At 41.3% G+C, this 72,089-nt stretch overlaps 1 protein-coding gene and 1 non-coding gene across 4 annotated transcripts; both read left to right on the forward strand.

Moving 5' to 3' along the window:
* The first annotated feature begins 7,216 nt into the window (after positions 1–7,216).
* PIK3R3 (phosphoinositide-3-kinase regulatory subunit 3) lies at positions 7,217–57,782 on the forward strand. 3 transcript variants are annotated; one of them, XM_077333897.1, is made up of 12 exons: positions 7,217–8,073; positions 10,660–10,705; positions 14,164–14,204; positions 31,754–31,865; positions 37,173–37,271; positions 38,184–38,364; positions 39,411–39,536; positions 43,798–43,940; positions 45,804–45,980; positions 46,618–46,692; positions 47,298–47,468; positions 50,617–57,782. In XM_077333897.1, exons 1-12 carry the CDS (start codon positions 7,968–7,970, stop codon positions 50,813–50,815), a joined length of 1,476 nt encoding a protein of 491 aa, XP_077190012.1. In that variant the 5' UTR covers positions 7,217–7,967; the 3' UTR covers positions 50,816–57,782. The 3 variants fall into 3 exon arrangements, with proteins under 3 accessions (XP_077190012.1, XP_077190014.1, XP_077190015.1); XM_077333899.1 differs by lacking the exons at positions 10,660–10,705; positions 14,164–14,204 and having other exon boundaries at positions 7,221–8,073; XM_077333900.1 differs by lacking the exons at positions 7,217–8,073; positions 14,164–14,204 and having other exon boundaries at positions 10,677–10,705.
* Positions 17,148–17,275, forward strand: LOC143836967 (U6atac minor spliceosomal RNA). The gene has a single exon (XR_013230876.1). It is a non-coding gene; the product is annotated as a U6atac minor spliceosomal RNA (small nuclear RNA).
* Positions 57,783–72,089: the final 14,307 nt, after the last annotated feature.

Raw genomic sequence — 72,089 nt, forward strand, 5'->3', positions numbered from 1 at the left:
ATTTCATATTTATTAAAGCTTGAAAATTCAAATTAAATATTGAATCAAAGTTTAAAATCAACTGGAATCTGGGGGTAGCACAGAGAAAACAGTTTCAGCAGAGAAAGTTGAAAGTTCAAATGACAATAACTCAAACCATTCTCACCTTTCCACCTATGAAATTTCACTGATTGTATATTTAAATGTATAATTGTTATAGCAAAGCTTATTTACTGAGATAAAAAATCAATGCCATCAAAGGCATAGCAACTAACCAATTGTGATAGGAGAAGCACAGGATTAGAATCAAGATAATTGATTTTTTTATAGATGAATCCTGAGGGTACATGGAATTTAACTGTAGAATCTGTAACTGAATCCCTGCCTTTTTGTAACAAGTGCTATACAGCAGTGGTCCCCAACCTTTTTATCACCGGGGACTGGTCAACGCTTGACAATTTTACTGAGGCCCGGGGGGGGGGGCTCAGTCTTTTGCTGAGGGACATCGCCACCGCCGCCTGAGCCCCTGCTCCACTTGCTTTCCTGCCGGCACCCCTGACTTTCCACTGCCCAATGGAAGACGCTGCCAGCAGCAGCTGTGCAGTGCCATGCCGAGGGGGAGCCCCAGCCATGATGGCCGCCGGAGAGCACCAAAGGTGAGTTGGAGGCAGAATGCAGGGCAGCCCCTGAGGCAGCAGCTGGGGAGGAGAATGAGGAGGAGCCGCAGCCCGGTGGTTGGGGACCACTGCTATACAGGGCTGTAGGAGGGAATATTGTAAGGTGACCAGATTTTAACATTGGTAAAGCGGGACACTATTGACCGGGGGGGGGGGTTCTTGATTAAAAATTTGGTCTATATGGAGTAACAAAAATGTTCATAGATCACATAAAACGCAAAAATAGTATTGTTATATATATATATATATATATATATATATATATATATATATATATATATATATATATATATATATATATATATATAGCAACATAAGTACAATTTGCCAGGTGCCCCCAGATGTCCCTCCAAAAGTGGGACAATCTGGTCATCTTAGAATAATGGTTCCCCTTCCCATCAAGTTTGACAAAGAGGACCATAGGTATACAGAAATGTAAGGGTGAGAAGAGGATACCAGGGTTAATTGCAGATTAAGTAATCTGTAGATTAATCCATTCTCTCCCCATCATCATCTACATGCACCCCCTCGCCCAGCTGGTCCAGAGTTTTGGGCTGGGTTGCCATCAGTTCTGTTGATGGGCCAGCATCCATTAACATCCCCAGATTATTTAGCCAGATGTGTGGGGGCCATGGTGGACTTCCTCAGGCAGAATCGGTTGAAGCTAAATCCAGCTAAAACAGAGGTTCTCTACATGGGTTGACATGCTGCAGAGCAAGTAGTAAAACTCCTGGCACTTGATGGGGTCGATCTAATAACTTCAATCACAGTCAGGAGCCTGGTTGTGATTCTTGATGTCTCATTATTGATGGCCCAGGTCACAACTGTTGCTTGCCAGGCATTTTACCATCTTTGCCAGGCATGACAACTGGCACCTGACCTAACCATTGTCCATGTAGTGGTTACCTCCAAGCTAGACTTTTGTAACTTGCTCTGTGCAGGGCTACCATTGAAAATGCTCCAGAAACTCCAGCTGGGCCAGAATGCAGCTTAGGTTTTTGCTGGGAGCCAATGGAGGGCATGTATTACACCTGTGTTCTCCCAGCTGCATTGCCTCCAGATTGGATTAAAGGTTTTGACTCTTACTTTCAAAGCCCTAAATTGTCTGGAACTCATGTATCAATTTGCTCAGGGTCCTCACCCCCAAAGAGGTAAAACTTACCTTGACCTTTTTCAACCCTGACCCCAGTCTGGTGAATTCTTCTCCCTAGTGAGACTAGAGCCCTCTGGGACTTTAAACACTTCCAGAGGGCCTATAAAACAGAACTGTTCCACCAGCTTATGTTGAGGCCACGAATAACATCATGAAAATGTTGGCCTCCCTGCTTAAGGATTCTCCTAAATGCTCACAGATTAACATCACCCAAAACCCTCAGAAGATCTGTAATTATAAAATAGGTGGTTTTAGTATATAATTTTAATAATTTAAAAAGCTATTTGTTACTTTGTTTTGTTTTATGTGATGGTACCCACCCTGAGTCAACCGAGAAGGGTGGGATATAAGAATAAATATATTATTGTTACTATTACTCATTCTCTGCTCTGACACCATTACCTAAGTTAAGAAATCTATGCACATCCTCTTTGCTGAGTGACAAATTGATGGTTTAACTGACTACTTGCAACAATGACTTTAATGCTCGTTGTAGCTGTGATAGAATAACAGATTGTATTTTACAGTGGCATTGTAAGCATGATTCATGAATGTTGCACATATATGTGTTCATTGTCATTGCTCATGCATTAAAGGGCATTTAATCAATGTTAAGTAATCTTGTGAACTGGGATTCACAATTTCTGTTGGAGGATGCTAAATTGAGATATACTGTAATCATCTCTAAGAAATTTTATTTAAAATATTTAAAAGAAAGACTGCCTATCACAGATTAATCAGAGAGTGAATAGGGATATAAAATTAATTTATCTGGAGCGAATTACTTGAATGAAAGCCCTGTGCTTTTATGCAGCTATCTCTCCCTTAAGGAGTCTGGTTACTCTAGCAGCAGATTTCTTTCAATTACTTGCTATACTGATTATTCAAGCAGTCACAGTAAACTTCAAATTGCCATACTTCTGTAAAGTGAAGATAGTTTTCTTGTTATTCAACACCATTATTATTCACATTCATTATTCACCAAAAAACCACAACTCTGTATTTAGCAAAGAGTTTGTTACTGGCACACATTTTGTATTAACAGTATGTGTAACATGGTTGTCAGAAACTCTGGATGGAGAAACTATTAATTACTTGTTTTCAGAGGAATAAAGGAGTTAAAGTAATGCTATCTTTTTCAGGAATTATTCTGAAGTTACGTTTTAAGTCTTGCGTCTTAATTAAACCTTGTGACTCGTGAGGTTCCCAAGCATTGCATAGTGAGAGCTGCATCATGAACATTCATTTTGCAGCAAAGATAAATATTTAACAAAACTTAGGCAAAAAAATCAGTGTTGGTTTTGTTGTTGTTTTCTTTTAAAAAACATATATGTTGCCATATATAGCTTGCATATGCCTTGCTGCCCATATCTTAAGATTTATGATTCTAACATCATAAACTGCCTCTCAGCATGACATCAGATTGATTCTACCACCAGCACAGAAACCTTTCAATCTATGCTCCTGTGACCCCTTGTCATTGTTTGGAAATTTCCAGAAGACTCTTATTCTCCTTAGTTAAAGAGCTGTCGCTTTTATTTCTGCAACTGAGAGTCACTCAGGCCCATCTATTACACTTCCTAAGGGTAGTTTCACACATCTAATTGAAAAACCATAGCAAACTGCACTGTATCTTGCTAGCTCAGCTTAAATGCATCATGTTACTTCTGGCTTTGAGTTATCGGCAACAAGTATGCTAGAGCCATATGAAGTGTTGCATGAAGACTGCAAATTGTCATAAGCATACTTACTAGGAAGTTTCACTGAGATCAGCTCTGTGGGACATTTGTTAATAAATGTATTTAGGAACTGGCTGTAAGGGAGTGCACATTAAAGTAGCAAACACACTAACAAAGGAAAGCCATTCTAAAAACATGCTAAGGAATAAATCTCACTGAATTCAGTGGGACTTGTTTTTGTATAAAGGTGCTTAAACTGTAATTGAGATTATTTGTGTGATTTGTATTTTTGAATACCACTTTTCCTTGTTTACCTGTATATTATTGCATAGTAAGCAGCTAGGAGCAGTGGTTGTATGCTTAAAGTTCTTGCAAAATGTCTTAGTCACACAGGATACGTGGCAGTTGACCAGCTTCCTTGCTAAACAGATTTGTGGGGTTTTGGTAGCCTTAAACATGTCAGTCTAGGACAGTCTTTTTTTTTTTCTTTTTTCATTCTTGCAAAATCCTTGAATTGCATGTTTAAATGTTAAATTCCTGCTGGCCTCTCTATCTCAAGCAGCAGTAAGGGGCACTGGGGCTACTGGGCCAAGTGCCAAAACAAGAAGGCAGTAGGGTGAGGGGCTATCTGGAGACGATATAGGCATTTCCATCTAATCAGGGTTTTGGAACACAGTGCCTTTTAAAAGGGGGGCTATAATTAGCGCATAGATCCTAAGATCGCTACAGCCGACCGAGATCTCATAGTTGATATTCGTGTAATTCATCACGTGTGACTATTGTTCTGAGTAGCGACGCACCATTTAGTAAAACAGGAGGGAGGGGTGGTACTGTGAAGGAAAAAGGAGGTTGGATACACGAAGCTCTTTCGTTCCCCTCCCTCTCCCTCCTTTCTTTGTCCCGCTTAGTAACTGGGTTTCCCAGCCAATCTCCATCCAGCCGGCCTGCTTCTTAGTCTTCCTATTGGCTAGTTAAGCAGAGGGCCCTTCAACCAATCATCAGGCTCGATGCTTTCTTTCAGACAAAAGACAAGCAAAGCGGCTCTCGCAAACTGGGCTAACTAATCCGTCTTCTCTCTCCCCGCCCCCCGCCGGCGTGCATCCTAGCTGTTAGCCAAAGACAGAATATATAACTTTGCTTCTTATCTTTAAAAAATATGCCTGGAAATGTATGCCTGGAATGCCTGGAAATGTATACATGTATGTTTAACAGGATGCCCTGTAACTTTTCTTGTCTGCTGTCATCTAAAGCCCTCCAGACAAAGCACTTGGAGTTCAGATATCCGAAATCTACTTCCCTTATCTGTATGTCACTTAATTGGTTAAATAACTTGCTTCCAGCAGAGAGAAAAAAGTTGCCTTTGACTTCATTATCATCAGAAGATATATAAGCAGTGAGAAATCAGCTTAAAGTTTATAAGGACAATAGCATGGGGTTTTTTTTGTTTTCAAAAACTACTTCACTGTTATGTGCAAACCTAAAGCAAGAAACAATAGGATACTCCACCTCAAGCTGCAAATCCTATCTTAACAAGTAAAGTGAGGAGAGTATTTTAGCCCATTTTAGATACCAAAGCCACTAACACAAAGGGCCTGTAGATGGTAAATTAGTGATTCCCCTCCACCCCCATATCTAAAGTCTGGGTACAGTTGCCTGCAGTTTTCTCACATATGTTCTCATGAACATCAGTCAAAATATATGTGTGTGTGTGTGTTTATAAGATACAACTATGCACACAGTTTTCCTACTTGATATACTTGGACCACAAAAAGCCTGTACATAGCTGGGGTATAAACAACAAATTCCCCTGTAAAAATATTATGCAAGTTTTCAATGGAACTAGTAATGATTCCAAATTTAATTTCATTGTGTATTATCAGTAAAATGTACAGAAGCAGTTGTTTTCTGTAATAACTCCTTAAAAATGTTAAGGATTTTGCAAACACCAAACTGTGAGCAACTACCAAACAAGATGAGGGGAAAATGATCAGTGAAGTGACAGCTGAGACAATACTACTGCATCCTAGCACTTTGTCATCAGGATTTGGCCAGGATGGACAAGAATCGATGTACCTTGTCTCCTCATATAAAGCACCTGACCTGATCCTAGATTGAAGGTACCTCACTTTTAAAAAATACTACATGAGCACATGCTCTTTGCACCAATATGTCCTATCAATTAAGCAAACAATGTAAGTTTAACAATAACAATCCCACCAATTTAAAATGCATACAATGTGCGAATTGATCAATCCATCCACACAGACACAAATGACATCTTGTGCTACCTGCGGTAGAGATAGCAATGGCCTTTTATTTAGGAGTATAAGACCCACTAAGCAAAGTGAGACCTACTACCAGGAAAATATGGGTGAAATAGGCCATTACTGCAAACTTTCATCTATCTAGTTGCATATAACCACATATCATTAAAGGCACACAGAAACTTGCAACACTGAAGTCATAGAAACTGTAATCCAGAGATTTAGCAATCTCATTGACTAACAGGCCTAACCTGAAAGAAACTGATTTCTATCTAGGTAGCAAATAAACATTATGATCCATAAGTAGGTGTGAACAGTTTTTTTTTTTGACCAGCTGCCTCCAAGTAGAGGGCATGTCAATTATAACTGATATTTATTGTTTGCCTTTCCCCACATAATTCCTAAATACTACAGCCTCTATATATACCAAAATCCATTTATCCAGAGTATGCAGAATTGGGGGGGGGGGGTATTTGTTTCCTTCCTTTTAACAGAACAATCCAACTTCAATATATGCAGTGAGATCTGCTGAATATCTGGATTGTTATGGGGGAGCAGATGAGAATGTGCGAATTGCTGTTTCAATTAAGATAAACTAGTTTTTATAACCTGCTACCAAATTGGTCTAGACATAACTATTCCTTCTGCCATTATCCATCCTGAATATATGTCACCCCTCCACAACCAGAGTAGATCATATATACTCAAAACTATCAATTTACCTGCTTGTGTACGTCTCCACATTCCACTTAATTTGCAATAATCCCACTGGAAACACTGGAATTGTCCTGTAGATTGATGACTTCAGGCACAGTTATGCATACAATATAACATTGCATGCATGCACACTATGCCATCATGCACATTTTGTAGGGAGTCTCATCCACATGCAGCATATACCCAGGAGTATATCACCACACAACTACATCACCATATCACCCAGAGTCAGCGCACACATCGCCAGGGATTAGTCACATGGACATGTAGGAGCTGGGTGGCCAAAAGTAACATACTCTCCGATGCAATACTAGTAATATCAGCAGATACATACTATCTTTTGCATCATCTTCTGTGTGCCCTTTGGGAGGGAAAGAGTGAGGAGCGTGTCCTAGCCTTGAATGTTCTGATACCAGCAAATCTACCTCAGAGCAAACGGTGGAGGAGGGGGGGGGGTCTACACCAGAACGGTGCATCCACCCTGCTTGGAGGGGGTCTACCTTAGAACGCTGCTAGCATCCCTGTACTACCCACTGTTGTCCGTGTGAACTCTGAACAGACAGCCCTAGCTACGGCTGGAATTTTGAAGTTTCCCACTCACGTCTTTTGTTCCCTCGCATGTCGGGTATGTAAGTGAAATCCCCCTTCCGTTCGCCCAAGGACGAGAGGGTTAACCAAGGGGGGCGGGGCGCCCCGTCCGCTCTGCCCCTCCCCCGTTTCCCCTCAGGTGGGCGGGGTTTAATCCCGGCATAGAGGCGGTTGGCGACGGTTGGGGCCCTCAGAGCCTCTTTAAAATGAAACCGTGCGGGGTCGGAACTCGCCGAGCACCAGAGAGTGTGCGGGGGCTGGCGCGAGGCGTGCGCGCGGAGCATCCCAGAGCAGCAGCAGCAGCAGCAGCGGGCGCTAAGCGCTGGGCAGGAGCAGAGCTGGGTCGGCGGGGGGCGGCTCTGTCCTGCTGAGGGGTTAGAGAAGAGGGACCGTCCGCCTCCCGGCTCCATGGCTGCAGCCTCACCTTGGGGGAAACCAGGAAGATTGCGTTCGCAGAACAGAATTGTTAAATTTCTTCACCTCGAATGAAGCCTTCCTTTATTTTAACACCATAATCCTCAGACTGCCTCCACGCTCACGCATTTTCGCCCGTTAGAGAGCAATCTCCTGGCTCGTGGGAGAGAAATACTTCCCCTCCCCCCTCGAATCTGGCTCTTGCGAGGGAGCCCTGGACTCCGCGACTTCTTTCTCCTCCTCCGTTTCCCGGAGCCGGGAGGGGAGGGGGGCTCACAGAAGCTTTCCTTTTGCTCCTTCTCGCTTCCTGAGAGGGGAGTGGTTTTCCTGGAGGAAACCGGCGAGAAAGTTTCTTCCCTTTTCTGTGCGTGCGATGGGCGGCTGAGCCTCGGGGGCTTTAATGCGCTCCCAGACTGTTTATTAAAGAGGGGGAGAAGAGAAAGAGAGAAACTTCCACGGAGGGATCCCGGCGACCGCCCGCTGCCTGTTCGCCACCATGTACAATACGGTGTGGGATATGGACCGCGATGACACGGACTGGAGGGAGGTGATGATGCCCTATTCCACCGAGCTGATCTTCTATATTGAAATGGACCCTCCTGGTAAGACATGGGCTGTGCGCGGCTTTTTTAAGGAAAAGAGAAGTTTCATTTGGATTAGAGTGAAAAGTGCAAAGCCTCGTTAGACACTTGCAACGAAATGCGAGTGTTTAGTATTAAAAGTTCATTGTTCCCCCTTTTAGTGGGACAGCAACCTTTCATATTAGTTGCTGCAGAGGCAAAGAGCTGTGCTTAGGTCTACAGGCTTTTACTCGGTTCTTTTATCTCTTTAAAAAAGGCATTTTAAATTATGGTGTTTTTTTAAGATTAGAGAGCTACTTGCTTTTAGGCTGAAAAGTCTGGAATATAATTATTTCACAGTGAAAGTTCTGTTATGGGTCTATGCTTAAATTCGACTTTTTTTCTTAAGGCTAGATTGTGTGTTATTTTCTAAGGCTAATTTTTTTTGGGGGGGAGGGGAGTTTTTCATATGTATGCAGTGTAATGTTCGGGAAGACCTTTGTTTTAGCTCCTGGTTCTGCCATAACTTGTGGGGGGGAGGGCTCTTGCAGTCCGGTGGTAGGCATCTGTACTTGGAGATAAGTTCCACTGAGTGCAGTGAATCTTACATTCAAGTAAATATACATGATATTACAGCTTAAGTATCCAATATATATTAAAGTATATTTAAGATTTGATGTTGATTGGCAATATTCTAAGCTCTTGAGCTTTATTGTTCTTTGCCTTTGCATAGTATTTCTTTTGTGTCTAGGCTAAGAGAAGAGACAGAAGTTAGTGGAATTATTCCATCGTAGTTATGGCTGTGAGTCTTTAAACTCTTAAGATTTGGGATCCTTGGAAAGGTTTTAGAATGGAAAAAACATTTTATTTTGTGTTGAAAATTAAAATTTCGGTTAAAAAGAAATCAGCTTCTCAAAATTCCTCAAGTATGCAACTTTGAGTATTTAGAATGCTCTAGCTCAATCATAAAAGTAATCTCAGAAATCATCAATCCCACACATGCATTAGCATGATTCCTTAGACATTAGGTACCTCTGTGGTGCTTGTTCATACTTGTCTTAAATGTCCAGAGAAGGCCATTCCATAATGTATTAAGAAAACTTTGTCATAGCTGACTACTAATTGAAGATGGAAATATTTTTTATTGTTTAAGCTGTGGTTTGAACCATCTTAGAAATATGATATTCTAAATTTCCTCTAAAACTTGCTGTTTTTAGGCTATTCTGGATAGTTAAACTGCCATCATATTCCTTCTCTGTGTGTGGCGTTATGGTCTTTCCATGGTTATAACCTGCTCTTCTCTGTTTTGTGTGTTTAAAGCATACTTATTAAAACTGGAAATGGTACTCCCAACTTTTGGCCTTCACAGAGTGTTTAGCTTGTATAACTATGGATATATTTTTAATTAAAACCTTAATTTTAGTTTTTAAACAATTTCAACTTCTGTTAAATGTGCCATTTTTTTTGTAAAAGTAGATCTCTCTGGTGAACTTCTTATTAGCCTTATGTAATCTAAAAGTTTACCCCAACTTCGCATCACATCTAATGAATTCTTTATTTTTTCTTCGATGAGAGGTGGTTTGGGATATGCATTCCCTGTATCCCAACAGAGAAAAAAAAGTATGCTGAGAATAATTTATGCAAATGAAGTATGCTGGTGGGAGCTGTGATCCCAGGCTTATTTATATTGCTTGGAAAATACTGAGATGAGGGAATGTGGAAGGAGAGAATGGAAGGTAACAGGAAAATAAATGTTAGTTATAAATAGTGAGCCATGTAATAGTAGTAGTCCTAAGGAGAAGAATCTAGTTTCCTGCTCATCCCCACTCAGACTACTGAGGCATCAAAAGACCTTGATTTTTCTCCCCCCTACACAATCCGGAGACCTGAGAACTTTATTCACCATTTAAGAAAAAACACAAAAAACCAAACATTGTCTGCATTTTAATCCTTACACAGTGGCCCTTTGGATGTGGAAAAAATAAGTATTTCTTAGTGTGATGTTAGTACTACTTTAAATTTGATAATCTGCCTGGATTAGTTGGAGAGTGACATATGGCTATACCAATTTATATAGTAACATTTGAGCATCTGAACTACTATATAACTGTCCTTTTGCAACTATTTTTATTGCGGATACCTGTGTATTTTAGTGTGTTTTTTTAAAACAAATGTGAGTTTAAACTTTTTGGGACTGTGTTCATTTGAACACTTTGTGAGGTACTCTAAAAATGATCACTGATCAAAGACTTATTAAATTCTAGAATACTTTGCTTTATTCTACAGCTTGTTCAGAAAAAAGTACTTGTGTTGTAGCTTTCACCTGGACGTCTCCCCATTTGACCCAGACAGGAATTCTACTTTCTACATCTGAAAGCTTACCAGACACCTAGGTCTCAGAAGTAGTAATTACAGCTTTTGTAGATTTTCTTAACTTAAAGTCTAAAGTAGATTTTCTTAACTTAAAGGACCAAGGTACTATAACTGCATTGTTGCACATGGTTGAACTTCATTTATTTTAAGCAGAAATTATAATGTTAGTTAATGTAGATTTGATGTATAGACCAAGCTTGATTGTGGAAAGCCACACTAAGACTACATAGGCCTGATAGCAGAATTTCTTTTCAGAATTTTGTTACAGGAAAGAATACCCCATGTTCAAACTAGCCTCCAGGTATGTGAGAGAATTAACTCTCTGGGATACGTGAGTAACCGAACAGGTATAATTTTGCTATAACATCTCCCTGTAACCTGAAATAGTTCCATTCACTGTGGTAAAGAGGCAACATTTCCCAAGCAGAGGTCCTACTAGTATAAGCATAGTATGGTTCTGGGGCAGAATATGGAAATAGGGTCCTTGTCCAAATAGCCATCTGAGCCAATTCCTACTGGACTACATATATCTGAAAATGATACTTCAATAAACATTTGATAACACATTAGGTCTCGCTTTGACAAGAATGAGCATTTTCAGAGTACTTCACCCATAATTTATTTTAGTTTGCTGCCACAAATAGGAATATATAGTATGGTTTTCCTGGGAAGAGCCTATGCGTATTGATTATGTTGTATGTATAATAAAAAAGTACCACAAGACCATCTCATTATGGTTTAGTAGCATTTAATAAAACAAATTACAGGCTTAATATATTGGAATTATTAATGTGGTTTGTGGCTATGCATACTAGTCATGCAGGTAGATTACATCATCTCCCATGGTACTGAGGCACAATTGTGGGATGTTCACTTGCTTGCAGTTAGGTAAATTAGAAAGTTATTACCCGTTTATAAGTGACAATACTTTATGTAAAAAAAGTGGACAGTATTTTTACTAACTGAACATTTGCCAAGCAGTAGTGCCAAATAAGATAGTAACATATAGCCTAACTGTAGTTAACAGTATTTTTAAAGTACTCATTGATTATTAACAGCTGCAATTTCTAGTGGTTCTATCCAAGAAACTGTTTTGCTTAGGAATATTGGAACCCTATTGAATGTACTGTTTTGCTTTCATTACGCACTTAGCACTGTAGCTAATTGACTTTTAGTAATAGTGTAAGCTTTTAAGCAGAAGTTGGCACTGATTTCAAGTTCTAGAAGGACCTGTAAAGATGCTGTAGAAATCAGTAAGCTATTTTGATTTTGAAATAGAGGTGTATAGTTATAGCTTATACATACAGTTAGCAATTCCATATGTCATGTTTGTTTGTTTTTTGCAAATCTTGCATTTTTATCTAAAGCATGGGTGTATTCAGAATGAGGAAAACTTGTAGTCTCTGCTGGTTTTGTGATAGTCTCATAATTACTGAACAATTAGTATTTGGAGACTAGCCAGTCTGATTTGTATGTTCATTACGCACTGTTAATGTTGGCCTGTTAAGTAAAATACGAAGCAATAATCAGTGAATAATGTTTCATTTGTATCCGTATTGAATCTTATCACTGCCTGTGTACAAAGACTAGACCTAACATATGATGGCTTTGCATTTCCAACAAATAAACCCTGAATTGCTGCAGTAACAAGTTTTTCATTACTGGATTAAATTCTCTAGAATTTAGCTTTGGGACCGCATCTAGAATTCCCAAAGTTTTTTGTGTCCGTTCCATTGTACAACAGAATTATTTTCGTTTTTGCTTGGTTCATGACCAGACAATGATTTGAAAGAATCCGTATTCTACTTGTTTTGGTTTGAAGAGCTTAAAGGCCATTTCAGGTGTGTTTTTCATGATATGCAAATTATATTGTCAGAAATTGGGAAGCCACACACTGCCATGGCCTGCAAGTACACATACATCAAAGATATACATAGTAAAAGGCAGGTATGGTTGTCTTAACAATTTGCTTATGAATTTTGTACATCTTCATATGTATGCTGTCTTATGTTCATTAAAATTAGTCTGTGTGCAAAATAATTCTGAAACAAGGCAAAATTCTGCCTCTATCCCTGAATTTAGAGACTGTTCAGAATATAGGCCTGAACCCTCATTTCCAAAGCTGCAGGGGAAAAGATCTGCATGAGTCTGGTTTGCTGCAAAATGAAACTCAGAAAACCGTCTGAATTCATATCACTTTAATATATAGTGAAGCAGGATTCTCACTCATTAAGGTCAAGTGTGTGAAATGGCTACCTAATAGCATAAAAAGCTGTAAGACTTTTTGGTGACATCAAAGAAAATCCCTCTGTCTTTGCTAGAACACCAGTCCAACTGGGTGCAGCTCTGTTTTCATGCCTATGTAGTGCTTCAAATGGGCTCAGCCACAGAGTTACAATAAAAGTGGTTATGTTGAACCTTACACTTTGTGATAGATCCCAGCTCAAGGGATCGAGGTATACTTGTTCTATCACCCCAATTCTAGAGAAGGAAGGAATAAATGCCGATAGTAGTAGTACATAGCTGCTATACAACCCATCCTAGGGGGCAGGGGGAATTCCTTGACAAGAATCCTAATTGTAAGTGGCTAATTTATTTTCCTATGTACTAGACACCATCAGGTTCTTCACCCTCCCTTACGTCAGTCATTAGATGTAAGTCTGCTGCTAAAACAGCAGACTTGCATCTAAAACAAATGTCTACCTTATGACATCATTTTATCAAAGATCTCTGAATTTAAGCAGAAAATAAATACATGCTTACACTATATAACATGATTTAGAAATTCCAGGACAGCCCAGAATAACTCCATAGTTTGATTCCACTGAGAACCTTCTTTTCTCTTCTGACTTCCCCAGATATGCAATGGTCAGTTTCCCTCTTGCAGGTTACAACCTGTTTGTTTTTTTAAGAACTGAATGTGGAGCTACTCATAAGGATGCTTATGTAAGCAAATAACACTGAAATTACCACAAGAAAAGAAAAAGAAGCAAAGAGGTATATGCATGCAGGCAGCTTTCACATACCAGTTTCTCTTGCCCAGGAGACCTGAAAACTTTGGGTAAATGGGGGTGGGGCCTGAACCATCCAAGACTAAAGATGGGATATGAAAGGATAGTGGTGAAGGGCTTGCAATACAAAATCAATAGGAATTCTTAGATATACTGGTTACTTCACTTTAAGAAACCAATGAGTTAAACTAAATTACATTCAGATCCTTATTGGCACTAACCCTGTAAATGAAAAATACTTTGAAATAACACACACAAGCTATTATATTCCTTTAACACTTAAAATGAGTGACAGCGGTATATGTTTACATTGTGGAAGGGACAATACAGTTCTGAGAAAATCATGCAAATTTTCAGTTTATGGACTACTTAACAACCAATTGGTACCAATTGTAGGTATGTCTGATCAGTACCTGCCTCTCCCAGTCTGGATTTGAGGAGGGTTTGAGTGTTTGCACAGTTTAGACACTGTTTGGATGCAATAGAAAAGGATGAAAGGTTTACTAGACACTTTGTACTTTTAGAATTGGGGATATCATGACATACCACTCTGAAATAAAGTACATGCTGGGACAGTGATTGGAGAAACATTCAGTGCTGCATTGCGGGTCTTCTGGCTCAGTTACACATCAGGAACAAACAGATCATCCAGAGCAGTTGCACATCAATGCATAGTTGATCTTAAGCAGATGTGCATTTTTGCACTCATGAAAGCCCAGTCCTCAGTGAATATTTCATTTTCTTTCAGACCTCTCTACTGTCCATGCTTTAAAAATCTGGAGGGTAGGGGTAAGTATTAATACTTTCCCATTTGAGAGTGACAAATTGCTAGGTCAGTGAAGTTAGTTCAATCGTTTTGGCTTCACATACAAATATCAAAATTGAAACTGATCACTCTTTGGGCTATGACTCCATTTGAATGGTTCTGTCAGAGAAGACTTGCACTTTACCATATTCCTCTAGGCTCGAGGTGATTTTTGAAAGTGATAATAAGATTAAAATAAGTTTTCTGTAAATAGCCAAACAATATAAAAGCAAACGTGTATACATATATTCTTAATAAATTAACATTGCACCCCAGTTTGATAAAGTTACTGAAAGTTACCTTGCACTTTTAAGCAAGGTATGTAATTCCATAGCCACAGGGTACAGATTTTAGCATACAAAGGGTACATTGTGTACACTTGTGTTTGATATAACTGTGACAGAATTGCAACTTCCCACAGATTCTGGTGGAATAAATGTGTAGTCAGATAAAATGGTATAGTATAATGATGATATATCTAACTTTCATTGTCTAACTTTCTTGATTTGATTGTGATGCTGTTAAAGCTATTTATCTTGTACTTTTTGTTTAGAATTGATCGTATGCCTTTATTGTATTTTGAAGGATGTAATATTGCATCTGAAGTATACTTGCACCTGAAAGCTCATATCTTGAATAAAACTTTTTTAGCCTTTAAGGTGTTACTGGACTCAAAATTTGTTTTGCTGCTTCAGAGCAACACAACTACCCACTTGAATATCTTAGTGGCAGTATGTACATTTACATTCATTGTGAGGTCTGTAGTTCTTGTAAGCATCTATTGTATTACTGAGGGAAATATTTATTATACACCTTGATATAAGGAATAGTAGGACATGATAGAAAGCTTGACACTCCGTGGATGGACACTACCATTTTCGATATACAGCTTGTAGTGAGTGAATTAAGCAGAACTATGTTGTATTCCATAGTTCTTTGACTTTTTTGTGGCAGTGTGGACTTATTAAAGTACCTGAAGGATAACCTAATCTAGAATTTGTGTTCATACACAATTATAATCTTTCTACTAAATTCCTTTCTTTTTGTGTGTATATAAATGTATATACAAGAGCCTCTTGTGGCGCAGAGTGGTAATGCAGCAGACATGCAGTCTGAAGCTCTGCCCTTGCGGCTGGGAGTTCAATCCCAGCAGCCGGCTCAAGGTTGACTCAGCCATCCATCCTTCCGAGGTTGGTAAAATGAGTACCCAGCTTGCTGGGGGGTAAACGGTAATGACTGGGGAAGGCACTGGCAAACCACCCCATATTGAGTCTGCCATGAAAACGTTGGAGGACGTCACCCCAAGGGTCAGACATGACCCGGTGCTTGCACAGGCGATACCTTTACCTTTATAAATGTATATGTATCTATATCTGTATATAATATATGATATGAAATGTAACTATGAAGACAGTCCTGTGGTATCATCTGTTTTTTTCTTTGTAACTTCAGGTTTGAAGGTTAAACTAGTTAGATGAACCTGTCTTAGAGTAGAGTTTCTAGACCAAGTTGGCTTCTCATACCCACAGCTTTCTGCTTTAAAATATTCCTTATTTTTAATGTGATATTGTCCTGACAGAATCTCTATGTACAGAGGAAAGCACTTGCTGAATGTTATATTGGCATTTGGTGTATTATGTGCAGTGTCTCATCGCTTGGTGGCATATGCAAGCTTGTAGGAATTAGGTGAGAAGAAAAAGTATTGCTGTTCCAGCAGTAGTTAATTAAGCAGTTGCTGCTCCAGAATTATGCTAGAAGTCTTATTTACAATTTCTGTTGGTATGTGCTTTGATAGGGAGAATATAGGTTAAATTTCTGAGCTGAACAGTCCCTTTTAGTGCTTCTGCATTGACTTGAGCCAATTTCTAGTGCCTAGTTTGGGGCAACAAATCATGATTAGGCAGAAGGCAGTAATTCTTATTCAAGTGTAATACACACTACAAAGCCCCTTTCTCCTTTTCTGATAATAGCGAGCTCCTCTGTTGTAGAAATATCCAAGGAGCTTCCTGCAGTTTTACAGCAAAAGGTGTACTTTTCCTACTCTTATGGGAAAAAGTTAGTGTGCATGCACCACATGTGCAGAAAGCACTCTGTTCATTAAAGGGTATGATGCAACAGAGTAGAGATTGCTTTGCTTGTACCATTTTAGCATAGATTTGCAGTTAGCAAGCCACTTACTTGTGTAGGCCATCACCTTGGCTTTGCAAAACAAGGAGATGCAGGAGCATTTTGGTACTTTTCCCATATGTTCAGGAAATAGTGCAGTACAGTAGTCCACTTATTTCAACTGGAAGAGGGCAGCATAGCAGAGGGAAGGAAGAAGTATACACAATAGCATTAATATAGCAGTGTTCTAAACAAATGGGATGTATTTCTGTTGGACAGAAAGTAAGTAGTCCTGATCAGAAAAAATACTGTACTATTGTCCTAGCTATTTTTGCCAGCCTAAAGGGCTGTGAGATGAAGCTCCAAAGAGCATGAGGAAAACAATGTCCAAAAAGCACAAATTGCAAAATTGCTATTCCAGACTTTCTAGGAAAAAATGAGTTTCTATTAATGACTTTCAGAATCAGTCAAAAAGAATAAAGGAATTTTGGGTAATTACAAACTAACTAGCCCATTTAAATTGTTCTCTTGCACAGAGCACAGAGTTCTTTGGCCTCAGTGCTGTGTTTTTATACACCAAAGTTGTAATTCCGCTTATCTTGGCTCAGTACAACTTAATGCCGAGTAAACATATATAAGATTGACCTACTGATATATACAGTAGTGATGTATTTTGTAGATGCATGGCATGTTTGCCAAATAGGCACCTTTGCACTTGAGTACTGGCTGTATTTTCTGACTGAGAAACTAAAAGTGCCTGTCAATGAATTCTGCCTAGGAGCAACTAGTGTGACTTTTTTCTGCTCAGAGTGAATTCTACTGTGTTGTATGAAAGGAGAGAAGGTTAGCACTCCCCTTGATAAGGATGGAAGAGGTCCTAGTGGCCTGAACAACACGCATATGGTTAAGGCATTGCCACTTACTTCATAGCATCTGACCATGTTTTTTGAGATACGAACTCACCCAACTCGTATAGACCAATTTCTCTTCTAAACGTGGACTATAAAATTTTGGCAAAAATCTTAGCAGAAAGACTGAAAAAATGTATCGGAGACGTTATACACCAAGATAAAACTGGATTTATGCCAAGAAGACTAATGAGGAACAACATAAGATTCGATTTGAATGTGGCAGACTATGTGCTTAAAGAAAAGTTGCAGGCTGCTTTCATATTCTTGGATGCAGAGAAAGCTTTTGACAAGGTTAGTTGGGACTTCCTGTTTGAAACACTGAAAGCATCCGATTGTGGTGGTACTTTCCTGGAATTTATCAGACAAATATACTCTGAACAAGAAGCTAGAATTTTAATAAATGGAATGCTCACAAAACAATCCATCAAAATAGGTAAAGGTACCAGACAAGGATGCCCTTTGTCTCCACTGTTATTCAACCTGGTACTAGAAATGCTGACAACCAAGATAAGAGCTACAGAGGAGATCAGTGATCAATATTGAAATCGCCAATTGAGGCATATTTTGGGAAAGCCCAACAGAAAAGGCTGACTTGTCTCCAGTACAAAGACTTTGCTCATAATGAGTATCAGTTTATTTTCGGTATGAAGGGCTGGGAAGGGATTCCTGAACTCTTGTTTGCCAAAGACACCTATACACCTGAGTGAATGGCTTACTACTTTGGTTGCATGCAAGCTTACATAATTTGGTCCTAGACTATAGGTTATTCAAGTAATCGTTTTCACTGGATCATGCCAATGGTAGGGGTGCCAATTTGATCACAACAATTGTATTTAGGGAAGAACCCTTCTACCATCACCCTACACTGTTTTGCCAGTGTAACCCCCTCTTCCCCAATCTGGGATTTCCCTGGAAGGGAAAAAATCAATTGGATTGGGATTTATATTGGGGAAAGGATTGAATGTCAGTTTATTCCTTAACCTCTTTTCAACATTGTTGCAATCAAATTGACAACCCCCTATTCTTCATGGCTACTGTTCACTTGAAAGAAATTGAGAGATACAGTTGTATATAGTTGGCATACCATGCTTATGAATTTGTTTAAGATAAAGATGCAGGTCTTCATCTAGCATCCAGATTACTTTGGTCCTGAGAGATAAATAGACAGTGGAGACTAATTAGTATTATTCTAAATACTTGAGTATCTCCTCTTTCTCATCCTCTAAGGGCTTTCTGCTTTAGATGAAAACAAATTACAACATCTTTCAGTAGAGATGGAGGTGACCAGAATATATTCTAATTGATACCCAAAGTAGATGGTGTCTTTGAAAAAAATTGCAAACCTAATGGGACTTGGGTTCATTTTCTACCAGGGAGTACTGAAGGAGAACTAATGGAAATTATCAATATTTCTCATCTCTATCACTTACACTACTGATTGGCCTTGCGTCCTGTAGAATTGGCTCTCCTGATAAATCCATGCTGAATTATCCATACTATTTTAGTTGGCAAAGACCAGCACTGGGAAGAAAAGCCTGGATTATTCGTTTCAGATGAATAGGAAGATAAGTGGTAGAAAAACAGGATTCAGTCCAGTTTGTCAGCTTAGTATTGAAGCTTAATACCAGAATACAGTTTGCCATTTTGGTGTTATGTGTTAATTTGCTTCTTGCTTTCTTAGATTTGATTTTCTTCATCAAATATGGATATTATTGGCACAGTACCTTGGTATTCTTCTGGCACTTTTCTTGATGGTGGGAACTCTTAGCACTGTTGGCAGCTTGTTCTTGTAGTTTATAATAGCTTGTAACCAACTTTCTTGCTTGAATGGCTTTTGTCTAACACACTTGCCCTGATCTAGCAATAGCAGTTGTCTTAGGGACGTGGACTTTTGGGCGCTTAGCTGACTAGAAGTGGATTGGTGTGTGTGGTTCATATACAGTGTGATTCATATACAGCAGTGGTCCCCAACCTTTTTATCACCGGGGACCGGTCAACGCTTGACAATTTTACTGAGGCCCGGGGGGGGGGGGGGAGGAATAAGTCTTTTGCCGAAGAACATTGCCACCACTGCCTGAGCCGCTGCTCCTCTTGCTTTCCCGCCGGTGCCCCTGACTTCCTGCCACCCGCTGGAGGGCACTGCCAGCAGCACCTGCACAGTGCCACACCGAGGGGGAGCTCCAGCCATGGTGGCCGCTGGAGAGCACCAAAGGTGAGCTGGTGGCAGAGTAGCAGGGCAGCAGCCGGGGAGGAGGATAAGGAGGAGCCACGGCCCGGTACCGACTGGTCCCGGTCCCCAGACCGGGGGTTGGGGACCACTGATATACAGCATATAAAGCAAAAACCAGTCATCCAAGCAATACCAATGCTGCTACTAGAGCATTTGATGAATAAGGACTAACATACATTTGATTGTGTATTGGTGGCCAGAAGGAGCATTCACAGGGAGTCTACATGTATATGAGGAAAATGAAATTAAAAACTTTGCTCCCTCCAGCCTCTATATTTTCTAATCAAATTATTTCCCGTCACCTCCAATGCTGCTTTAAGCCCTAGTAGAGAGAGAAAATGATCTCTATGCAGCTATCTCTTGGGGTCTCCCAGAACATTTGGGGGGTAAGGGTCTCCTCCCAATCCAAGAGTTCAAGGCCAGGGCAGGTTGATTAATTTTTTAATGCACATCCCTGATCATATGCCTACTTCAATCCCATAGCTGCGTTTCATGAACTTTAGTGTCATGTAGACAAGCCTTTGGACAGATAGATCTGAAAGAAATGTAGCATTTGGGCTTACTTCTTAAGAGTCATGACACACACAAAATGGAAGTTGTGACATTTGTAAGTGTGCCAAGTTGTACTGTTATTTAAGCGAGTATTCTAGCAACATTGATTTCACTATACAAACATAGTAAATTTAAGATACTTTATCAAAGCAAAATAATTCTTCTGCAGTTTTGCTGCTTACTATAAAAAAAATGCCACAGTATTAGCCTCAAACTGTACTTGCATCATTCTGCCCAAAACTTGTTTGCTAAACTGCCATTTTCATGCCTGTTCTTTGTGCAGTTGGTGATATCAGTTGTTGTGCCTTAGTGAGTGTTCTGGCAAACTGTCTTATTTCTTATTAGTTTTAGAATTTCAGATACTGTCAGTACTATACTAGCCTGATGTATAGTATCTTTAATTCAGTGTGCTCAGGGTTTTATTACTAAGGAAGTCCATTAATTTAACCTTCATCACATTTGAGCAGGATGAATATTCAGAGATAGTTTGATTAAGGAAGGAATACCTAGGAAAAGTGATTGTGGTGGTGTGAACACCTTCTTCTGGACCTGAACTCTTGGTCACTGGAGACATGCCTTTAGATTTTTTTTTTTTTTTTGCCTTCTTGCATATTTATGTCTGTTCAAACTATTGTATTTGGAGTATAGGATTAAAAGTGGAGAAAAGAGAATTGCATAGCTGCCATATTTGGCTTAATGCACCAAATAAAGCTGGAATGGGAAAATGTCCTTTCTAGATTAATTTGCCATTTCTGTGAGTGAGCCCTAAGGCAAAATTGCTTCAAAATATCCTTGCATAAAATTACTTTAGTCTATCTAAACTTTCTGATACACAGAAATATCTTAAGAATTAGTTGAAATATTTATTGTTGAATTATTAAAAGAAAATAGTCATTTTTGAATTCTACCTTGCACTCTTCTCCAAGTAAAACAGTTGAGCTACCTTCTCTCTTATGAGTAGAATGGAACCAAGTTGCTTAGGACTCAGGGAGAATCCTCTGTGGCTCTTGCCGCTATTGCTTAAGGTGACCCGATGGTCCTACTTTTGGAGGGACATCTGGGAGTACCTGTCAAATTGTACGTATGTTGAAATTTTAAAAAATATATATTACAATATTATTTTTGCGTTCTATGAAACTTTTTGTTGCACTATATAGACCAAATATTTAATAAAGAACCCCCCCTGGTCAATGGTGTCCCGCTTTACCAATGTTAGAATCTGGTCACCTTACTATTGCTGCTGTGTACAGTCACAGGGACTTTATTCTGTGAATAACTTGATGAAAAATAGTCAAGAAGAGCATACTAGTCAAAGCTGCTGTTCAACATAACACCCTTGTTCAATGTAGTAAACTTGCTCAATCTTGCAGTTTTCATAAGATACCAAGATATTATCCTATTAGCATTCTGACACAGGACTGCAAAAATTATTCCTGTTACTTTTATCCAGCAGTTTACTGCATGTGGTAATGCAGGCTCTTATGAAAGCTTAATAAACTTGTCAATTTTTTAGGTGCCATAGAACCCTGTCTTCATACTTTTAAGAGCTAGCCCAGCAGAAAACCAAATTAATTCCTTATTTTATTTAAGATACTGTTTCTTCTTTCCACTGTAGTAAATCTCAAGACAGTTTACAGTTTAAGTGTAATACAATCTTAACAATAAATCAATTGCAATATGAAGTGCAATTAATAAAGCAACAACATTAGTGAAGATCAAAGTCAAACAAATGTTTCAAGTTTGGACAAATAGCTTGGCATTTGAAACACAGCCAAAACAGGTGTAGACAGCTACTCCTAAGGAGGGATTTATATTGGTGGGATATGAGGGCTTAGAAAAGCCCTCTAACCAGGAAAGTAGGGACACTCAGAAGTGCCTTGTGTGAAAACCTTAGCTCGTGGACAGATTCATATTGGGGCAGCAGGCACTCTGATTGCAAACACTGAGGCATTAAACTGAATTGTGCTAGGAAAACCAATAGAGGCTTTATGTATGGGAAAATATGTTCCACAGTCAGTAGCCTGAGAACTTTACCTGGTTTCTCCTCTTCAAAGGAAACCTCACATATAATGATCCAACCTGGATGTTGCCATATATACCAGTATCCATTTTTTTAATCCTGTTTTTTCTCCCCAACCCCATTCAGTTGTGTAGTTCAGGCTTTGGGGGCCCTGTTTCTTAAAATGCAAGGCAGGAAATGGGGAAATCTAAAACTAATACTGTTGAGGGGAGGAACAAATAATGGTAGAATGCATTGTATATGAAATTTCAGGTACTAGTAACATTTCAGGGTATCAGTATCAAGTTACATGGCTGCAACTTTTAGATACATTGGTGCCATGCCTTTTAATTTACAGCTTCAGAAAGCTTAATTTTTTCTTGACCTAGGGAAGCTTGCTTTGGAAATATTTAATAATTTCTGCCATGGGCAAAATGTATATATTAAACATAAATCACACCTGCCTCAAATGTATGTGTTAAAGTTCACTACAATCTTCTACATTGGAATTATATATGGTAGCCAGAATTGTTGGCTAAATAGAGGATAAAGAATATGTAGTGCCTTTCGAGCATACTGGTCAAAAGAAAGTTTTTCAGACAGAAAAGAATACACATTTAAATCATTCTTTTTAAAAAAGAAATATGTAAGTGAATTCCTACAAGTCTTTTGAGGTTTCAAAAGCAGTTGTTCAGATCTAAATTTCTATTACATATTCTGAGACAAATTGCTTTGATCAGATAGCTTCTGTTAGGGAGATGCCCATGTGTAGACTGCATGTATGTTCTTTTTCATTGTCTTAATTCATTGTCTTAATTTCATTGCCAACTCTGGAGCTTTAGTTTGTGTATTGAAGCATTAAATTTCTGTAGAGAGAGGTTTGGGATTTCGTGAAGCCAAATTATGCACACAGAAAAGGGAGATCATATTTGCAGAAACAGAACATCTGTATTAAAACGACCTGCTGGAACTTCCACAGATACAATCTTAAGTACAAACGTCAGCAACGTATGATCTTGTACAGTGCTATCATTGGTTGAAGCACTGTTTCCCTTCAGAGTTCAGTTTCTCAAATCCCAATCAGAATCAGTGGAATTCTGAACGCAGGTTGGCTGGTGATGCTGGCTAAGGATTAGAGTTACTAATAAGCAGGCTACCGAGGAGCCATTCCAGTGTGAGAAATGGTGTTTAGCTTCGCTTTTGCAAAGTAATATAGCAGTTCATACGAGCTATTCATTGATGTCTGGGTTTGAGCATGTTTATGTACCTGCACATGATATCCTTTGTTTAATAACCAGCCATTCTGGATTAATCCCTAAAGTTTAACATGTTTCTTAGTGGTTAGAAGCTACTTGTGTTCTAACAACAAAATCTGAGGCTTTATGTTTTGAGGTTTGACAGCCTAGTGGCTGGGCAGGGTGGGGGGGGGATATCATCATATAACATATGGAGGTCGGTGATTTGTTTTAATATTAAATCATGCTGGAAATATTTATCATCAGACTTTCAGATTTATCTCTGCTGATATTAAAGCTAGATACTATTTGTTTGTTTTTTAAGTTGTGATTTTTGGACTCTCTTAGAGTGGAAAAGTACCTTAAAGGATACGCACTTGTCAGCACCTGCATAACATTTGCTGTAAGATTAGATGGCTATTATATTTATTTATTTATTTATCATACTTTTATACCGCCCTCCCCGGAGGCTCAGGGCGGTTTACATTATAACAGAGAACCATACATAAAACAGTCTGTAGAACATGTACACCAATAACCAACAATTGCAACCAAACACAACACAGTATAACAATAAACAATCATAACACAAACAGGTCCAGGGCTTGTTGATGGGATTCTGAGGGGGGGTGGGGGGGAGCAGGGGCCCTTGGTCGCTGTAGATTACATCTGGTCTCAGCCAAATGCCTGGTGGAGGAGCTCCTTTTTGCAGGCCCTGCGGAACTGTTTAAGCTCCGTCAGGGCCCTGATCTCCTCTGGGAGCTTGTTCCACCAGGTAGGGGCCAGAACAGAGAATGCTCTGGCCCTGGTCGAGACCAGACGGACTTCTTTAGGGCCAGGGATCCTTAGCTGATTGGAGGCAGTAGAGCGTAGAGCTCTTTTGGGGGCATAGGCGGGGAGGCGGTCCCTCAGGTACACTGGGCCCTGACCGCGTATGGCCTTGAAGGTAATTACCAGAACCTTTAGTCTGATCCGGAATTCAACTGGTAACCATTGCAGCTGATGGAGAATAGGCCGGATATGGGACCTCCATGGTGTTGCCGTGAGGATCCTGGCTGCTGCATTTTGAACTAGTTGTAGTTTCCGGGTCAGGGCTAAGGGCAGGCCTGCGTAGAGCGAGTTACAAAAGTCCAGTCTAGAGGTGACCGTCGCATGGATCACTGTGGCTAGGTGTTCCGGGGCCAGGTAGGGCGCTAGTAGTTTGGCTTGGCGGAGATGGTAGAATGCCAGCCGCGCTACCTTTGTGATCTGGGCCTCCATTGTCAGGGAGGCGTCCAGAATCACGCCTAGGTTCCTGGCAGAGTGAGCCGTAGAGAGCTGCACGCCATCCAGGGTAGGCAGGCGCGCTTCCTCGCATGGGCCCTTCCTACCTAGCCACAGGACCTCCGTCTTTGAAGGATTGAGCTTCAGACGACTCTGCTTGAGCCATCTCGTCACTGCTTCCAGGCAGCTGGCTAATGCTTCTGGGGGAGAGTCAGGGCGGCCATCCATCAGGAGGAAGAGCTGGGTGTCATCTGCATATTGATGGCAACCCAGCCCAAACATCCATACCAGCTGTGCGAGAGGGCGCATGAAGATGTTGAATAGGATAGGAGAGAGGACCGCTCCTTGTGGGACTCCACAAGTAAGTTGCCGGCGGCCTGATGTTTTCTCTCCTATTGCAACCCTCTGTCCACGATCCTGGAGGAAGGAGATCAGCCATTGAAAGGCTGTCCCTTGTATTCCAGCATCGATGAGGCGGCGAGCTAGAAGCTCGTGATCGACTGTGTCGAACGCTGCTGAGAGGTCTAATAATATCAGCAGTGCTGACCCGCCTCGATCCAACTGGCGACGGAGGTCGTCCGTCACGGCGACTAGTGCTGTCTCTACCCCATGGCCAGGCCGGAAGCCTGACTGGGATGGGTCTAGGACCGAAGCTTCTTCCAGGTATTCTGTCAGTTGGTTTGCGACTCATACTTTGAAATATGATATGTCTCTTATAGTTGCCTTACAAAAACATTGCCTTCTCTATAGCCTTCTTTCATAGGACTAAATTATAATATTTATGTAAATAGTTTACCCACCTTTTTCCAAAGGCTACAGATTGTTAACAACATACTAATAGGCAAAAATATTAAAATAAAAATATGACTTATAAGTGTCACAGATCATTAAAATAATATTTTAAATGTCACACATAATGTAGGACCAAACTAAGAATGAATAAATCTCAGACTTGGCCCAAAAATACAAAACAAGTCAATGTTACCAAAGAGCCTTCTCAAACAGTCCCTCCTAAACAGCCCCTCTTTAACTTTTTCCAGCAAGCTGTTCTGTAGAGTGGGCCCAATGACCGCTTAGGCTGAAAGTAGGCATTTACTGATCTACAAGAGGGCACTGTGGGCAGAAACTGGAGGACAGTAATACTGGAAGACAAGTTCACTTACAGAGATGCAGACCTTTTAGATGAATGGGTCCAAGGCCATGAAGGACATTACAGGTAAGTACTAGCACATTGAATCGAACCCAGAAGCAAATAGGCAACCAGGAAAGGTATTTATGAATAGATATAATACCTCATTTAAAAGAAAGGCAGCCACTTTCAGCACTCATTAAAGCTTTCAAGTTGTCTTAAAACTTAGTAACTCTAAAATTAATGTCAATTTAAAGTGTTATAGAAGCCTATTCTAAAGTCTGTGCATACTCTTGACAATCTCTGTAATACATTGTTGCACTGGACACAGGTGTGGTAGTGACCACATTGATGCTGTATGCAAGTGATCCAAAGATTTGTTAAATCAGCAAATTAAAACTTAAGCCACAGTGCTTTGTGCAATAAAGGATCTAATATCTCCATTTTGGGACTAACAGATGCTAATTGAATATTGCTACTGTCAAAAATTATAGATAGAAGATATAGATAGATAGAAATGATATCAAGGGATGCATGTGTCCAGTAAATATAAGGATCTAGTGTCCTGTTGTGATGCATAATTCATGTGACTACCCAATCTTCCCATGAATATTACCATTGACTTCCATGATTCTCTTTTAGTGCTGCAAAATACCCTATCTACAGTTCATCCCAGTCTATTCCACAAGACATGTCAAAGAAACATTTTGTTGGGGGGAAGGGGTAGGTGCACAATTTCCTTGCTTTTGCAGAGTATGCACTATTAAAAAGAAACTGGGATAATAAAAGCATACATTTATAATGGGTCAAATGTGTGTTTAGAAGATTTTTGTTATGTAAGTTCGGCTTCCTTTTGCCCCCCAGAGTATTGCAGATGGGCTATGTCTCTGGGACTCTTGTTGCACTATGGAGAACTGATGGTGTCTCTTTCCACATCCGATTCTATATACCGGACCTGGATTAGTTTAGGAATAAATCTTTAAGTTTAGAACTCTGGTGGTAGTTGGTATAAATTAAGGTCTAAGTTTAGCTTTTATTTAAAGCTTTAAGAAAACTGTCAAATGACAATTTCAATATGTAAATAAATATCAAGTTGCATGTTCTATAGTTATATATGTTATTACTTTGGTCTTGGATAGCAATAACCTCAAAACGCTAAAGCTTCTAAGTCAAAATAAGCCTCCCTGGTGCTTTTTTATCAGACAAACAGGATATAATGGTTCTTTATCATCCCCCTACTCTGGATGGGGGGGGGGGAAGGGTTAGTATAATTGATTCTGAGCTTACAGAACTATTGGGGAGGGGGAAGCAGGTTCTCCATAGTTGCCTTTCTGCTGCTCAGACTTGGTCACTATTTTCTGAAACAAAATAAAAAGGAGAGGAGAAAATGATAGAACTATAGTGTAATGGGTACTTTATATAGGCTCAATATGCCAGTAATTTATTTGACAAAAATGGTGGTAATGTGCCAAAATTTGCACTGATGTGTGATTTTCTTCCAGAGAGGCAAATAAATACCTCCCTGTTCATTCTCTTTGCGTTCTAAACAGCATTTCCCACTTTGCATCATAATATATTGTTGCACATTCTGGAGCATTTCATAGTTGGCATTGGTTGACACAGAATAGCAAATTCCCAAGAGCCACTGAAGTGAGTTGTATTAATAATAAATATAATGATCAATACATTATTTCTGAAGCAATACATTAAGTTGTTTATTGGATTCACTTTTTTGTAAAAGCTTCTGTACAAAGAAAAATGGAAATATGAATTATGAAATCCCCACGTATCAGTAAACACAAAACAAAAAAATATTTGGATGCTTTGAAATCGAAGCATGTTAATATTTATAGGAAATTGATGATATGAATTTCCGTGAGTGTTGAAAAAGGATATAAGAACCAGCTTGGTCTAGTGGTAAGGAGTGATGGCTTCTAATTGGGCAAGAAGGGTTTAATTCCCTGCTCCTGTACATGCAGCCAGCTGGGTGACCTTGGGCTCATGACACTCCTATTAGAGCTGTTCTCACTGTGCAGCCCTGTCAGAGCTCTCTCAGCCTCACCTGCCTCACAGGGTGTCTGTTGTGGGGAGAGCAAGGTATCTATGGTGTATAAGCTGGTGAGGTGCCGAACAAGGAAGTTAAACCATTTGTCTTGTTACACAGCAACTGCATCCACATGCAACCTGGTCCAAAACTTCCTATCCCATCTCACTACCTAATAAATTAAGCTCAGCAAGATAACACAAGTGTTTCAGGTAGAACTGAAGGCACTGGGTTGCCTGGTATTTTGGTTGCGCAGTCAATTGAATCCCAGCATGGTTAATTCCAAGGGGTAGTGTTGAAGAACATTGCTCAACACAGCAAATCCACTTGTCAGTATTAAAGTGACCTAGTTCTGTGGCAAAAATACCAATCAGTGCATGGGTCCTCTCTACTGGGATCTCTAGGAATTGCACAGAGGATAGCCTCTTAAGCACTTGAAAATCTTAGGTAAGGGCAATTCTTGTATTGTACTGCAATTTGGAGAAGACACTAGAGGTGATACTAATTCTATGCTAATTTAAAGTTATAAGTAGTATAAAAATTTCAGGATGAAATTGCATAATTCACAACCATTGTGATCGCATGTGCTATTGCTTTTCCAAATTTGTCTTACAACTATTGGAGGGGGTTTTGATATGTTATAGAAGAGAAATCCAGGTCTCCCAAGAAATCAGGATTATATCACAGGATTGTGCTTTCTTCTGCAAGAATTTCTTCACTCCTGCACATATTTTTGCTTCATATATAAAAATCTGGGAGAAAATTTAATAAACAATATTTTGTTACTTGACATTTCATTCATGTTACTCCACAGAGGCTCTAATACTGTTCTAGCACAGATCCAGAATATGTGATTGCTGAAGTGGTAAACTGTGGTACATCGACTGCTCTCCCACGGGCTTCTTCTTGAACACCGTTGACCTCCTTCTCCTCCACACCCCCATTTTTTTAGGAAGGGGATTTTATTATTGTGCCGCCATGCTGTGATATTTTTAACGGGGTTTTAAGACACTGTAACCCGCCACGAGCCATTTGGGAGCGGCGGGAAATAAATCGAGATAATAATAATAATAATAATAATAATAATAATAATAATAATAATAATAATAAACATAAGCTATAAATGTGAATTTTGTTCTTCTTGAAAATATAGTATAGCATGGCTTGCTGCAGTGAAGAAGAGCTGGTTCTTATATGCCACTGTTCTCTAACAGAAAAAGTCTGAGTGACTTACAATTGCCTTCTCTTTCTTCTCCCCACAACAGAAACCCTGTGAGATGGGTAAGGCTGAGAGAGCCCTGATATTACTACTCGGTCAGAACAGCTCTATCAGTGCTGTGGCAAGTCCAAAGTCACCCAGCTGGCTGCAGGTGGAGGAGGAGTGGGGAATCAAACCCGGCTTGCCAGATTAGAAGTTGGCGCCACCACCAACCAGCTGGTGATCCCTAGCCCCAAAGAAGCACATCGATGTGCCTTTTCTGTCCTGGCCCCCACCTGGTGGAATGAACTCCCTGAAGAGATCAGGCCCTGCCCAATCTCCCACAATTTCTCATGGTCTGCAAAAGGGAACCCCTCCACCAGGCATTTGCTTGAGGCTGACCAACCCAACAACATTCACTGGTCCCCCCAGACACACCCCTTACACAACTAAACATGATCTCCCTAAGGGTTAAAGTGGCTATCTTTGTTGAACAATGTTCTGCAGAAATATCCTAGTTTATATGTTACGTTATGTTATAACTGCTATATTTGTTGTGATGTTCCATGTAATTACCGCATGATGATTTATGTAAACCGCCCAGAGCGATATGGAAGGGCAGTATAAAAATCTAAATAAAATAAATAACCACTACATTAAGCTGGCTCAGTGGTTGCGGAGGGGAAATTTTTTAATTTGGGGGTGCTTTTGTAAACATAACCTTGGGTTAATTTGCTTTATAATATAGATGGGGAATATCTGTAAACCCGCCCGCGGTGCGGCGCGCCACGCCACGGACTTAATAATTGACTAAGGGCTGTGTGGGAGGAGTTAGGGTGGGCCCTGTCCGGGATAAAAACTCGGAGAGGCCAATCAGGAGCCGCAAAGCGGCTCCTGTTTGGCCCCTCCGAGTGTCCATCCCGCCCCAAGCAGCGGCTCCCCGTTGGCTGCTTTGCCCGGCCACGGAATCACCACATCGACTGACTGGCAGCTGATGCGGTAAGTCCTGTAGGGGCCGCTCCAGCAGCCGGGAGAAGCCTCCTCAGAGCTGCCATGGGGGGGGGGGCTGCGCCGCCTTCTCCTGGCCGCCCTAGCATCCATTTTATCCTCTTTTAAAATGGGCTTGATTCCTAGTATAACATAATGTAATATTCTGTATAATAATATAGATGGGAACTTAGCCACAGGACAGGAACTTGGGTTATTCACTCTTTCTGAAACTGTCCGCATATGGATGTATGAGCACATTGCAGTTCCTCAGAAAAGTCTGGATTTGATTTTCAGACACTTAAAAAGTCAATTGTTGCTAAAACGTAATATGCTTCTTTCTTCCAGCCATATTCTGTTCCCTCCGCCCTCTCCCCTGGCTCAATTCAGTGTTGTCAGGCAGTGTCTAGCAACTGGGAGGGGAATTGTTGGCAAAGGTATGAGGGATGTGATGCTGGTTGCAGTACCACTTTACTTCGGGGTTCCAGTTTATGTGATACCATATGTAATGCTACAGGTTTTTAAATGTTCTGAACAGCGGGCAATGGGAACAGGCCTAATGGGGCTTTGTTCAGTTGCATTGTGAATCAAGGCAGTGCTATGATCAGTGGCAGATTGGCCAGTACTTTGGCATGCCCAGTGCTGTATTTAATAGTTGGCCCAATCCCAGTATTTACTCTTTTTTTGGGGGGGGGGGTTCTATTTTATGCAAACAGTTCAGATTTAAACTTATTTCAGAAGCAAGCAAGTTGGTTTGACTGGTGTGTTGACATTGGCCCTGAGGACCATTTGTACCTGTGTGTTTCAAATAGGATCCTGTATCCGGAAATCTGATGGTTATATACCACAGAATGAATGCTGCTAACTGAAAATGCTTGATCCAGCAGCCCAATGGGTGAATGTCTAGGTCAAAGTTCAGGATAATTTGGAAGTTGAACTCTGTGGCTTTGTTTGTTTGCTTGCTTGCTTGTTTGTTTATTTAATGCCCTCCCCGGAGGCTCAGGGCGGTTTACAGGAAGCAGGGAAAAGATACAGATATGCCCCAAACTCACCTTCCTTAGGTCTACCCCAAAGTCTCAAGGTATTTCCAGCCCAGAGCTGTCAACACTAATCCAGACCCAGTATACTGACTCAGCCATAAAAGGAAGACAATATAAAACCTTATTTTACACTGGATTTCTGGTGACTGGCAGTGGTACTGCTTACAGAGACACTAGTATTATGAGGAAGGTTGACTCATGAACCTAGTTGTGGATATGGCATGGCTTTAAATTTCTATGCATTCTTATGATGATTGACTCACAGAGGAGCCTAGTGCCAATGCATCTGCATACTGAAGCCTCCAGTGGTTGTAACAGCACTGAGCTCTGAGACCAGAGAATCCTGTTCTAGCTCATTTACCAGCATATAGGAAGATGCAACACAATGACTTATTCAGACTGCAGAAATGAGAGAGAAAGTCTTTCTGGCAGTATTTGAATTTCAAGATAAGTAAATGGTGGAAGCTGACAGAATGTTTTCTTATTGCATAAATCATTGGCGCTGTTTGTTCTTAAAACAATCATAAGCTTCTGGACACAATGAAGTGATGTGGGATTTGAACCAGCACTGATGAAATATACCGATTTAAGCTTCCACTTTCATTCAGGATAGTTGCATTACTTATAGCATGCTATAACTTGAGCTCCAATTCCTGGAAAAAAAAATAGAAAACAAAATATGCATTTAAGATTACACTTCTCTTCAGTCTGATTTTTAGCATGGCATAGAATGCTTTGCTTAGACTTAATGTCTAAGTCCCTTGATTGAATCCCCACTGTTACTTTTCTACTGTTATTGAGAAAATTCAAAATGTTAACAAGCAAAAATTCTCTTCCAGCTCTTCCCCCGAAGCCCTCCAAACCAGTGACTCCAGTAAATACAAGTTGCATCAAGGAGAACTGCAGTTCTTCACTTCAGGAGGCAGAATGGTATTGGGGTGACATTTCAAGGTAAATAATGTTGTTTTATCAAGTAAAATATTTTGTTATGTGCGAAGTCGTGTCCGATCCATCGCAACCCCATGGACAATGATCCTCCAGGCCTTCCTGTCCTCTATCATTCCCCGGAGTCCATTTAACTGCTTCAGTGACTCCATCCAGCCACCTCATTCTGTGTCGTCCCCTTCTTCTTTTGCCCTCAATTTCTCCCACCATTAGGCTCTTCTGCAGTGAGTCCTTCCTTCTCATGAGGTGGCCAAAGTATTTGAGTTTCATCTTCAGGATCTGGCCTTCTAAGGAGCAGTCAGGGCTGCACTCCTCTAGGACTGACCGGTTTGTTCGCCTTGTAGTCCAAGGGACTCTCAAGAGTGTTCTCCAGCACCAGAGTTCAAAACCTTCAATTCTTTGACACTCGGCCTTCCTTATGGTCCAACTTTCACAGCCATACATTGTAGCTGGGAAGACCATAGCCTTGACTAAACGCACTTTTGTTGGCAGGGTGATGTCTCTGCTTTTTAGGACGCTGTCTAGATTTGCCTTAGTTTACCTCCCCAGGAGCAAACATCTTTTAATATCTTTGCTGCAGTCCCCATATGCAGTGATCTTGGAGCCGAGGAAAATAAAACCTGTCACTACCTCCATTTCTTCCCCATCTATTTGCCAGGAATTGTGAGGGCCAGATGCCATGATCTTCGTTTTCTTGATGTTGAGTTTCAAGCCAACTTTTGCACTCTCCTCCTTCACCCGCATCAACAGGCTATTTAGTTCCTCTTCACTTTCTGCCATTAGAGTAGTATCATCTGAATATCTGAGGTTGTTGATATTTTTCTCTGCAGTCTTGATCCCAATTTGTGACTCATGTAACCCCACATTTCTCATGATGTGCTCCGCATACAAGTTAAATAGACAAGGCGACAGTATACAGCCTTGCCAAACTCCTTTTTCAATTTTGAACCTATCAGTGATGCCATGCCCGGTTCTCACTGTTGCTTCTTGAGCTGCATATAGGTTTCTCAAGAGACAGATAAGATGCTCTGGTATTCCCATCTCTGTAAGAACTTGCCACAATTTGTTGTGCTCCACACAATCAAAGGCTTTAGCATAGTCAATGAAGCAGAAGTAGATGTTCTTCTGGAACTCACTAGCTTTCTCCATCATCCAGCGTATGTTGGCAATTTAATCTCTAGTTCCTCTGCCTCTTTGAAATCCTGCCTGTACTTCTGGAAGTTCTCAGTCCACATATTGTTGGAGCCTAGCTTGTAGGATTTTGAGCATAACTTTGCTAGCATAAGAAATGAGTGCAATGGTGCGGTAGTTTGAACATTCTTTGGCATTGCCCTTCTTTGGGATTAGAATGTAAACTGACCTTTTCCAATCCCGTGGCCACTGCTGAGTTTTCCAAATTTGCTGGTATATTGAGTGTAGCACTTTTACTGCATCGTTTTTTAAGATTTTGAATAGTTCAACTAAGGCCCATTTGACTTCATATTCCAGGATGTCTGGCTCCAGGTCAGTGACTAGCCCTGGGTGGTTATCAGGGATGTTAAGCTTGCTCTTGTATAGTTCTTCTGTATAATTTTGCCACCTTTTTAAAATCTCTTCTGCTTCAGTTAGGTCCCTACCATTTTTGTCCTTTATCACAGTGGTCCCCAACCTTTTTATCACTGGGGACCGGTCAACACTTGACAATTTTACTGAGGCCTGGGTGGGGGGGAGTAGTCTTCTGCTGAGGGATGTCGCCGCCACCTGAGCCCCTGCTCCACTTGCTTTCCCACTGGTGCCCCTAACTTCCTGCCGCCTGCTGGGGGGTGCTGCCAGCAGCAACTGCACAGTGTCACGCCAAGGGAGAGCCCCAGCCATGACAGCTGCTGGAGAGCACCAAAGGTGAGCCGGTGGCAGAGCGGCAGAGCAGCCCCCGAGGCAGCAGCCAGGGAGGAGGACAAGGAGGAGCAACGGCCTGTTACTGACTGATCCATGGGCCGGTACCAGTCCCAGCACCGGGGGCTGGGGACCACTGCTTTATCATACTCATCTTTGCATGAAACGTTCTCTTCATATCTCCAATTTTCTTGAAGAGATCTTTGCTCCTCCCTATTCTTTTCTTCTATTTGTTTGCACTCTTCATTTAAGAAGGTATTCTTATCTCTTCTAGCTATTCTCTGGAATTGAGCATTCAGTTGGGTGTATCTTTCCCTTTCTCCTTTGCCTTTCACTTCCCTTCTCTCCTCAGCTATTTGTAAAGCTTCCTCAGACAACCGTTTTGCTTTCTTGCATTTCTTTTTCTTTGAGATGGTTTTAGTTGCTACCTCTTGTACAATGTTGCGAACCTCCATCCATAGTTCTTCAGGCACTCTGTCTATCAAATCTAATTCCTTAGCCAATCCTATATATTTTGTTTATATGTACATTTTGCTAATTCATTACAGAAATGGCTTGAGCTCTTCTGAATTGTTTAAATGCTCTGATTATTGTTAAACAGTAAATACAAAATCAGATCTCCATACAATGATTGGGTAAAAGCTGGATTTTTCTATGTAGGCCAGCACCAAAAAGCTCCCTTTTGAGATCAAGCATTCTAGATATGTTGATTGTTGGTTATTTGTTGCATAAATTATGAATATTTATTCTCTGAACTAATCATGGAAAACTACTATCTTGCCCAGTAATTACCAGATCTTCCTTCTAGGAAAAATATTCAATTTCTGCAAACATTCAACTACAAATCTTTAATGTCATAACTACTTCCCTGACATAAAAATGTCAGTAGTAGCCAGTTTGGATGTTAGAACTAGATAAAGATTCGATTTAGTTACAAATCATTATGCTTTAATTGCTTATGCAGAAATTGGTACACTTTTTCAGGAAATACATGAATCACAAAACTAGAAAATTGGTTTCCATCATGATCTAAAATAGCCTTATTTGTTGCTGGTTAACCCAGTGATGTAAATCATCTTACTTTTAAATGAAAACCTCAGAGTCATAAAGTAGTTTGTGCTCAATTCAGTTTGTAATGTGAATGAAAAATCTATAGGTGGCCTAATTCTCATTGGCATTCTATATGGTTCAGATTGCTTTTAATGTCATGTCGACATTGTTATGGACTAGATAGGCTTTATATGTTTTATGGAGATTTTATATTGTGACCCACCAAGAGTCTCTAGAGTGGTGAGCTAAAAATCTAATGAATAAATATTATTTCTTCCACTTCTTTATCCTAATGATCATATGTTCTCAAATTTTACAAGAGAAACTCAAATATGATTTAAACATTATTTATGAAAATAATGTATATATGCATCACAAACATATTGGTTAGATAGTACCTATATATTTTTTCCACCAGTAATTTTTAAGTAGAAATGTCTAGAATTTTGCTAACTTCAGGGTCATAAGCTAGATAGCTGAGGTTAATGTGCATGTAGACCAGAGGAATGTTTTGTGTGCAAAGCAAAGATATTGGAACACATCCTTTTTCTTTGTTGTCTCTTACATCATGCACATGGGATCTCAAACATGTGCATGCAGAGCCTTGGAATCTAAAAGCTATAGAACTTTGATTACAAACTTTCCCATCCACATTGGCTGCTCATCGCAGTTTAGGAAATGTGGCTGCTTAACATTTAAATTTTAAATATAGTTCAAGCCTATCTCGGGAAACTGTAAGACTTGACTATAAATCCTGTGTTTTAGTCTTGTTTGTTTGTTTATGTTGTGATTTATATCCCGCCACTCTCAGTAACTTGGCTCACGGCGGGTCACACTAAAAACCTCAATAAAATACAATATTAAGCCATTATAACACCCATTAAAAACCCCTATGGTGGTGACAAAACAATCCCATGGCACTAACTAAATGCTTAAAACCAGTCACATGGGGAGCCCTGAGTGCTGACTCATCCCCCACAATGATGGCCAGCTAGTGGGGGGGTCAAGTCTTGCACTTCATGCTTCTCTTGTCCAGAGGGTATCAGATCTTCCTGGTCAATGCCAAAAGCTCCTGAAGGGCCCTCTGCTCATCCGGGAACTCATTCCACCAGGTCGGGGCCAGGACCAAAAAAGCCCTGGCCCTGGCCAAGGCCAAATGAACTTCCCTGGGGCCCAGAACCCACCAGGAAGTTACTGCCTACAGAGCACAAGGCCCTGCAGGGGGCATAAGGTGATAGGCGGTCCCTCAGATATGTGGGTCTCAGACCGTGAAAGGCCTTAAAGGTTAAAACCCAAACCTTGAACTGAATCTGGGCCATAATTGGCAGCCAATGCAGCTCTCTCAGCACTGGCTGAATATGGGCCCTCCAAGATGTTCCAGTGAGGACCCTTGCAGCCACATTCTGCACCAGTTGTAATTTCCAGGTCAGGGACAAGGGCAGGCCCGCATAGAGGGAGATACAGAAGTCAATTCTGGAGGTGACCATCACATGGATCACTGTGGTCAGGTGCTTGGGAGACAGGTAGGGTGCTAGTAGCCTTGCCTGACGAAGGTGGAAAAATGCCTGGCGGGCTACCTTAGTGACCTGTGCCTCCATGGATGGAGAGGCATCCAAAGCCACCCCAGATTCCTGGCCTGGGGCGCGGTGGTCAGTTGAATCTCAGCCAGGATGGGTAAATTGTGCTTCCTGGTCTGTCTCCTTCCTACCCAGCCACAGAACCTCCGTCTTGGATGGGCTGAGTTTCAGGCGACTTGGCTCTAGCTTCCAAAAATCTGGCTAATGAATCCGGAGGGGAACCCATCCGTCCGTCCATGAGGAGATAGAGCTGGGCGTCGTCTGCATATTGATGACAGCCCAGCACAAAACTCTGTACCAGCTGTGCCAGAGGGCACATAAAGATGTTGAACAAAGTGGGGGAGAGCATTGCCCCCTGCGGGACCCCACAAGGGAGTCAACGAGGGCAAGACAACCCGTCCCCCACTGCCACCCTCTGGGTCCGGTTTTGGAGAAAGGAATGCAGCCACTGAAGGGCTGTACCCTGAATCCGCACCCTGGCGAGGCAGTGCACCAATAGCTCGTGATCGACCATGACAAAAGCAGCCAACAGATCTAATAGTACGAGAATGGCGGAACCACCCTGATCTAGCTGTCAACAGAGATCATCCAACAGGGCAACCAGAACTGTCTCCGCCCCATGTGGCCAGGATGGAAGCCCGACTGATATGAGTCGAGGGCCGAACATAAAGTTTAAAAGGAAATAGCATTCTTATTTTGAAAATAGGTTGGAATGGCCTATTATACATCTTAGGAATTAATGGTGTTATTGTGAATGATGGTGCATTAAATGTAACGTTGTCTCATCCATCTTACAACTTTTTTATTCTTTCAGGGAAGAAGTAAATGACAAACTACGAGATATGCCAGATGGAACATTCCTGGTGCGAGATGCATCAACAAAAAAGCAGGGAGACTATACTCTGACACTGCGGTAATTAATTTGGGATTTCTGCTGCCCAAATAATTGTCCTGCCCTAATTCTGGGTCACATTTGCTAGTTATTGCTATATTTGTAGGCATGGATGATCACATTCACTCTAGTCATAGGTGAGATATTCTTTATCTCAGAACTTGCTAAGTGTTCCTCATTTGGCCTTGATATTAGGAATGAGCTACTTCAAAACAAAGTGAAAAGAGTTATATTGCAGTTTGCATGCACAAAAGTTTGATCTTCAAACTGGATGCCTAACACACTTGTTTAGAATCCATAGGATTCTACTGGAAAGAGATTAGGAGAGAATTTGTGGCTTACACAGTCTCTTCTTTGTTCTTTCTTGTTCTGTACGTAAACGTACAAGAACCATATGTTTTAAAGATGTAGAAAACCATTCTGATGTTGGCTTTTTCCAGAAGTACGGGTTCTGCAAGCAAAGTATGATACTGTGAAATTAAATCTGGGAATGTGATCAGTCTGAATATTTTTCTGCATCATAACTAATTTTAAGCATTGAGCCCAAAAGGACAAATATATCCGTAGAGACAAGAACATGCAATGTGATCTTAATGTATTTGAAGTGACTTCATTATTATTTGGCATGAGATTTTGAGGAAACATGAGTAATGGCAAGGTAACTGGACCAAATGAATTTGTTACATGGCCAAAGATATCTTTAGGATAAGGTCATTATCACTCTTAATGAAAAAGCTTCTGGTCAGATTAATGTACCTTGAATGAGGCAATTATAGTGTGATTTGACTGAAAATTCAAATCGTAGTGTTGCTCACAATATTAGTAGTGAAAACTCTGCAGGACTTTAAGTTTTAGTATAAGTACAGTGTTCTGTATTAGTTTTGTACACAGTTGCACGTACAATCAATGAAGTCTTTTATCGTTCTGTTACAGAAAGGGCGGCAACAATAAATTGATAAAAATTTATCATCAAGATGGAAAATACGGTTTTTCTGATCCACTCACATTTAGTTCTGTTGTGGAGCTGATTAACCACTATCACCACGAGTCTCTTGCCCAGTATAACCCTAAGCTTGATGTGAAGCTGATGTATCCTGTGTCCAGATACCAGCAGGTGAGAACCCAGTGCTACCATTAAATGCAACAGTTCTTATAGGGCTTTCTTAAATATTGGTTCATTCTAGAGTTGGTTTGTGTTTGAAGTTAAATGCTTTCAAGAAGACAACTGGTCAGAGATCTCTAAATTTCTATATGTATTAACATTATTGTCATCATAGTTGTTCACTAGCCTTACTTACTTCAAACATCAGTTTCATGTTTTATGTTTAGGTACAAAGTAGAAAATGTGTAACTGCTGTACAAAATTGGATGCCACCAGCAATTGACTGGAAACCTGCTCTCTGTAGTCTTCTACAATGGCTAGAAACCTGCTCTTTGTACAGTCTTTTAGACATGGGATAGGCAACTCCTGGTATGCATGGCCAAGAGCAGCACACCGAACCATTTTTCTCAGCATAAGGGGCTAGTTATATGCCTCTAGGTCCAAAGTGACTTCCTGAAGTGGTGGTAGCATCACCAGCAATCAAGTTGTTGTCAGTATACCTGGAAAAGTACAACCCTTTCCCATTTGTCAGTACACTATCATCTTCACATGTAGATGTTGGATTTGGGACACTTAGGCTAAAAATATTACGTCTCAGTTTTCTACACTGACCAGTTTGAACCATACAGTTTAAAAACAGGTGCATTATCTACAGACTCTACAAAGATAACCAAGTCCAAATATTTCCATAAGGAAAGCATTATGGTATTGAAATCTGAACATGTTCTGTAAAGTAAATTTTGCTGGTCACAAGTATCAAGAATTTAATGTTGGGCATCCAGTTATAAGCACTAAACTTTACACAAATATCCAACTTCCGTTCTCAAATATTTATGTATGCTTTCTGAGGAACTGGAGTAGTTAGTATTCAGAAGTTGGATAAAAATTGTATTGGCAGATGTATGACCCTGGAGAAACCAAATAAGTATTAGGTAGAGAGGCTTTGTTGTTCCGCCTTAAGAAGGCTGCCTTAATACTTTTGATTATGGTAGCTTTTCAGGCATATCAGTTGTATTTTGTTGAAAAGTTTTCCTCCTTTCTATTTCTGACATATGCAGGACCAGTTGGTGAAAGAAGATAATATTGATGCCGTGGGCAAAAAGCTGCAGGAATACCACAGTCAATATCAAGAAAAAAGTAAAGAGTATGACAGGTTATATGAAGAATATACCAGAACCTCCCAGGTTAGTTGCCATGTTCTCATGGTCATGAAGGTCAAAATTGCGCACTTGAGAGCAAACATGCAACTTCTAAAACGTTTTGCTTTCATCATGCCAAGGAGGCTCAGGTCATGAAAATGTAGCAGTGGAGTCCTAACCTTTTTGTTTGGTATTTTCCCCCTCTATTTTACTGAAAACCTCGTTTCTGGGGGTGAAAACAAGGTGCAGAAGAAAAAGCAAAAGTGTAGAAGAAAAGCAGCTGGAAGAAAATGTTAATCACAGACCTCTCCTGCTGACCATTTCTTCAAATTGTGACCCCAGATTGGGAATCCTATTTCTGCTACCAGATGTGTAGTTTGAGCTTTTTTGTTGAATTGGTATCATTACTGATTTGAATATCATTCTAAGTGTGCAGTCCTGAATGCTAGCCTATAGGAGTAGCCCACCCTGAAGAACATGTTTATGAGCATAAATGAAATGTCTTCAGCATGGAAAAATATGAAAGGTGACATGTTCAAACCTGCTTAGCTATAACTGTGTATTCCTTGATATAGGACAATTTCAAAAATTGGGCATCTTCTTATTAATCCCCAGCTCTGTAAGTTTTGGGAGGAATTCCTATAAATGTAAATTAACATTTCTACAAACTGTACTTGAATATGGAGCCTTGCAGGTTCTCCGAAATCAAAATAACAGTATGGCTGTATAGAGGCCACTGGAAAGCCACTTCCAAATTTCGCAAATCTCCCTCTTGAATCTTATCAATATTGTCACATCTAACTTTGCACAAATTTAAGACTTGGCAGTCAGGCTCAGGTGTTCCCCAGCTCTATCTCCTGATGACTGGCCAGCCGGACTCTCCCCCCCCAAATAAATTTGCCAGGTGTTTGGAATCTGTAGCTAGATGGATCAGGAAGAGTTGCCTGAAACTCAACCCCTCCAAGACTGAGGTCCTCTGGCTGGGTAGGAAGGGGCAAGATCAGGAAGCAAGCCTTCCCTGCCTGGATGGGGGTGCAACTGTCATCTGTACCGCAAGCCAGGAATTTGGGAGTGATTTTTGATGCCTCCCTGTCCATGGAGGCTCAGATCACTAAAGTAGCTTGGATGGCGTTCTTCAATCTGCGCCAAGCCTGGCTACTAGCACCCTACTTGTTCCCAGAACACCTGGCCACTGTGATCCCCACAACAGTCATTTCTAGGCTGGATTTCTGTAACTCGCTCTTCACGAGCCTACCCTTGTCCCTGACCCGGAAATTGCAATTGGTACAAAATTCAGCAGCACGGGTCCTTACCAGGTCTTCCTGGCGGACTCATGTTCAGACGCTAATTAAACAACTTCATTGGTTACTAATTTGCTTCCGGATCCAGTTCAGGGTATTGGTTTTGACCTTTCAGGCCTTACATGGCTTGGGCCCTACTTACCTTTGGGAAAGCCTGCCTCCTTATGCCCCCCGCAGTACACTCCGCTCTGTCGGTATGAATCTGCTGAAGGTCCCGGGGCCCAGGGAAGCACAACTGGCCCCTACTAGTGGAATGAGCTCCCAGACTAGCTGTGGGCCCTGACGAGATTCTGAGTTCTGCAGGGCCTGCAAAATGGAGTTCTTATGCCAGGCATTTGGTTGAGGCCGGGTGGGAACCCCTGGGGTATTAGATCTGGTCCTCCCCTTCCCCCCGGTTTCTACTGCAGTGGTAGACTGTTAGGGGTCCCAGCTGGTACATCTTTATACCGCACTCCAGGGTATAACTAAAAGAGTAAGGGGGTCGGGGTGGGCCAAGTCTGGGATCAAAACCCCGGATTAGCCCCTTGCCCCTGAAGTGACAAGTGGAGGTGCCAATCGGAAGGTGCACAGCGCACATTCCAGTTGGCCCCTTGGCCCAGCCCAGATGACAGAGGGGCCAACCGGAAGGTGCGGGGGAACTCACACCCACGCACACCCAACCGAACACACCAGGCAGTCTTCCGTCCACCCCTCAGCCTTACCTTCTGAAGCCAGCTGCTTGCTGGGGATGGGAGCCCACGGGGGAGCCTTGTCACGGCCCTCAGACCACCTTCTGAGAATCCCAGGAGTCAGCAGGAAGGGCTGCAGATGGGGGGGTGCCCCCCTTTCAAAGCCCACACACACTAAGGGAACTAGCCCAAGGTGCTGCATCTCACCCGGCAGCCAGGCTGGCTCCTCCCCACACACCGGGCCTGCATGCCGCCGCCACTTCCACCCACCCCCCTCCACTCCAAACTCTTCCCCTGCCACCCCCCCCTCACAACTGGCCTCCCCTCATTCGGCCAGCGGACCCTTCACCTTCCCCCCCACCCTCCTTCCCCTCTGCCCCATCTCCTTTCATTGCAGCTTCCTTTCTTTCTCTCTCTCTCTCTCCTTTCTGTCTCTTTCTCTCTCTGCCATGCGCCGCACCTGCACTCTGCTGCTGCTTCGCCGTACCCACCCACACACCGAACTCTTCCCCCGCTGCCCCATCACAAGTTCCCCCCCATCACCTGGCCAGCGGGCCCTTCACCTCGCCCCCCCACCTTCCTTCTCCCATTCCATTCCTTACTTACTTACTCACTCACTCACTCACTCACTCACTCACTCACTCACTCACTCACTCACTTATCTTTATCTCCTTTCTCTCTCCCATCCATCCCTTTCTCTTCTACCTTCCTTCCTTCCTTTCTCCCATCCCTTTATCTCCTTTCCTCCTTTCTCTCTCTCTCCTTCTCTCCCTCTCATTTCTCCATTTCTCTATGCCTTCCCTCCCTCCCTCCCCCCCTCCTTCCAGTGTTCTGGACACTGTATCTTTCTCCTCCCTCCCTCCCTTCCTTCAAACCCAAGACTTCAAAGTGATACACTCCACCATCACATCATGCTAGCGCCCGTTGTATTTCCTGCTACAACGGGCTTAAGATACTAGTATACATATATATCTTCAGACCGATGCCTGGAATATGGGAAGCGATACAATACAATACCGCCATCTTGTATTTGTATTTATATTTTATATTATTTAATTGATACTGTTTTTTGTTTTGTGAACTGCTGCGAGCAAGTTTGATAAAAAAAACAATGATAAATAATATAAGCTTTCCCAATGCTATTGTTAAGAATACCCGCAGCCTCATACAGGCAAAATGTGCACTCTGCTACTATATTTAATTAGGATGATTCAGATATTAACTGATCAGCTATTGTACTTGATCTAACCGAAAGGTCATATCTTTATTTCCTTCCAGTCAAATTCCCTAGAAACATGTTGGGTATTCTGGGATGTATCTCCTCTTCCACCTTGCAATTAGAATCGGGGCTTCCAAATCTATCTACTATTACTTCTTTGGCATGACATTTCAGTTTTCCCTTTTTGAGCCATCAATAGTTTTCTCTTCGTTTCAGTTAATAATTTCAGATACCTCTATGTCCACTTGCAGTAGGAATTTAGATACAGGACTTTCTTTCCAAGTAGAGCAACTAAAGGCTGCAAGGAACACTAGTAGGAAAGTAAGCTGTAAAAAGTTTCAGAAGAAGATCTTAAAAGAAGATAGGTCCTTGGTGCTCAAGGATGCAAATTGTAAATGTTCTCCACTCTTCTTCCAGATACCTTTAGTGGTAATTTTTCTTTGTCAGACTATTTCTACTGACTAGAAATGTGTAAGTTTAGATGGGATTTTCATTTGGCAAGTTCTAACACCTTTGACTCAACTGAGTTGCAAGGGAGATATAATAGAATTCCTGCAGAGGAACACAAATGCCCTCTCTGTCTGGATCCAATAAAGTCCCTTGTTCATATTGTTTTAGAATGTCTCCCTAACAATACTGCATGAAACAAATACACTAGTCCTTGGATAAAACAGCTAATGACACTTTCTGAGAAGTGGACACTGCACTTTCTACTATCAAGTAGATTGGTGAACTGCCTGAGAAATGTGGCAATTGTTCTCTTTATACTGTCAAGAGAGAACTAACTGTCATTCTCACATTTTGTTTTTATGTATGTATGTGGGTGAGAAATTGTGGATGAATAGCTAATGGCTGTTAAGTCTAAGGATAGGAATTGCGATGACTAGGACTAGCTGCATTCATTTCTGCAACTCTTAAGTATTTAAGTGGTTGCCTTGGTTTCCCGTGAGAAAAAAGTAAGAGGAGTACCTAGCTAGCCAGAGGCACTTGAGGGTTTAATTTTGTAGCTTCCAGTTTAGAATCTAGAATCAGAATCTCAAGCTGAAAGGAAAATAGAAGGCAGCATGGTGTGCTTCCAGTGGCTAACCATGGTCTCTGAAACTGATTTCTTGGTGCAGGAAATTCAGATGAAGAGAACAGCAATAGAAGCTTTTAATGAAACAATTAAAATATTTGAAGAACAGTGTCACACCCAAGAGCGATATAGCAAAGAATACATTGAAAGATTCAGAAGAGAGGGGAATGAAAAGGAAATTGAACGGTAAGATCTGCCAAAATGCCATCTATCACTTATTTTGACAGTTCCAGTATTATTACTAGACATCTACATAGTTTAATTTATTCCCATTGACCCCAAAATATCTTCATTAAGTAATATTTTAACAGTAATCAGGTGTATCAATAATGTGTAATCAAGACCTTTGCAATAGAAGTAAAGTTTCTACAATTCATGAATCACAATAAAATTTGACTGTACATTTTTTCATATTATGTTTAATCAAGTAGCAGCTAATCCCCTGTCACTTTTGAATAAAGTAAATATTTGCTGGTTTAAGGAATGTAACAAATGGTTGAAATTACTAAGGATAATACAGTAGACAGAAGAGCTTCAAAAGATTCCACCTCAAAAAGGCAAATTATCTCTCAAGCTTGAGTATGGATGCTTACTTTACAGCAGGGGAAGTCAACCTGTGGTCCTCCAGATGTTCATGGACTGCAATTCCCATGAGAATTGTAGTCCATGAACATCTGGATGACCATAGGTTGACTACGCCTGCTTTACAGTGTTATTCTTAGCACAATTAATGGCAGTGAGTTTAGAAAGGTGTAATTCTGCTTAGGACTGTCCCAATAATGACTATAAAGAATCACTTTTAGTACATATGCTTAACAAAATCACTGCTGAAATGTGAAAGTTCCTGCTTGTATAACCAGTTTATTACTTGCATGATCTCACTGATAAGCTTGAAACTGCAGAGGTTCAGTTCTGATAAGAGTAAGTAGAACAACTTCCCAGTTATCTCAAATTTGGTATGCCTTTAGTTAGTGGCCTGTGGCCAGTACTATACATTATTCAAACAAAGAAGACTTCCCTGGCCACCTAACTGAAAGTGCATACTGTGCATGATTCTGTGTCATTCATCTGCTGAATGAATGAATGAATGAATAAATACAGTTACCATAGTAAACACACCGTGGAGATCCCACGTCCAGCCCATCCTACATCAATTGCAATGGTTGCCGGTTGAATTCTGGATCAGGTTAAAGGTTCTGGTAATTACCTACAAGGCCATACGCAGTGAGGACCCAGTGTACCTGAGGGACCGCCTCCCTGCCTATGCCCCCAAAAGAGCTTTACACTCTGCTGCCACCAACCGGCTAACGGTCCCTGGCCCTAAAGAGGTTCGCCTGGCCTCGACCAGGGCCAGAGCCTTCTCTGTCCTGGCCCCCACCTGGTGGAATGAGCTCCCAGAGGAAATCGGGGCCCTGACGGAACTAAAACAGTTCCGCGGGGCCTGCAAAAGGGAGCTCTTCCACCAGGCATTTGGTTGAGGCCAGGCACAACCAAGCAACATCTATAGGGCCCCTGCCCCCCCATCCCTCCCCTCCAGAAACCCACTAAGATCCCTGGACCTGTTTGATTTACTATTGTTTATGTTATACTATTACTGGTTGTATCAGTTAATAATATGAATGTTATAGTTATTGTATTTATAGTTCTATGTACAGTTTCAGTTTTGTGTAAACCACCCTGAGCCTTCAGGGAGGGCGGCATATATAAAAAAATAAATAAATAATCAAGATGACCCACTGACATTATAGCTAGCATATCTAGACTATCCCTAGTACTGAATTTCTGCTGAATTATCTTGCGCTGTATTTATACCTGTTCTTCCAAGTATTCTTCCAATTATTCATGGTTTAGTATTAGAGGGGCGGAGTAGGAAGGTCTTGTGTTGATGCACACTTGGGTTGAAAGCCCTCTGGTTAGGGATAGTACCATGAGTTCACCACAGGGCAAGGCACACTATTTGTGTAGTATTAGAAAATATGTTACTATTATGCCATAACAATAGTCTGATATTCTTGTTTGAAATATGTAAACTAGAACTATTTTTTACAGTATTATGATGAATTATGAAAAATTGAAATCGCGTCTGGGTGAGATCCATGATAGCAAGCTGCGACTAGAACAAGATTTGAAGAAGCAAGCCCTGGATAATCGGGAAATTGATAAGAAAATGAACAGTATCAAACCTGATCTTATCCAGCTGCGCAAGATCAGAGATCAGTACCTTGTGTAAGTAGGCATGGGCTGAGAAGCTGATAGTTGGTTATTAAATGGTTATTAAATGGTCAACGTTATATTTCTGCACTGTAATGGAAGCTCTTCTTTAAATACTGAATGCAAGTATATTAATGGAAGGAAAGCTTAGCCCATTGGCATAGAAGGACTTCAACAGATGGCTAGCCTTTTCAGCACTCATATAATAACTGCATGGCTTATTAATAACTCTGCGCTTAAGCATGCCTGGTATAGTACAGTTCTGGCTTCAGCAAAATATCCCCTTTAACTTTGGAGTGAAAGGCAGCCTATCCTAAGTCTATGTTTTCTGATGAACAGATTCAGAGCAGATAATTAATAGGGCCTTTTGTGGTGCATTGCCTTTCTAAAGCACTGTTACAACTGCCTGCCTCCTAAAATGCAGTCGAGGCATGATTAATCAGGAGAATAAGAATAGGCAGCTTCATTCGCTGTGTTGGTAGGCAATATGAATGAAAACTATACATTTTTTCGGTGCCAAAGTTGGCCAGTAACGTTAAAATGTCTGCCAGTGTGCTTTTAGGCATGTTCCTTCTTTAGCTCAGGTATTTTGTCAGTATTTGAGCACCTTTTATCTAGAGCTAATTAATTACATGTTATATCTAATTGGCAGATGGCTTAATCACAAAGGAGTGAGGCAGAAGCGAATAAATGACTGGCTGGGGATCAAAAATGAAAATATTGATGAGTAAGTATTCTAAATTGTTATTTTTTTTTTTTTTTTTTAGCAATATGAGTGACCAAACTTTGTGGAGAAATTGCACCACAAGAATTTGTAATCCTTTGTCGTGTTGTTGTTCTCAAATGAACATGTACTACTTTTTATCAGATGACTGTTATAAAATTCATATCTAAAATCATGTAGTCTTATTTCTCTTGGCCAAATTATTCAGGATAGTTTTAACTGTCACGGTAATAAAGATGCTTGTGGACAGGCAGTACTAAAGGAATTGGTGCAAGAGAAGGTATATAAACAATAGTAAATAGCTTTGTGTATGATACTGTTTAAATGTTGTTTAGTGTATTGACTGCTAATAACTACTCCAAGCCTCGGTCCTATATCATTCCTAAATTAAATTGTTTTCTATGTATTTCATTTTTTCTAGCATTTCCTCTAAGGAACTCATTGTCATATGGTTCATCTCTGTTCCACACGTAAAACATTAGATTATGGAATAATCCCTGGACAATAGTCCATCTCAGCACTTTAACTGCTGGCTCTTAACAGTGGCCTCTTCCATTGTTTAACATAGAAATGTTCCTGCATTAAAATATATTATTGTTTCTTCCTAGTACATATTTTACAAATGAGGAAGATGAAAATCTGCCACATTACGATGAGAAGTCTTGGTTTGTTGGAGATATCAATCGTATTCAAGCAGAAGATTTGCTTGGTGGAAAACCTGATGGAGCATTCTTAATTCGTGAAAGTAGCAAGAAAGGCTGTTATGCCTGTTCTGTGGTGTAAGTAGTTATTCTCTGAATTTCCTTGAGGCTATAAACCTATGTGAACTCACAGGAGTAAGGCTAATTAAACTTGATGGACCTTATTTCAGAATAAGACTGGGTTGCATGGCTTGATTAATTTCCTTACCTTGGTCTCCTTCAAAAATTATCTAATGTGTATGTTATGGAGAATGATACATGCAAATACAAAGATAATAAAACTTAGATTGGTCTGTAAAAAGATGAAGACACTCCTGTTGTCAGTAATCTAATCCCAATGATACTGAAAGGATTAAACCCACTGTAAGGAGACTGTAGTTTTTGTTCTGTCCTGCCTCTCAGTCCCGTAGTGCATATAATTCTATTCCAAAATGGTAGGCCAGCCTGGGAATACAGGTAGAAGAAAGTGTCAACAGTTGACATAGCTAACTGCTAATATGTTATGGAGGCATATGCTTTCAGCTGTAGGTTATGTTCTTAATGTTGCCATAGAATCATGGAAGGGGCCTTATAGGCTGTTTATTCCAGTGGTTCTTAACTCTGGGGTTGCGACCCCATTTGGGGTCACCTGGCCCCTTCTGTGGGGTCCCCAGATTGTTTGCTGCCACTGCGGCAGGTAAGGGTAGCAGGCAGCGATTGGGAGCGTCAGGCAGCAGCCAGTGGAGGAGGAGCCATGACAATGGCTGCCTCCACACCACTCTGACTGTTGAGCGCCTATGCGCGCAGGCACACAAGAGTTGGGGTGGCTTGGAGGCAGCCATTGCCATGGCTCCTCCACCGCTGCTGCCTGCCTCCTGCTACCATCGGCTGCCGCTGCTTCCAGCTGCCATCACCTCAATGCGGCCCTGGAGAGCAACTCGTAGGTGGTGGGGCCCAGGCGGGAGCTTGTGCAGCCTAAGGGCACAGACAAGCTGCGGGGAGCCCAGTCGTGCATGCAGCCCACTGGCTCAGCCTCTGCCTGCGGCTGCTGTCACCATGGCTACTGAAGGCCCAACAGGCTAGCCCCACCCTTCTCCACGCCTCCTTGGCTCCCAAATCGGAGCCCGAATGCACCCCCCAGATTCCCCAAGGAGAGAGGTGATTTGGGGAGGAAGGGGCTTTCTCTTGATTTCCCTTGTGCACCTGCGCGCGCATGAACACTGCCAGTGCCTCAGTTGGGGTCACCGAGTTAGAGCGGTTGAAAACCGCTGGTTTAGTCCATCCCTCTGCTCAATGCAGGATCAGCCTTAAGGATCCAGGATAAGTATCTGTCCAGCCTCTTAAGTCATGTCTCCACTCAACCTCCTGTTCTCCAGGCTGTACAAATACCATATTCAGTTGGGATCAGCAGAGTTGGGTTGGGACAATGTTTTATTGTCATCTTATAACTCTGGGATTTTTTTATTATTGTTACTGTTGTTTTAATTGGATTTTATGGGATGTACTAGGGGCAAAGCCCATTGTATCCAAGAATACAACGGGCACTAGAGCTTGGCAGTGGGAAGAGGAAGGGGAGGAGTTGTCCAGTCTGTAAGGGCATGGGGTTGAATGTGTGTGTTGTGTGGGACGTTGTGGTGGCGTGGTGGCAAATGAGGCCATGGGTGTGGAGATATGGGTGTCAAGAACCTGTGGTGTGGAATGTTCGTTGAGTGTGGGAGAGGACTGACCTTTGGGAATTGTGGCATAGTGGTTACAGATGAGCTTTTCAGAGCCATGTCTTCAGATATGTGAAGGTTAAATCAGACTGGAGACTCTTCTTAGGGGGAGACTACATGGCCAACCAATTCTTCCCAGTTCTGTGTCATTTCCCTTCTTGTGTGAATTAGGCCACAGATGCTGAAATGTCCCCCTGCCCTAATACATATGGAGTAGTCACAGTACACAGCTGTCCACCCTGCTCCTCTGGCTCCATTTTTTCACTGTTAATAAAATGTTATGTGCCCACATGCTTCTTTCATGGTTGCTCCTTAGAAGAAGAACTGGATTTTTGTACCCTGTTGTTTACTACCCAAAGGAGTTTCAAAGTGGTTTGCAAACACCTTTTCCCTTTGTCTCCCCACAGTAGACAACCTGTGAGGGATGTGGGGCTGTGAGAGGTCTGAGAGAACTGGGAATGGGCCGTAGTGACCCAGCAAGGCTCAGTCCCCTGGCACTGGATGATTCTTGTCACTCTCCTCTGATCCCTCTCAAATTTTTCCACATCCTTTTAAAAGTGAGACCTCCAGAACTTCACATAGTACTCCATGTGGGGCCTGACTAATATGGCATACAGTGGGACTATAACATCTTGGGATGTCTTAAAGATGGAGAGAATATTGGAAATGGCTCTTAGAAGAAAAGAGATTATGATTTATGGGATCAGTTGGTAGGTTAGTGTTATAAGCTTTAATAGTGTTTAGTCAACATATAGATTTTTAAACATTTTATTTGTCCAGGCAACTACTTGGAAGCATTTTGTCTTCTAGTGTGCTGTTTTTTTCTAAATTTATTAGATCAAATCAAAAAATTTTGATATGATTATAATGGCTTTATATAGCAGAGCCAGCTTGGTTTAGTGGTTAGGAGTGTGGACTTCTAATCTGGCAAGCTGGGTTTGATTTTGCACTCCCCCACATGCAGCCAGCTGGGTGACCTTGGGCTGGCCACAGCACTGATAAAGCTGTTCTGACCAAGCAGTAGTATCGGGGGGCTCTCAGCTCACCTCACAGGGTGTCTGATGTGGGGAGAGGAAAGGGAAGGCGATTGTAAGCCTCCTTGAGACTCCTTCTGGTAGAGAATAGCAGCATATAAGAACTAAGTCTTTTTCTCGTTGGATAATCTGTATTAAATTCATAAAATGCTTTGCTCAGATAGAGGACCATTTATACTGTTTAGATGGCTGATGCGGATCTGAATACATTTAGTGAAAAGCAGTTCTGTGTTAACCTGTCTCAAGTTTCTTTTGCACTTAAACTGCTCAGTAAGAGCACCGGAATCCTAAATGTTACTGTGCTGAAATGTTTGTGTTTTAATTAGGTTACCATCTTATAATTTCTTTATCAAGACACTCTACAAAATACGCCTTTTCTGCACTTACAACTGTTTAGAGCTTTCTTATTCTTAGTCCATCACATCTTCAATATTTCATTGATTGTAATTGCCTATGTAATTGATCAATATGTTAAATGTTTTATTCTTTTCTTTACAGAGCTGATGGGGAAGTTAAACACTGTGTGATCTACAGCACTCCAAGAGGTTATGGGTTTGCAGAGCCATATAACCTATATAGCTCCCTTAAAGAATTAGTCCTTCATTACCAGCATACCTCCCTCGTGCAACACAATGACTCCCTCAATGTCAGGCTCGCTTATCCTGTCTATGCACAGATGCCCTCCCTCTGTAGATAAAATCTAGGAGGGTGAAGTATAGGGAGAAGTGTTGGCTATCTCGGATTTCTTTTCTACAATTTTTTTAGAACCCAGAGGGCATTCTTTCTCCTTAGACTGCTTGTTTTGCACAAGAAGCGATTTGATGAATGTGAATCGGAGACCTAACAGCAACAAGGTATCAGCTTTGGGAGAGGTACCCTGGTGCTACCTGAAGATCAGCTGTGTTTTTATATATGGAGATTCTTGTATTCTCTTTAGGAAACAAGCAAACTCTCTAAAGATGCACACACAGAAACCTAGAACAAATCGATGGAGAGAGACTTTTTGCCAGGCACCATCAGCGGAACTTCTACTTGGATTTTGATTTTTCTGAGGTATTGAAACGACTTTCAGTCTTAAGCTCCAGGAAATTGGGGGAATAGTCTCTGCCACAGAAGCTTTTTCTCCCTATTAATTTTAGCAGTTTTACTGCAAGTTAGACAAACTTACGAATGAGGGCTTATCTTGATGTAGCAATGGATTTGGTGCAAGGAGACCAAAGGAATTATGGGGAGAGTTTCAGGTTCTTATTTAAAAGAAAAATCCTCAAAAGAAATATTGCTTTATATTTTACCAACAATAACAAAGTTTTGGTTTCGACAGCACTACAGGTCTTCATGTTAAAGAAACCAAATTGAAGCCACCAAAACTTCGCTTGTTGCTGGACTGAGCATTTATGGGGAAAGATTGCATTTGCAACCGCACACTTGCCAAAACTTGAAGAGAGAAATGATAAAAGCTAAAACTTTCTTGAGTACTTCTCAAACTCTAACCTGACCTGATGTAACTGCACCACTTCCCCCTTGTTACTTTTTTAAAAACACATTTTCTTTCTTCCAAGGATGTCATATAATTTTGTTTTTAAAAGACACTAAGCTTTGGAATGTAAACCAGAATGAAGCTGGCATTTGGCATGTTTGTAAGATGCTAAACAATGAAATATTCTATTTGAAACCATTTGTTTCTTTTTGGGAGAAAAGTGCAATGGGTTTTTTCTCAATGGCTTGCTAAACCAAAAACTAGGGGTGCAGTCTACAAAGCTAGTAACACATTTGGATTGCACCCTAAATTAATTCCATTGCACAGGTTGTATACTTGCCCTTGGAATTCAATGTGGGCCTACCATAAAAACAGATATCTGGGAACCAGAATTCAGTGGAACTATACAGGATATAGAATGGTAGTAGAATCCATCAATACATAAACAGCTTTTCTTGATGTTCTGCCATGGTCAGATTCATCTGGATTATACGTAGCATCAGTAACAAAATTATAGTGAGCAAATAGTGAGAACTGGATATTCAAGACTGTGAGAACTTCTGTGCTCCTAAAATGCTGTATTTTTTGTCTCTGCATTATGCCCTTGATTCTTTATTGCCATTTCCAAACATTATACTTGAGCTAGAACCTTTGTTAGGCAGCAAGAAAAAAATAGACAGATTTGACATGAGGTCTTTCCTTTTTCTGTGTAGTATTTGAAGTGCATGCCAGGGAGTTGGGACATCTGGATCTTCACTGGCTGCACCCCAACTTCAGTGCCACCTTGAACCCCCTGACTGTTAGACTATAATGTTTACACAAAGCAGAATGCACTATAAAGGAGCATTGAAGTATTATGCAGAATATGAAATTGTTGAACAGGAAAATGATAAACTTTTAGCACTAATCAGCAGCTGGAGGGGCCAAACAAGATTGCTTGGCATGTCCCAAAAGCACTTCTGTTTTGCACTAATCTACTGCCTCTTAAGCTAAGTGCTAGCTAACCAGCTGGAACATCATCTTCTAAAATTGGAATGGTGATTGCCCCCCCCAAAAGCTACCCTGTAGAAATTTTAAATTGGTGAGATGATAGTGATCTAATGTACCCCTTCAACCTCCTCCCCCTTCCATATCACCAGCAATATACATTTTTTAAATGTGGCTTTGGATTCTGCCAGTCTTCAGAGAGAAATTCTGACCCTTCTTTTCGGGCCTGACTTAGCTTGCACATTCTAATCTAGTACCTTGCATATTGCCTAACATATCCTGATACAAAATCCAGTTTAGGGTACAGATATCTTTCCTGACTCTCTCAGAAGAGATCTTGGTGCAAATTTACCACCAGTGATAAATCTTGATTATTTTGGATTCTGGTAGAAGACTTGGAACTTAACAGTGATATGAACTAAACTAATTGAAAATATAAGGAAGTTATTAGAGAGAGCCTGCATCATTGATCTGTGTTAATTCGGTCTCTGACTTCTGTTTCAGATTGATCAAATCTTTTAACTCCTCCTGCTATTTTTCTGTTATGTAGATCTACCCCAAAAATTCATTTTGATGCATTTCCTATTAAATTCTACATGTTCTAAGTATTGGCTGCTGGTTTCGCCTATCTGGCTATCATATGCCTTTGCATTAGACTTTAAAAAATCAACACTTGATCAGACCAAAAATGGTTGAAAGCTAGCTGAAATATGTAGCAGGTATGTTCTACTACCATCAACTTCACTTGACTTCTGCTTTTATCTATAGTAATTGGTACATGAGTTAAATTTAACTGACATCAAGTGGCAACATTCCTAATTCTTAAGTCTGATCTGTTTATAAGCTAAAACTAAGGTGTAAGAGAAAAATGGCAGAAGCAAAATATATAAATACATGTGATCTAAGTGCAGAAAACTGACTTTTAAAAAGTCCATGTTCTAGGGTTGTTCCAGTATGCTTTGTTTCACTTTATAGCAGCTGGATTAATATTGATCTCAGTGACCCATTTCTATAGACTTTTTTGTTTTGCTCAGTGTTAAGCACTACACAGGGTGTTTATTTGAAATCTACTTGCAGGTACTAGGGATAATTCAGTATTTTGCTTCCTCAGAAGTAGAAAACTTCATCTATTTCTGGAGTTTTATAATAATATAATTGTGAAGCACAATAGATAAGCCAAGAATGAAAAGTCATACTAGTACTTCTGATTAATAGTCTCTTGACAGTCTCACTTTAATGATGTTTCAGGAAGATGAGTTTAATACGCAGCTGAAGGCACAGCATGGTTATCTCCATTGTATCCATATTGTACAAAGTAGAATCTGAGTTCACTGCTTTGTAGAACCAGAAGAAAAATCACATCAGTAGGTTCCCTTATAAGTCCATGAGCCAGAGAGCTATTGTGGAGAAGACGCCATTGCCCATATACACATTAGAGTTTCTCTTCTCCATAACAGCAGCTTTTTCACTTTATCAGAAACCAGTTCTGAAACATGTTAGCATTTTAAAAAGTGATTGGTCAAGCACTGAGAGACTGCTATTAGTGACAACTAAAGCTGGTGTTCATGTGGAGCTTACTGTGCAGGTTTCAAGATCTTGGCTGAAAATGTTGACTTACCCAAATTTAAACCTACAACTCTTCCTCCCACCAGCCAAATCCAGCTATAAATAACTAGCATGCAGAATCATTCCAGCCAACCCAATATTTTTATTTGATGTTGTTTGAATAAAACTAAGCATATGTGAGAATAATGGCAAATGCCATCCTACTTATGTCCCATGTAAAAAATTCTTTGGCTTTTTTCAAGGGCAGGCAGACTGTGGAAGAAAAGTTTGCCCCATTGAGTGCTATGTCAAGGGTTTTGTGGTTATACCATCACTTGTTCACTGTACAAAACCTATGACTTAATGCTGTGGCTAGTAATTTTCCTGTTTCGTTATCATATTTCCACATCTAGAAAAGCCCTTTTTGTTACTTGAACTACTTTTTTTCTGTTTGAATGTCTTTTTCTATTCACACTAATGAGGAATAAAATTCAGAAGTGTTAGTATCATATGTATGCAGACATAAGTCAGAATTATTTTGTGAGAGGAAGTTATAAGTGCAGATCTCAGAAGGCACTGCAGTGGATGTTCAAGGTCTTGTTTTATGTTCCATCTTTGATTTTTGATGTTCCAGTTTTTTGTTAAAAGGAATATATAAACATCTCCTTTATGGCTCGTGAAATTTCAGGAGGATGTACATCCAGTGATGCACATTTGGCTGTGGATTTCTTGGTTGTTTCTTATTCATGGAGACATTTGCAGATTGAAGCGAAAATATCCAGTTTGGATTTCTTGAATCTGTTTATTTTCTAAAAAATCTTAAATATGTTTTAAGGCATGTTGGGGCTAGGAGGTAAAATTTAAATTTAAAAGAGCAGTTAACTACTTTAGCCGGGGGGGGGGGGGGAGGCTTGTATTGCCAGAGGGTTCATGGCCAGAGGGAGTCCCCTCCTACCACTGCTGCTGCTAGCCATTACCACCCACCCACTTAACACTGCTGAGACCCCTGCCTGCTCTCAGAACATTCAGATGCTCCCTGCCTCCCATCATGGCCTTACACTGACTTATCTGTCTCACCGTGAGTTGAAAGCATCCCTTGTTACCAAAGCAACAGGGCTGATTCCCCCTAATTTGTTCAAGTGGGGCAGCATACCTGTCATCCAAGCAATCAAATCAGTCCCTTCATGCATCTATTGATATAATGCCATGGGCAGCACTTTCTACTTCACCTCATCCTTGGTGGTTAAAATATATCGGACACTAATCCCACTCCTCTAAACACGCTACTAGCTGTCATCCCATGGTAAACAGGGAAGGAGGAGGCTGCTGGTAGTAGGGAGACAGCAGTAGCCACCCACTTATTCATGCCATTGAGGGGTGGGTATACTGTGGGAGGAGGCCAACTAGCACATCAATTTGGGGGGGGGGGGTCCAGAGAGGGTGTCTTGATAAGGTGACTTGCAATTGGTACTACATAGGCCCCTGTCATAGAATTCAGGCCTTGGAAGGAGCAAACCACAATGAGGCACTTTTATGAGTGTCTGATGGCCATGCAGATTAGATCCTACCATATGGCCTATCTCCATGTTGCCACAAGTCATTGGCAGGAATGTTTGGTATTGGTAGAGAAGCAGTACATGTAAAACACTACATCAGTTGTAGCATGCAATGTTACATTGAAGTCTGCAGAATGTTCCTTACTAACATGAAAGACACATGCAAGCAGATGTCCTTTTTTAAGCCCATGTTGTCAAAGAAAGAGAAAATCCAGTTAAGTGCAACAAAAAAGTTTTGGAAGTAACACTGTTAATGACTTTGGTAGGAATAGGACTTAGCTGAATGCTAACAAACAAGAGCTAGACAGTTTTGAGAATCTGATCTGCAGACAAAACTTTGGAAGGGAGGGAATTCTCAGAAAACTCTTGTGCCTGTTTTGTTCTATAAGGCATGTGAGGATTAATAATCAGTCTAATTTTTAAAACATTAAAATGTTTAAAGCACTGGCATTCTGGACTGGCTCCATAGTTTCAATGCAGGTTTTTCTATTAGTCACCATCCTTCAGTGGTACACCTTGTTCCTTATGGCTAATGCAGATATTCCTGTTAGCTTGGAATTTAACTTGAAGAGCTCTGCAGTGAAAGAGCTCTATGCAGTGAATGGCACAGAGACATCTCTGGGCTTGATCAGAGAGCGAGTCTCACTGATTAAATGAGTATTGTATCTAGCAGTGGCTCTTGTTTAAAGTACACTCTGGTATTTCACACTGCTTGGTATCACATCATGCCTGTATCCATGGGAGCATTGCACTGTCTTCAATCAGCAACTCATGTCGCTTTCAGAAAAGAATAAAAAGACAGTGGGTTTGCAGTACCCATAGAGAAATGACCATCAAAGCTATTTTCTGGGGGGTTTCTGTACCCTCTCCTCCTTCATGATAGGTCTCTAGCTTTCCATGAAGTTGCACCCTCCCTTATGCCAGCCAGCCGTGCAAATAAATCTGTTTGTTGTCTTTTGAAGTGCAGAGTGTTTGGTCTTTGGGTGAGTGACTATAAAGAAATTAGACTCAGTCTGTTAATTTTGTAAGTTTTGCCAGTTTACAGCACCAGGAGATTGTACTGGTCTGCAACCTATCTGCGTGTGTGTGTATATGTACTGTATGTATATAGATATATGGAAAATTAATTCACATGCACATCTATATGCATTAGCCATAAGTGGCACTGCCCCATGAAAGTCCAGATTTCACCATTTGCACTTGCTGTACATGTCCCATAGTTTGAAAGTTGGGATTGTCATCCCCCCCCCCCCACTTCCTCAGAAATGTGGGATTCATCACTAATACTCTTGATGTGCTTTTACAATTCTCAGAATGTTAGGGTTTTTACTTATTTGCTCCACAATAAAATGTTAGTTTATTTTAAACTAAGTTGTTACATTTTAAAGACGCCAATTTTCCTTTCAGATACAGTTAGTTGCACATTTTTCAGTGTGGAACCCCCTATAGAGATAGTGTGCAAAGGAGAGAGCAGTAGCATTAATCACTGTCTCTGGACTCATTTTTATATTTATAAAATATTTGTATCCATGTAAGAATGAGTGGGCTGCCTCATCTTATATTGAGGTATGCCAGGACTGAGCACTCCTTTGTACATCCTGCACATGAACATCACATTCTTGAAATCCATTTTGGTTTTCCTTTTAAGGGATGCTATTTGTCAAAGATTTGCTTCTCAAGAGGCAACGGGATTGTTTTGTTTTGTTCTTTTAATATGAATTCCAGCATGTAACTTTGGTAGTCTTGTTGGTATGTAAAACCTGTTCTGTCATTTTATGGTGTAGTCAGATTCATGTAGTTTAACTTTTAAAAAGAAACTGCTTCATGAGGAAAACAGTTATGTTAGTCATATTGTAGTTTCTAGATGAGTAATGCAACATTGTACTTGTCACCAGATGTGCTATGATCTTACTGTATGTTTCTATTTTTTAAAATAGATGGTTCAGCTTTGGAATCCCAGACACTAAGCATTCTGACCTACTTTGCTTTAGAATAAAAATGCAATAAAAGATTGCAATAAAGCACATTTACATGTAATGTTTTAGAAGGATGTATGAACACCTGTTTCTAATAAATCAAAAAATGCAGCCTTCCTGGTATGATGTGGTGGCAAAATGTGTTGTCTGCTTTTGAAAGTTATGAAATTATCTTCACGATCAGTACCAAAAATCTGATATTTCAGCTGCCAAAATACTATTGGATTTCTTAAAGTATTTTTATATCAAAGCTGTTACTGCTTTAAATTCCCAGTTGACCAGTTGGATTGTCTGGAGGATAAAATGCAAAATTCTAGGCTAGTTTTCACTCCAGTTCACAACTGCTGTTCAAAGACATCTGTATGTCTCAGAACAACATACTCTTGAAACTAAGGGAAGCAAGTTATCACATGTTCTAGAAGTTTAATCAGCATTTACAACTACATCAGCATTACAGTTAAATATGAAAAAGCAACCACACTAATAATGGGGCTCCGAAGTACATAATTCTTTCCAACAGTCCAGGTCTTCAAAACACACACACACACGCTTGAATTAAATTGAATTCAGATTTGGAAGTATTCTACATTCAGCAAATAATTTCATGTTTTGAATATATTACATCAAAGTTTTATTATGCTGAATATTCAGCATAGTGCTGGATACTTGGGATACCATTGGTGGCTGGGTTGCCCAGCATTTTGAAAAATGAAGCCTGGCATCAAGGGTCCCCTAACCTAGTATTGCCAAAGGTGGCCTGGAGTGAAAACAACGTTTGTGATCAGATCTCTCTAGAGCTTCCCAAATGGGTCTGTGGACTCCCTGGGGGCCACGTGAGCTCCAGAGGAGGCCAGCAGCCTTCCCCCTCCTGCTTAATGGATTCAGCCACAAATGAGGGAACCAGCCGCATCCATTACTCCCCTGCCCTGTCTGAGCATGAATGAGTTCTTGTGTGGCTTCTGTGGCTGGGAGGGGGTGGAGCCTGCAGACCTACTCCTACTCACAATGCCTCCTTGAGCCTGCCCCTTAATGCATATGGTGATGTCATTTCTAGTGACAGGGCACTTCTGGGGGGCATGGCAGGGAGGGCTGGCCAACTGACATCACTTAACGGGGCTCCTCGAAGCCTGAAAAATTACTTCAGGGGCTCCTCCATGTCAAAAGGTTGAAAAAGGTAGCTTCATACTATGGAATACTGCAGCAGCTATAGACATTGGTCCTTTCTAACACGAAGGTGGGCACAATTGCTCTGTCATTCTTCTGTCCTCCCCTAACCATTGGCTGTGGACTAATCCTTTGAACACTGGAACATTCCTCACTTTGTCTAAATATCTCATTATATATTTAATTGCCACTCTACCCTGTGTAGGCTATAGATTAATACTTAATAGAGTTAAGGACTAACATTTACTGTTGGGCTCCCCTGCACTGGAGTAAGCAGCACACTCCAGTCCCCACTTATAGGACATGGTATGTCACGTTTCAGCTGCCACCCCATCCTTTCTTCCAACTGCTGCACCAGGATTGTGCCCATATATTCCACTGTGCTACACCCAGCACTGTTAGCAGTATTTTTGTATCTCCTGCTGTTTACCATCTGTCTGCCAGTGCTGTCCAGCTGTCTTCTGTTCCATGGGGCCATGGCCAGGGGTATGGCACTTGCACGGTTTGAACTTCATTCTAAATATATCCAGATTGCAGTCCACGGTCAGGCCTAGTCACTGGTTTCTGGCTACTGGCTGTGCTTGCCAGAATGTTGGTGTTTGCACATCTGCAAAAAAAGAAAGTTCAAGGGGTTAATGGGGCATCTTTAAAAAGAGGTGTTCCTTGTTTTTAGTTGGAAATTGGGCAAGAACAACAATGGCTCTGGACCAATTGTGTTGCTTCTGCAGAGTATCTGCTGTGGTTTGGAGCTAAATTATTTTTACAAAGTACTACTTTTTTTCTTCTTCGTGGTGACAGTTTAAAACACTTATCAGTACCTTAATTCTGCAGTGCTGCCAGTGACATTTATAGCATTTTATGTGAAACCTTGAGTTAAACATAGGAAGGAGGGGTGCGAATACAAGTGGACATTACCAGTGTGGTGCAAATGTTAGCATTATACATAGCCAAAGGCCTTGACAATATTTCAGAGAACAAAACATAACTCATTAAAATAAACAGATCTGAAAGTGCTTTATTGAGAGAAACCATTTCACCTTTGGGATGCAACTTTAGCCCAATTGCAGTGTTTGACAAAGGTCTGTGAGAACTGGGTTAAACAATGAAGTGCACTGGGTGACCACGGACTAGCACCAGATTCTTAACCTGACCTACCTCAGAGGTTTGGTGAGGCAGCATGGGGGAATGGGAGGGTCATGTATGCCATCTTCAACTTGAAAGAAAGGAAGGATAAAAACAGGAAGATGAAGTGAGTTCTGTATATATTTGAATGGTTATTACTTGATGACAGTGTAGACCATAAACACAATGGGGTGTTTCAGTTGATATGGATTCTGTCCTTTTCCTGAGTATGTGGCTGGTGATATAGATTCCTTTTGCAGAGATTGAAGTAGTTTCTGCTCCTGCTGTAATCTGTGCAGGCATGTGGCTTCACACATTGCAGAAGACTCATCATTCACATCTTAACATAATATATACAGACTTATATTTTTAGGGTGCTCACAAAAAACTGGTGAGGTAGAGTGTGCTGTATTATAGTGACTGTACCAATGTCAGCAAATGAGCTTCATGGGATACATGGGATTTGAACCTGGGCCTTTCAGATTCTAGCCTAACCATTGTACCCAGTAGCATGTGTCAGATGTTTTGCCCGTAGACCTTCAATTCGTTGTGCTTTACTACAGTATCTCTTCCTTGCATTGAGAGACCCGGTGTGATGTAGCAGCTAAGAGCAGTAGATTCTAATCTAAAGGTTTGATTCCCTCCACATGAAGCTTGTCGGGTGACCTTGGGCCAGTCACAGTTCTCTCAGAACTCTCTCACCCCCACCTACCTCACATGGTGCCTGTTGTGGGAAGGCTAGGCTGCTTTGAAATTCCTTTGGGTAGAGAAAAGTGGAGTATAAAAAAACAACTGTTCTAACGTTTTCAAAACATTATTGCTACTGTAGTGGGATATGAATGATCCTAGCTTGTTTAATGGGTCTGCCTTCTCTTTAAGGGAGCATAGTGTATCTTTCAACTAGCTTAATGTGAATGGGTCAGTTTTATAAAGGAAAACAACTATCTTCCCTTGGTAGTTGGATCTCAGAAGCCAACTAGGGTGGCCCCAGTTAATATGTGGATGGGAAACCCCCAAGGTCAAGTCCAGTGTCACAGTGCAGAGGCAGGCAATTCCAACCCCTCTGGACCTCTTGCCTCGGCAGGGCTGCTGTCAGTCAGCTGGGACTTTAGCCCTTTCCGCCACCATCTATGCTTAGCATCAGGTTTGAAACAGAACGAAGTACCTCCTGTAGTTTAATTGACTATTAGTTTTATGTACTGCCCCTCCCTGCAAAGCAGCTCAGGGCAGTTTACCATATAACTGGGTGCATTATATAAGAGTTATATTTTGCTGCTGCTGCAGGTGAGCTGGAGAGAAGAGTACATTGGGTCAGAACCCAAAGGGGAAAATAGCTCCAAACTGCATTATATCTGTCATAAACATTTGAAATGAATTAATGCATAGAAAGATGCATTCTGTTGTTGGGACTGCTACTCAAGTTTTCTTTCCTGCACATGTTGCTTGAGTAGAAACCATACATTCACATGCTAACCCTTGAAACCATAAAGTTCTTTCTGACCCCAGTATTTTTTTATTTTTATTTGACCCTTTAAGAAGTCCCCTTTACCCATAAAATACATTTGTCAGATGCTATAGAAAGGGTGGAAGACTGTGAACTGAAATTGGGATTTTAGAATCTGTTTTCCAGGGAATTAACTCCCCTTTAGATTTCTCCATTGTGGTTTCTAAACCAGTTCATCCTAATGTCTTATAAAAGGAACAGCTGGGTCTCCTCCCTGTTTGCAATAACGAGCACTGATCTGTACAAATCTTTCATGTCTGGGAGCTTGAACTGTGCCGTGATCCCGAGCTCAGCAGTTTCAGATTCTGTAGTGTCTCATCTGCATGAGTTCTTGGATGGAAGACAGAATTAGGTTCTAATGAAGAAAATTGTGCTAGTAGTTTCTTTAATTTTGAAACCCATTGGTAATACAGTAACCATTGAATGTTGATTCCTAGATTTCTGATACCTTGCCAGGACTTTAGTTTTCCCTGACTATTTACCATATTGCTATACATTAAGAAATCACTTCTATTCCTTATTTCACTTTTATTTCCATACTATTTTCCACATTTGGGACCTATCACAACCAGAGTCAGTTCCATGCCAACTCTATTGGGGTGAGCATAGACTGTCAAAGTTGCTTCAGCATGACTGTTGAAGTCTTTCACAACAATCACTCTTGGGTTGCTCAACACCAGGCCTATAACCACTCCCTCAAGATCAGCCAAGGCTCCTACTGATGAACTAGATAGATGGATTTTATACCAGTAAAAGATCTAGTCTGTTCCTAGTGCTCAACACAAGGTACGTACAATCAATATCAAAACTTGTGTGCTTTAGGGATCTGCAATTGGAAAAAAAATTCCAGAGATGATTCATACCACATGCATTCAGGAGCCACATTTGAATTGCAAGTTATGGAGGACAATATAGTAGCGGAGAAGTATTTCTGAGTACTTATGCACACAAAAGTTCACACCTAGAATAAAACTTTCTTGGCCTTAAAGGTGCCATTGGACTCAATTTTTTTCTGCTACTTCAGACTAACATAGCTATCCACCTGAACCTGGATAAGTATGTGTGATGGGTTATAGATTTTTAAAGAAACTGCCTAATTCATCAGTACATATTTGCTACATCTAGGAATTATCTGGCTTGTATGTTTCCTTGGTTTCTACCATATTGTACTGGTTAGTACTGAGTAATTATTTTGGACCTGATGGTGTGTTTGTTGTGAAGAGGAAGTACAGATATTCCAGCAACCTGGTCCACAAATCAGGAATGGCCAGGGGGTCGGCAGTAACCACAAATGACAATGTTGAGATTGTTTGACTAGACAAAGAAGAACTAGTAATTCCTATAGGGATATGAAACAGGTTGAACCAAGTCCGCCAAGAGGGTAATTTTTTTACAAATTAATAAGAAATGTTTTCACAAAAGTGCCTTCTTCCTGATAGTAGTATATGATTCCACTATTAATATTCAAATGAACACTATTACTATGAAAATGCAGTACATGGACCACCCCATCACCTGGATAGGAAAAGCATATTATATAAGCATCTCTAGGGGTGTGCCCATAGTGACCTTAAATTTCAAGTTAGCACCCTTTGAGCTGTGTGGAATTTCCTCAGTTTCACACAAAAATTGAGCTTCTCAGGTGCAGATTTGGAAGGAAAGGTTTGCATCACACAGGTTTTTAGATTTCAGAAAAACAGTGAATTCCCTCCCCTCCTGCTCGCCAGGTCTGCAAGACTTTGAAAAGACAGTTTTCCTCACCTTCATGAGGTGCAAACCATCTCCTGGCCCACTTATTTAAGGCTTTAAAATCCCCATAATCCACAACAATGATGGGAATTACATTTCATGTCTTAAACACATTTTGTTGGCATGATACTATAAGGGGAAATATTCCAGCCCTGCAGTTCCCAGTTTGATGACAAAACATAGCATCTTGATTTAATGGCCAGTAGTTATTTAATTTTAAATCAAGCTTTAAGGAAAGTATCTCCCCTTCAATACCCTCAAAAAGCAACTAATCTATGCTCAGGCTTCAGTTATACACAAATTTATTTAAACATAATCAATCCATTAAGAGCCAGATAATTAATCAACTACCATCTACAACTGGTTGACAGCCCTAATTATTTACACTATCATTCTTCTGCTGTTACAGAAACATTTCTTGCCTTTTTGAAGCATTTTATTAGATAATCAAAACTGAAATTTCTTGCCAAGTGTTTCCATATTGACAAAACTGCCAAGGCATACCGGAATCTTTTCACAAATGAAAGACCTTGAATAATTCCTGATCAAAAGTTGCCTAACACTTGTCAGAAGCGGATGAGGGGAGAATGGCTGGATTAAAAATGTGTCCACTAAACAAGGAGTAGACTAAATGACAGCCACTGATGTGAGAAGCAGCGTGCAGAATCTACACAGAACCACATTATCTGTCCATTGGATTGATTCATCACACAAAACTAAGCAGATGTGTGTCCTGCCAATATCAGTTGATGAGGGTTAAATATATACTCCTGCAATTATATCAAAGGTACTTAAGGTTTTTCATTTGTGCTGGATTGTGCTCACTGTCTTAGATTTGTCATGGGGACATCTTATTTTAAAGATATGTGCCCTGTCTTTCATGTACTCAAATTGGCCAATATACAATCATAAAAAGAGCCTCTTGTGGCGCAGAGTGGTAAGGCAGCCGTCTGAAAGCTTTGCCCATAAGGCTGGGAGTTCAATCCCAGCAGCCGGCTCAAGGTTGACTCAGCCTTCCATCCTTCCGAGGTCGGTAAAATGAGTACCCAGCTTGCTGGGGGGTAAACGGTCATGACTGGGGAAGGCACTGGCAAACCACCCCGTATTGAGTCTGCCATGAAAACGCTAGAGGGCGTCACCCCAAGGGTCAGACATGACTCGGTGCTTGCACAGGGGATACCTTTACCTTTACCTTTATAATCATAAAAACAATATATATATAAGCCACTGTAGTATTGAACATCAACATCTATGTGCTTGGATTAAACAAACACTTTGTTTATTTACACATTCCTGTTTGGCAGATACCTGTCTCTAACTTGCTTCCTCTTTCAAACCTTGCACGATATCATTTCAATTGCCTTGCCTTATTTTTTTGAAGTCAGTATTTCAAGAACTTAATTGCCTTCCAGATGGATTAGATGAAAAGGAGAAACAGAGGGGCATCATAGACACAGCTCTTTCATTTGACCCCAAATTTCTTTATGATGTCATGGAGATGATGAGCAGCATAGGAGACAATACAGAGCCTTGAAGTTTAAATACCTAGTATAAATTCCATGATACAGAGTAATACTGCCTTAGTACCATCTCCTGTAGTAACTGAAGCGTGAACATACAATAGTAATTTCATCATCCTAGTCTGCAGTTGAGTGGAAAGCCATTGAGAAGTTCAGGAAAACCAAGAGAGCTGCATTTCCCCAGTGCATGATGATAACCCTAAACCAGGTAACCACAGGATTTCTTTGGAGGGGGGGGTCTGGGAGGCATGCTTTGTTCATCAACTGGTGGAGATTTTTTTTTGACCTGCCTAGGTTAAGCAATGAGTATTCATTGCTCCAGGCAGTTTGCTTTAAAAAAAAAAAAGCCCTATTCCAGGTAGAAGGGAGAGGGAGGTGGGCTTGAGGGCAGGCACTGGAGATGGAGGTAGTGCTACTTTGCCAACTCTGGTAATGCACATGTCCTTGGTGTGTGGGTTGCTGGCTGCTCTCCTCCCGCTTGTGCAACATGGCTGGGGGAATCCACTTTTTGGGATTCCCCAGCTATGGAGGATGTAGCTGCCAGTCTGCTGCTGCAATGCTGGATGTTAGCAACGTCGTACAAAATGGCAAAAATATGGCATCTGCTGAAGGTGAGTATTTAATTTTTTTTATTGGGTGCAGAATGGCTCTAATAGCTTCTGTACCCATTCCAATAGCCACCACATGGTCTTTTCAGTATACCATTGGCCCTAAAAAGTACTAAGCTTGCTGCTGCTGAGCACTGCACCTATTCATGGCGGAAATCTTGGAAGAAAAAGGCTGACCTGTCAGGTAGTATTCCCCTTCCCAGATGTGACCAAGTGAAACCAGATGGCTAGAATTCTTTCAGCAATGCCCACCAGATTGCCCAGTGAAGCATCAAGCAAGACTCGTTGCTGAGGGAGAAAGAGAATTCCATAGTCCATCAAATTTCTAATACTGAAGTATATGAACTCATTGGGTGAGTTGGATTTTAAGCAAGTTGGATTTTGAGCTCTGGTGGATTCTGCTATCTTGTATCCTATTCTATTAATATCTATGTGAAGTTATTGTGAGAGGTCATGTATAAAAATTGATTGAGGTCCTGTCAATATAATGATGATACTCAAAGCTACCCCTTGCCTGGACAGTAAGCTGAGAGAACAGATACTCTGAATTAGAGTTTGGAAGCAGTAATGATCTGAATGAAATCCAATAAACTGAGAATTATTGAGCCAAAACAAGTGCCATTGCACAATTATGTAGCAAATTAGAAATAGAGTCATATATTCTGAAAGGTGTTCAGGGGCACAGTTTTTGTGAGTTCTAGGGGCCAGGCCTATCTCTTTATGAAATCCTAGTTTGCAATATAGTTGCAGTAGGCCCTTTAAAATGTAAAGGCCAATACCCCAAACAGTGTCTTGCCAGTGGCTCACTCCAGACAAAACCATGGAGCTGTTGGACAATAATAGCAAATTAGTCACAAAGAAGTTAGTCTCCTCTGAGTGGTGTTTAGGGGAATAGATTCCCATTATTAACTGAAAGCCTGGCCTTCAAACTCTGGCAGCTGAGCCTACCTACATATAAAAGGATGGCCCTTTAAAATTTAAAGGCCACTTGCTTCACCAAACAGCATCTTGCCAGGGGCACTTCCTTTCTCTTTCTCTCTCCCTGCTCCTGTGCCACCCATTCCCAGAATTATGAAAGATAAATTATTGTTACTTCTAGAATTTGTAAGAATTTTGAATTATGTTGGATGTAGCTCTGCTAACCTGAAGCAGCTAATTTTCACCTTGATTTCAACTGTATGGGTAACCTGAGTCACAAAAGATAACACAATTTACGAAACTGCATGCTATTTAGAATGAGAAAAATAAGCCCCTTTGCCTAAACCCAGTTTTGATGTCTGTGGCACTGGATAAGAGGACAATAATTCAAAACATATTTCTAGTATGGATGGATGTCATTCCCTTTGTTCTTCCTGACAAGAAAAAATGCCACCTCTCTGTCCACTGCAGAGCCCCCCCCCCCTTAACTTTGAAGCAGCTGCTGCTTCTTCACCAAACTCTGGGCAGCAACCTCAGCAGAGAAAGAATTAACATTTCCTAAACATGATGGGCAGAGACAATAGAGCTTTAGTTAGCTCTAATCAATCTATGCAAATGAAGGCCCCTCCTGGCATCTCCATTCCATCAGTGGGCACAGATGAAAGTGCAAGCAATTAAGAGCTTGCTCCAGTGATACTGAATTGAAAACAGCTTAATGAGAAATTGTCAAACTTGAAGTGTGCAGGGTAAACAGCCTGTGTGAGAAGGTGGCCCAACAATCACAAGAGGGTGTGGGCTACACTGATCTCTTCCTTCAGGAGGTGCTAGCGAAAACAAGCCAGTAACTTTTAGGGTCATGAGATATGAAAGCTGGCTTCCCCCTTCCCCGTACGATTGCTTAATCTACCTATTACTGGTAGCAGTACATGCCATCAGCTCACAGCCCACTTATGGCGCCCCCAGAGGGGGGCTTCAAGGCAAAGGTAATCAGAAACAGTTTGCCATTGCCTGCCTCCACTAGCAGAACAGAGAACAACCAAGTCCTTGAATATGTATAAAGAATTGTTGACCACACCTTATATGCCAAGGCATGTTTCAAATGTTTCCTCTCAAGCATTATGTAGCAGCACTCCCCCACCCCACTCCCCCTCAAACAGCCCTGCTTCTGCTTAGGTTTACACAGTAGACCAAGGCTGCAGTCCTGTACAGGCATACCTGAGATGTCACAGTCTGATGTTTCATTCCCTTTTGATCCCCATTGTTTATAATCCCCCCCCCCCCCGGAGCCTCTGACTCTGCCAACTGAGGACACTCCATCCATCTGAGGGAGCTTAGGCCACAATAAGACAGCTGGTCTTTGAAATGCTATAAGACTCATTATTATTTATGCAGCAACAAACTAACACAACCACTCCCACCCCAGAAACTACTCTGAACAATTTGGAACTTACTTCCATGTAAACACATGCAGGATCAGGCTGCAGGACATGATGGGATACTGGCAAATGTGATTCATTCAGAGCTAACTCAGTTCCCCAATTCCAGCCTGCTCCCCTCTGAAAATATGAGTGAACCCATCTGAATTTAAAGGCAGGTAACAAGCAGCGGCTCAAGATTGAATAGTCTGGTATGCAGATGAATTGTTAGACGTTTTAGTTAATAGAAGTCAATTTGAATCAAGAAAGGTGAACAAACAGATAATTTGTAGCACTCAAGGACATTTTTTTAAAAGCCTTTCCTTCTAAGATGAATACTAATAATTTTGTTAACTGAAAATGATCTCACACACATTGTTAGTGTACAAGGCAATGAAAAAATATTTAAAATATCATTTCCTTCTAAGAATTGGTAGTATTGATTTAATTAATTGTAAATTATCTCACATACTCCTCAGTCTCTCAAAAAGACACCTGTATTGAAAGTTTGGCAATATGCTAATTTTTAACAATCTGTTAAATAGCAGATGATTTTTCATCTAAAATTCTTTAACTGTTTGAGCCCTAGTTCAGACATAATGCAGACTTGGAAATACACACACATCCTTACCTGTTTTCAATCTCAACAGGAGAGCTCATACACATGACATGAATCTTTCAGACCTCAGGAGCCATTTATATGTTTGATCTTGGCCAGCTTCTGGGCTTCCGGCAAATATCTTATGGTTGGAAACAAGATGCTTGGCCAGGTAAACCTTTAGTCTGGTCCAGCAAAACTCTTCCTCCTCCTACATTGTTCTTCCCAAATTGATTCCAATTGTAATTGTTGCATGCAAAAAACTTTGTCAAGAGTCAAAATCATGGTGTACTTTATTACGCTCTTAGCACCTAGCATGGAACTGTTAAAATACCTCCTCAGGCTAAAGTTGCTTTTAGATACTATCACTCCTCCAATCTGAGTTCAATTTTATGCATAGAATAGTTGAATAGTTTGGAAGAGGGAGAACTTGACCAGTATTTATTATCATCATCATCATCATCATCATCATCATTATTATTGGTGTTATTGTTATTGTTATTGTTATTTTTTAGATTTGTTACTCGCCTCTCCCCGGAGGCTCGAGGCGTGTTACAACATATAAAACCCCAGTAAAAACTGTACAATATAATCTATAAAACCAAGAATACAATATAATCTGTAACCGCTCCGCAGGAACGGTATTAATAAAATGCTAAGGGTCCTTGGGGTGGGCCCTGTCTGTAATGGGGAAGGGTGCCATTGGCCCCTTCCCCCCGGAATGACAAGCGGTGGGCCCAATCGGCAGGCGTGAAGCTCCTGCCGATTGGGCCCTCCGCTTGTCATTCCAGGTCCAAGGGCCCAATTGCCAGCTGCGCTGCTATTGGCCCCTTGGCCCTGGCATGGCGAGTCAGGAGGCATGCAGCACCTTCTGACCTGCCCAGCTCCCAACTCCGCCCCCTTCCCCCCATGCCGCCATTCCCAGGCTGGCCACCACAAGGACAGGCAGGCACCCTGCCGGCCCCAGCCTGGTAGAGGCGGAGGAGGGGGAGACTTCGCCCCCCACAAGGGGACAGCCCCGTCACATCGCCCTGTAGGGAAGCAAAAATCATTTTCTCTTGATCTGCAGGATTCATGGGAATCTGCCAATTTCTAGCCCACTCTTCCAATGCAGCTCAATATAGCCCCGGTGCTCTTCATGTTCCTCAAGGAAATAGTAGAGGAGAGCAATTGACATTCCCCACCAATACCTGCATGGCAGTTTCCCCATCCCGCATCACATTCCATTAAGGGGCATTCTTTCTTAACGTCTGACTGTCTGCACTTGAAAAAGTTCCTTGTTCCCCTGCAGAACCAGTAGCTGGTGCTTCTGACCCTGAGCTGCATCAGGCCATCCTATAGTGGATCTGCTGGCTCTAGTGTCTGCCAGCATGGTGTTCCTGCTGGACCTCCCTTCAAGGTCAGTGGTGCACATGCATGCCCACTCCAACTCTTCCCCATTAGTCTTGACCCTGGACTGGCCCTGAATCTCTTTGGTCCAAAACCTAGCCACTTCTTGGGACTGCCCTTGACCTTCAGCTGCCAGGAAGCTCTGTCACCAGGTTATAACATGTCTTCTTTGAGCCTTATGGCATGCCACAAATGATCCAATGTTGAGCCTCTGATGGCCTTATCCTGGACCGGAAGGAAACTGGTCCAAGACAGAATAAACAGGCATGGTCCCAGGCATAGAAATAAGGTTCAAATATTCAGTGTTCTTGGTCAATCAGTTGGCTTGTTACTTAGTGCTGTAAATTAGTTACTTTTGGTCTCTGATGTTGCTTAGAAACAGTCCAGTATTATGGCATTCACATTATCATATCCTGCTGTTTCCACCTCCTTCAGGGTATGCACCGCAGCTTGTGTCTCGCCTACAAATATGGCCCCAGGATGAAAGCCCACTGATCTTGAAACCACTATGCCGCCTCTGCTGGACTTTCAAAAGTTTGTAATTAGGCCTTAATTTCATTGTTTGAACCAGATTTTGTGCAGTTCTGGAGGCCTTACTTTAAAAAGGACAAAAGAGGGTTCAGAGGAGAGCGATGAAAATGATCTGGGGCCTGGGGACCAAGCCCTATGAAGATAGGTTGAGGGACTTGGAAATGTTCAGCCTGGAGAAGAGGAGGTTGAGAGGGGACATGATTGCTGCCTTTATAGCCACTGTTGGCAGCAGAGGATAGGACCTGTAATAATGAGCTTAAACTACATGTAGAACCAGCTAGACGTCACAGGGAAAAATTCACAGTCATAGTAGTTCAGCAGTGGAAGGTGGTAATCTCCCAGTCACTGGCAGTCTTTAGACAGCAGCTGCACAAATATTTTTCATGAATGCTTTAGGCTGATCCTGCATTATGCAGGGAGGTTGGACTAGATGGCCTGTATGGGCCCCGCCAATTCTGTGATTCTATGATTCTAAAGGGGACATTAGGGACCTCACATAAAGGGGCATGCTCTTGTTGTGGTTAATCTTTCTTGCAGGCATCATCTGTCATGGTTTGTCAAAAACCAGCAAGATGGGATTCATGAGATGTAAAGAAGGCACAACATCTGGAAGCTTTATGATATGGGATGTGGGGGGGGGCTTCCTGTTTTGCCCAAGGCCCCATTATCGTCCTGTCCTTCAGCAAATCCCACAGCACCCAACGGCTATCTGCTCCTCTTGGACAACCAGCCACTGTCCCCTTCTTCTCCCTTGTTTCCTCTTGTCAGTCCAAGTTGCCCAAGTGCCAGAATCTGTCTGCCTTGTTGCAGCATTTGCCCACTTGATTGGGTCAAGAGACAATACTGGTGCTGGGACTGCCTGAAAAGAAAATAGAAAAAAACCAAATTTCTTCTAAAGCATCCAATCTCAAAGGGGGTTCTGTGCTATTTAAAATGGGCATACATTTGCATAGAATAAATACACAAATTAGGTGCCCCAATTTCCACTTTCCAAAGGTGGGCACCCGACCAATGTCCCTTATTCCAAGAAAATGCCTCGATTTCCACACAGCTCAAATCCACAGAGCACAATGGATGCCGCTTATGCAGTTTCCCAAACAGCACAGTTGAGCAACTAAAGATTCCATGTGTTTCTCAACTGTTAATCTGGCAACGCTAACAACAGGTTATATTTATAGTCCCCAGCAAGGAGCATTTTTTGGCTGTCTGCCTAAGAATCTGGATTCCAAACTGAAAGGAAAAAGTGGTCCCCCCCCCCCACACCTTCCCTCCCTCTGTACATTCCCCTTACCCCTGTACAATGCAACAAGCAGAGAACCATGAAAAAAATAGCTGACACAGCACAAAGAACTGCTTTTTCATCAGATACTATGAAAACTGCTTAGCAACCTGGCCTACTGGCTGCACATGGGCCCAGTCAGTGAACACTATGGAATCCCTGCCACCCATCGCTTACGGCACCTAGCAACGAGGCTAGCCAGTGAGTTGCAGCCCCTCTTCCCCCACCCCTTGGCTTCAGCCTACGTGCCAGACTCTCCTGTATCTAGCCAAATTAATCCCCCTTCCTGGAAAGCAAGCAGCTTTTGAATGACAGCACTGGAACAGTTTCCGTGTGAACAAGGCAGGCTTGCCCCCTCCTCCCTTCTCTCTATACGCCGAAAGAAAACCAAGACGATAGGTGGCTGTGGAGATGGTAGCAAATCCGGGAGCAGAGCGTGGCTGTTGCTGTGACCACTCGGAGTGCCATGGCAACAGCCAAATGGAAACCCAGCTCAAACAAGAATGGGTGGGCGGGGGGGGGAGCCTACATGGGCCATATTATGAAGTGTGACAGCTCTAAAAATTTACTCACTTACTAGGACATGAGGCAAGAATAGAATGAGGGGAATAATTTTCCCCCTCTGTGTGTCAA

This window comes from Paroedura picta, chromosome 4 (assembly GCF_049243985.1).
Source record: "Paroedura picta isolate Pp20150507F chromosome 4, Ppicta_v3.0, whole genome shotgun sequence".
In the NCBI taxonomy this organism is placed as follows: Eukaryota; Metazoa; Chordata; class Lepidosauria; order Squamata; family Gekkonidae; genus Paroedura; species Paroedura picta.

Excerpts from the sequence above, each read along its gene's own strand:
- PIK3R3 (XM_077333897.1), top strand. The coding sequence starts at position 7,968 with ATGTACAATACGGTGTGGGATATGGACCGCGATGACACGGACTGGAGG. Across the intron at positions 8,074-10,659 it reads TATTGAAATGGACCCTCCTG|AATTTTGTTACAGGAAAGAA; the intron begins GTAAGACATGGG and ends ATTTCTTTTCAG. Across the intron at positions 46,693-47,297 it reads AAAAATGAAAATATTGATGA|TACATATTTTACAAATGAGG; the intron begins GTAAGTATTCTA and ends GTTTCTTCCTAG.